The sequence below is a fragment of the Oncorhynchus kisutch genome, linkage group LG30, assembly GCF_002021735.2.
Source record: "Oncorhynchus kisutch isolate 150728-3 linkage group LG30, Okis_V2, whole genome shotgun sequence".
Taxonomy (NCBI): domain Eukaryota; kingdom Metazoa; phylum Chordata; class Actinopteri; order Salmoniformes; family Salmonidae; genus Oncorhynchus; species Oncorhynchus kisutch.
In genome coordinates, this window is record NC_034203.2 from 31,389,033 (window position 1) to 31,459,480 (window position 70,448).

Consider the following 70,448-nt stretch of genomic DNA (forward strand, 5'->3'; position numbering starts at 1 on the left):
TTTTGCTCCTTTTGCACCACAGTATCTCTACTTGCACATCCATCTTTTGCACATCTACCATTCCAGTGTTTAATTGCCATATTGTAATTACTTCGCTACCATGGCCTATTTATTGCCTTAACTCCCTTATTTGACCTTATTTGCACTCACTGTATATAGACTTTGTTTTCTTTTTTTTCTACTGTATTATTGACTCTATGTTTTGTTCATTCCATGTGTAACTCTGCGTTGTTGTATGTGTCGACCTGCTATGCTTTATCTTGGCCAGGTCACAGTTGCAAATGAGAAAATGTTCTCAACTAGCCTACCTGGTTAAATAAAGTTGAAATAAATAAATAAATTGGCCAGAAGTTCATCAACAGAGCCACTCACAACCCATCATTGAAGGAAGCCGTGGGACAGGCCAAATGGACCACACACCCTCCTTCCTTGCTCCTGGCCTGCCCTGCGTCTTCCACCAATCCATTTGTTTTTACCGACAAGAGCAGAAGCTATGAGCTGTCCGATCAGGCCCATTGTCTCACACACGTTCTCTTTCATTTTCTTGGCGGACGTTCATATGGTTTGAGATGCAAACTTTCTGAAGTTCGCTTGGTAAGTGTAATATCTTGCGTGGAAGTATACTCACTGGTTGTTTGCAGCTGGCCAAATAGCCCCTCCTCTTGAGTGCTCCACTCGCTGCGCGCTGTTGATCTGTCTTCCGCCCCTGGTTTGTTGTAATTGTTTTTCGTTAGCGTTACACTACGACGCCGTGTGCATCCATTAGTATGGTGGCTCTTACAGCCACAAACTGTAATTTACTTTACACAATTTGCCGACTGGCTTGTTCTATGTCTGTGCTGTGAATTGCTTTAACATGCTGCTCACCGGCCATAGGTTTTTTTCTTGTTCTTTCCCCTGCAGACGGAGTTACTCCATATAGTGCTGTTTTTACTGCTTGAATATTAAACCAGCTAAGTAATATTGCAGTTGGCATTAAACAAATAAATCAAATCCATTACCTGGTTGCTGTTTTGTCTGCTTTATTTCCCCATAGGGGTCTTCCCCTGTGTTTGCAGAGGTACTGGGTAATTTATCCCTCACCGGGACCCTATTCCTCCAAGCGGGTCACCACATAGCTCTCCCAGGGCGTTGGACCCCTTCTCCGTGGCCTTGTTGGCTTGACTGAGTTTATGGCTGAGCTTATGGCTTCCCTTTGTGACAGGTGTGGTGGTGTCAACCGTCACCGCTATAGGGACGTGCCTGGGAGACCCAGGCTCTCGGGGCGCCAGAGGAGAGGCGGGACCTGGCAGGACCCCTGACACACCCTTCATCGGCTGCTTCTCCCTGTCTCAAAGTGGGAGGAGGATGTGGAGTCCCCCTGGGTGTTGTCCACAATGCTCGAGGGTTACAAACTCTAATTCCGGCCTCCGTCCTTCAGGGGCCTTCGTGTCACCACGGTATCAGAACGGCTAGGTGGGTTCTACTCCACTTACTTTGTGGTCCCAAAAAGAGACTGAGGGTTTTTACCGATTCTGGACCTCCACAAACTCAAAGGGGACATGAAGGTACTGAGGTTCCACGTGCTGTCCCCAGCCGCGTGTTGCAGGCCTTGTCCAGGGACCAGTGGTTTATGACACTGGACCTGAGGGGTGCGTACTTCCTTGTTCCTGTTCACCCAGCCCATTGGCAGTACCTCCGATTCACATTCGAAGGGACGGCTTACGAATTCATGGTTCTTCCCTTCAGGCTCTCCTTGGCACCCCGCATTTTCACAAAGTGCATGGATGCTGTCCTGACACCTCTCACGTCCCAAGTATTGTTGATCCTCAATTACCTGGACGATTGGCTAATTTGTGCCCCGACCAGGACCCAGGTCCTCTCAAACAGAGACATGCTCCTGACCCACATCGGCGGGCTGGGCATTACTGTAAACGACAAGAGGGTTGCCTTCATTGGCATGGAACTGGACTCAGTCCTCATGAGAGCACGCCTGCCCATCAGAAGGGTTCAGGCGATCTCATCTTGCATCAACCACTTTCGGCAGGGGCGGGTGGTATCCTCCCTGACCTGCCAACGCCTGTTGGGCTTGCGGACAGCGGCCTCGTTGCCGATTCCCCTAGGCCTGCTCCATCTCTGGCCTCTTCAACGGTGGATCAACTCCCACCGGCTGCACCCGAAGCGCCACCGTCACCTTAGGACATTTTTGAGGTGACGCTGTCGCTTCTTTCTCTCAGGTGGGGTGGATATGCTGAAGATGTGCCGACGGGAGCTGGTCAGCACAGACGCCTCCCAGATCTGCTGGGGGATGTGACCAAGGGCAGGTCGGCCAGCAGTTGTTGTCTACCACCTTGGAGCGGCAGGCACATCAATACACCAGAGCTCTAGAGCTGTACTACTGGCACTGCAGTCTTTCCTTTCACATCTGAAAGGAAGACATGTCTTGGTGAAAACGGACAACACCACAGTGGTGGTTTACATCAACCATCAGGATGGACTGAGATCCCACCGCCTCAATCTTACAGCACGGGAGTGCCATCTCTGGGTTCAGGAACATCTAGCGTCTTTACGGGCAGCGCACATACCTGACATCCTGTGGCAGCGGGTATGCTCTCGAGGGAGGGCCAGCCACCTTGGGACTGGAGCTTACATCCTGTGGGACAAGTTAGGGAGGGTGCAGATGGACCTGTTTGCCTCCCTGGGCAATGCACACTGCCCCCCCCCCCCTCCTGTGGTACTCCATGTCGGAGCTACCAGGGACTCTGGGCTTGGATGCTCTGACTCACGATTGGCCAGGAGCTTACGCATTCCCCCCCTTTTCCCCTGATCCAGCCTGTGCTGGACAGGACCAGGATGGTGGAGCATCATCTGCTGCTGGTGTCCCCATACTGGCCCAGACGACCCTGATTCAGCCTTCTCCTGTCCCTGTTGTCTGGGACACCTTGGTAAATGCCCGAGACCCGACCTGCTGTTTCAGGCCGGGGGAACACTGTGGCATCCGAGACCGCACCGCCTCAGACTGTGGGCTTGGCCGCTGAATGGCCCCATGTTAGAACTACAGGAGGGCTTAAGGAACACCATGCAGAGCGCAAGGTGACCAGCTACAACCGTGGCATATCAGTTGCGCTAGCGGTTGTTCTGCTCTTGGTGCACTGGTATTGAGGTTGTGTCCGAGTCATGCAGGGTGCAGTATGTCCTCCAATACCTACAGTTTCGCTTGGATGAGGGCTTGGCAGCCTCTACACTGAGAGGGTATTTGGCATAGCCGCCTGCCTCCCCGAAACACCTCTCTATGAAGGTGGTTTTCTTGGTAGCATTACTTCCATAAAGAGGGGAGGGTGAGCTCCATGCTCTTCCGGTAAGTTCTGAGTGCTACAGGATGGACCCCGGGGGAGGAGTATATCTCTCCGCCCCAAACCTTCATTCCTCCCGAAGGTTCTGTCAGACAGAACATCCCTTTTATCCTGTCTGCTTACGACCCCCCCCCCCCCCCCCCCCCGGCAGGGGAGTCTGGGCCTCCCTCCGTCATGCTGTGCCCTGTGCGGGCACTGGCAGCCGATGTGGAGCAGACACAGTCAGTGAGAACAACAGACGAGAATTTGGTCTATGGTGAGAGCCCAGCCCCCAGGACTCTATCAAGCAGAGGATCGTGGATTGGGGACACGATTATGGATCGTGAATGGATCACTGGATCGTGGACACGATTATGACAGCATACCGCCTGGCTGGCAGGACAGTGCTTGGATCTGTGGTGGCACATTCAACGAGGTGTGGCTGTGTCCTGGGCTCTATTGAGAGGAGTGCCACTCACTGATATCTGTGCTGCGGCCAGCTGGGCTTCCTCTTGCACATTTTGCTAGGTACTATTGGGTAATGTGGCACCTCCCTCTGCAGTTAGTTCAGCGGTACTGGGCGTCACCTCACCTTCCGGGACTGCACCAGGACCCCCCTTTCGCATTGACGGCCCCTGGGACTTCGCCACTGGCTGGCCAGGTCCCTCTAGCACTGACTAAATCTGGTACGGATATCCCAATATAGTGAAACCACGGTTATGTGAGCTATATGGATCACTCCAATCCTCTACGGTGCTAGAGGCGCCTCAAATTATGTGGAGAATGTGTCACAGACATGGGGTCTATATATAGGGGCAGACCCCAGCTGTGACACAGGTGTACACAAAGGGAATCTGTAAGGCCTCACCTCAGATGTATCCCTTCACCGTAGAGTGATACCAATATCTTGGAGTGATCCATATAGTGGGGCAAAAAAGTATTTATTCAGCCACCAATTGTGCAAGTTCTCCCACTTAAAGATGAAAGGCCTGTAATTTTCATCATAGGTACACTTCAACTATGACAGACAAAATAAGAAAATGACACCTGTCCACAACCTCAAACAGTCACACTCCAAACTCCACTATCGCCAAGACCAAAGAGCTGTCAAATGACACCAGAAACAAAATTGTAGACCTGCACCAGGCTGGGAAGACAATCTGCAATAGGTAAGCAGCTTGGTTTGAAGAAATCAACTGTGGGAGCAATTATTAGGAAATGGAAGACATACAAGACCACTGATAATCTCCCTCGATCTGGGGCTCCACGCAAGATCTCACCCCGTGGGATCAAAATTATCACAATAACGGTGAGCAAAAATCCCAGAACCACACAGGGGGGACCTAGTGAATGACCTGCAGAGAGCTTGGACCAACGTAACAAAGCCTACCATCAGTAACACACTACGCCACCAGGGACTCAAATCCTGCAGTGCCAGACGTGTCCCCCTGCTTAAGCCAGTACATGTCCAGGCCCGTCTGAAGTTTGCTAGAGAGCATTTGGATGATCCAGAAGATTGGGAGAATGTCATATGGTCAGATGAAACCAAAATATAACTTTTTGGTAAAAACTCAACTCATCGTGTTTGGAGGACAAAGAATGCCGAGTTGCATCCAAAGAACACCACACCTACTGTGAAGCATGGGGGTGAAAACATCATGCTTTGGGGCTGGGTTTTCTGCAAAAGGACCAGGACGACTGATCCGTGTAAAGGAAAGAATGAATGGGGTCATGTATCGTGAGATTTTGAGTTAAAACCTCCTTCCATCAGCAAGGGCATTGAAGATGAAACATGGCTGGGTCTTTCAGCATGACAATGATCCCAAACACACCGCCCGGGCAACAAAGGAGTGGCTTCGTAAGAAGCATTTCAAGGTCCTGGAGTGGCCTAGCCAGTCTAAAGATCTCAACCCCATAGAACATCTTTGGAGGGTGCTGAAAGTCTGTGTTGCCCAGCAACAGCCCCAAAACATCACTGCTCTGGAGATCTGCATGGAGGAATGGGCCAAAATACCAGCAACAGTGTGTGAAAACCTTGTGAAGACTTACAGAAAACATTTGACCTCCGTCATTGCCAACGAAGTATTGAGAAACTTTTATTGACCAAATACTTATTTTCCACCATAATTTGCAAATAAATTCATTAAAAACCCTACACATGTGATTTTCTGGATTTTTTTTCCCTCATTTTGTCTGTCATAGTTGAAGTGTACCTATGATGAAAATTACAGGCCTCATCTTTAAGTGGGAGAACTTGCACAATTGGTGGCTGATTAATGAAATACTTTTTTGCCCCACTGTAGCTCACAACCTTCATTCTTTCTGTTTTGCTCTAGGACACACACGTCTCCTGAATGGATGTACATGGAGAGTTTAGTGCCTAAAACAAGGGAATAAATACATGTTAAAAGTTCCCTGATCTTTGACATCAGATATAGGACAGGCACTTTAGAAAATCTAAAGGATGTTTGTTCTGAAGGAAATTTAGAACAAACTTTTGTGTTCAAAAGCAAACTGCAAGAAGGTTTGTCAAAATGTTAATGGCAATTATTCCTACATGAGTAGAGTTAATGATTAAACCTGTACTCCTCTGGGAAAAAATTGAATAACTAGGACTTAAAACAAGCTAGAATCATACTTGTGGAATTAAAGAATGATGCACACAATTTTATTTAACGAGTTACACAAAGCAGTGATGGTGTATACAAGTCAGAAAGAGACCAAAAGGGATGGCTAGTAGGGTTCTAATAAAACTACCATTCTCAATTGTTGGAGCAGGGATGACATGCACTCACAAGTACAGCATTACAGGAAAGGTAAAGCAGACAGTCAAATGTAAATACTTAATATCAAGCATTCTCACCAATAAATCACGTCATCCTAGCAAGCATTCTCTCGCATCAATCAAGTTTTGTTCTCTCCAAACCTAGTGAGAAAAACTGTATATATAGAATAAAGTGTGGATGTGTTTCTCTGAACGGATCACTGTCGTTCTTCCCTGGTCCTCTTCGTGTCCTCTAACGGAACTGCAGGGGACTGACACGCAGACCAATCACATCTTTTCCGATCTCCGTCACCTTGGAAATAAGTTTCAAGGGTCAGAGATATCACTGGGAAGGTGATGTCTAAACTCTGTTTAAATACTGACAAAGCAATTAATACAACATTTACATAAAAGTGGGACACTTCTAAATAGGAGGGGCTTTGTGTACATAACACAGTACAGCAGTTCTCTTGACTGACCTGTGTGACCCTGCAGACCTGGCCTTTGTAGGGGGGGCAGTAGCAGGCCCCAGACAGAGGGCACTTCTCCACAGGGCGTCCACGGTATAGGGGCGTGTAGGAGGCAGCGCACAGGTCAAATGGATTGTGGGGGTCGTAGTTCAGCTGGTGAGCATCTGTCAGCGTCTTCTCGCATGCTGCCAAGATCTTGCGTGTCTAAAAGACAGCGATAGAGATGGTAAAAGTGACAATATGGAAATAATTACATTTATATACAGACAAACAGTTAGATTGTTACCTGCTGTGCCACCTCTGGTTTGGGCCCTAGTTCAAGCAAGCGACGGGCAAAACTGGCAGCTGTCTTGAAGTTCTTCAGTTTGAAGAACAGATTTAGTGCCGTACGTAATACCAGGACCATGTGGACTGGCTGGAGACTGCAGTGGGTGAAGTAAGCTGCCATCTGAAAATATCAAACAATCAAATACAATAATTAAAAGACTACTGGGTAGTAAACTCTTATGATTAGAGACTTAACGGTTGCGATGGGAAGTAGAGAAACAATGACAATACCTCACACAGCCTCTTCTGCTGGTCCAATGTGTCTTTAGGCAACTTCTTCCTTTCTGTTTCCATGGTGAGGCCAACAATGTATTCTCTGCAGATTGTGATCAGCTGCTGAGCCTAAGAGAGACAGTAACCTCAAATCAGGTAACCACCACCAAATACCATCCGGCCCACACTTGATTAACCACAGTAAATAACATTGACCGCAATGAAATCATTTCACTCTAAAACAAGTCTGCATACCTCTGCGATCTCCTGCTTGTTGTCGACCACCAGCAGTGGCACAGACAGCAGGATGGCGCGGAAGCGTTCAACGGCCTCCTCGAAGCGGCCGGCAGTGGTGAGCTGGTAGCACTGCTGCAGGCGGGCGATGAGGTCAGAAAGACGAAGACCCACGGCAGGCAGCCCTTGCTTGGTCCCACAGTCCTTCCAGTTCCTCTGGGGGTTGCCACGCAGGCAGGGTAGAGAAGGCAGGCCCAGGTAGCAGGTCCGCCCGCGGGACAGAGTCTGCATGAACAGCTGCTTATAGGGCCCAAACTGCACCACCCCAACCTGGTCATGGAGCAACTGAAAAGTAGAGGAAGAGAGAGACTTTGTACTAAAGTATAAACCTGTATAGAATGTGTGTGTGTGTGTGTGTGCAAGCTTACCCTCATGGCGGTCTCAAATGAGCCTGCCAGGACGTGGTCCACAGGGAGCTGGGAGTTGTTGCACCACAGCTGTGTGGGGCTCATGCCCTTAGTGGGCGGGACAAAGAAACCATCTTCAGCCCCTCCTCCAGAGCCAGCTGACAACTCCTAGTGGTAGAGAAAATAAACGTTCTCAAACTGACATGTCATCATTCCTGCTATGATTTGCATTCCTTAAGCCAAATTGTCAAGACAGAACTGATGTCAAAGAAGAGTGAATCATCTCACGAGCTCTGGAGGAAGGTCCAGATCTTCCTCCACCTCCCAACCTCCTCCTTCCTCCTTCGCTGCACCTCCTTCCTCTCCTAATCCATCCTGGGCATCCATGAAGCCATCTGATGGAAGCAGAGAAGAGAAATGAGATGAACATAGGAAGAGATGGAGTAACAGGCAGGGTCCATCAGATGTCTCTACTTTCTGACTGACTCACCCTCATCCAGCTGAAGCTCTGCGTCCTCTCCCCAGCCCTCTCCTCCTGGGGCATCAACATCCATGTCTGCAGCCATCTGACCAGCCTTCCCTGAATCACACACACAACAAAACAAAACACATTTAACATCTCTACGCAACAAGTACTCTGACCACTTCCCACTCCAACATAAAAACATTTACAACTTAATACACGCCATGCTGACATGGCACATTACATCACCATTGCATCTAAACATTACATCTAAACTCAAATGAGTGTATGGAGTGTCAGGGCTGAGGACTCACTCACCTTTGGCTGCAATGGCTCCCTCAAAGAAGCCCTTGGACACAGTAAGCAGGGGCCAGTTGGTATCCAGGGGGTTGATAGGTGGTGGTGGCTGCAGCAGCTGGGCATGAAGGTCCACCTCAGGGACAGTCTCCTTCTCCAGGTCAAATGTCTCTTTCAGGGATTCTGCCTCTTCGTCCATCCCGTGGGTAGCAGCAGTCAGATATGCCAGTGACTCTACATATGGAAGACAGCCACACAGAGATCAGAGTTACAGACAAGCAGTTTAGACCAAAAGCACCAGAAACAAGAGTCTTGTGTCAGAAATGTCAAGGGAGTGGGAGAGAGATTGAGGTGTTTGTGAATTAAGGGGGACTCACTCTGGCCACAGTTCTTCAGTATGCGAACTCTCTCGCTGACGTCCCCCAGATACAGAGCACCCTGGTAGTGTCCACTCATGTCCTTCCTGATCTCAGCTGCAACACCACACAGACGTCTGTCATACAACTGACAAACACACCATCAGTCAAACAAAAGACAAAAACAACAAAATAATCTCTTACCGATCTTCATCATCTTGCGGAGCTTGGCCAGGTTACCAGTGATGAGGTAGAGGAAGGTGAGCTTGTCGAAGTTCTTGGTCCTCTGGTAGCACATCTCCACGACCTGGTGGTGACCCTGCAGCAGCGCAGCCTCGCCCAGCCGCTCCCAGCAGCCCCTCTCATCCAGAGCCTTGGCAGCCTCCAACGCCACCTACAGACACAAAGGGAAAATTACATCACACAGTGTTTCACACAGATGATCTCAAGAGATTCCCAATGAAACCTGGGGTCTCAAACTCACTTCAATGTTGCCACACTCCAGAGCTAGAGTGAAGCGGGTCTTCTCATCCTTGACAAAGTGCAGGGCTACCTCAGGGTAACCCTTCTTCTGCAGGTAGGAGATGATGGACTGGCCAACCAGCTTGGCGTTACGCACCATGTGCAGAACCTGGAGGAAACAAAGGTCAGGGGTCACAAAGTCAGTCTAAAAGAAAAAGAGATGACCATGTTAACTCTAAGAGATAGGAGCACTGAATTGCATCGTTCTCACCTCTTCATATTTGCGGTTGACCAGGGCCAGTTTGAAGCGGTACTCCGTGGGGTCGATGGTCAGCACACGGGGCCTGCACTCACGGTCAAGACAGTAGACGCTGTTGCCTCTGACCCGGGTCACGTAGATGGGCAGGTCCAGAGTCCGGATGATACCATGATCACTACAGACAAGAGTAGAGTGTGATAAGAAAAGTTGGATACTCCCCTCGTCTCTCAAACGCATCACTGAAGGAGTAAACAGCTTTCATATTCCAGCATGTTCAAAAAGGACTAGGAAGGGAATAAATCAATATACTGTACTTCGAATATACTCTGAATAAAGTGTGCGTTAGTGGCGTCTTGTGCATTACCCTGAGGTGAGGGCGTATTTAATGTGGTTAGATGTGGTGTAAATGAAGACGCCACTCTCGTCCCAGGCTCCACTCTTCACACGGATGTTCTCATGGATGTTGCACAGACTCTCCAGCTTCCTGTTGCAGATCATAATTGCTGCAGAGGAAAGCAGAGATTTATCAACAGATTTAACAGCAGGTACATCTGGGGTACTAGAGAGCGAGGGAACAGCTAAAAAGGGTGTAAATCTAGGATACATTGTTGACAACAGCTATAGAGAGTGAATCATGGTAAGTTTAAAAACAGCAAGAGGGCCCAAAACCTTGACAGCCAAGCTGTAGAGAAAGTAGAGGACAGATAAGAGTGTAATCCTGATAGTGTGTTTAGAGTGTACAGTACGTACCGTGTTTAGCCAGCAGGGCCACGTGGCTGGTGTCAGCACTCCACACCACATACTTGACCTTGGCGATCTTCACGGTGGCCAGCGAGCGTTTCTGCTGCACGTCGAAGAGGGTGACCCCATCTGCGTCGCGCAGCAGCAGGGAGCCTGTCCCGGCGTAAAAGATCTCCTCACAGCTGGGCACCTGCACCTTCTTCACAATCTCATTCTTCAGGTTCTTGATTAGCAGCTGGAGGGAGAGCAGGGTTATTATAGTCATCCTCTGACCACTCAAATGTACCATACCCATATTTAAAATAACTACAGCCATTGGCCCAGAAATTACAAATACAATTTAATAATGTGCACACACACTTACAGAATGCATGCGGTCCAGAACAGCAAACCTGTTCCTTGCGACCCAGACTGCAGTCAGACCGGAGGACCTCTTCCCCTCAGGAGCTGCAGGAGGGGGAGAAAGAATGAACATGGGTTTAGTGGGTTTTCATAATCTAAAAAACAGGATATGAAACTGGAATTACATTGACACTTCACAGATGTTGTCTCGCTATACGAGAGAATAAGGGTGCCGCTTTACCATCTGGGTTCTGAGAGTCGCTCTCTTTGGGAATGGCATACAGGTCATAGGTGCTGTTCTCCAGGTTGGTTGCCCTCTGCAAGAGCAAGACACAGCATTACATTTTCAACAACTACAGAAACGGTGTCTAAATTGAGTGTGTGTGTACAGTCGTGGCCAAAAATGTTTGAGAATGACAAATATTAATTTCCAAAGTTTGCTGCTTCAGTGTCTTTAGATATTTTTGTCAGATGTTACTATGGAATACTGAATTATAATTACAAGCATTTCACAAGTGTCAAAGGCTTTTATTGAAAATTACATGAAGTTGATGCAAAGAGTCAATATTTGCAGTGTTGACCCTTCTTTTCAAGACCTCTGCAATCCGCCCTGGCATGCTGTCAATTACACATCCTGACTGATGGCAGCCCTTTCTTGCATAATCAATGCTTGGAGTTTGTCAGAATTTGTGGGGTTTTGTTTGTCCACCTGCCTCTTGAGGATTGACCACAAGTTCTCAATGGGATTAAGGTCTGGGGAGTTTCCTGGCCATGGACAAGAAATATTGATGTTTTGTTCCCCGAGCCACTTAGCTATCACATTTTCCTTATGGCAAGGTGCTCCATCATGCTAGAAAAGGCATTGTTAGTCACCAAACTGTTCCTGGATGGTTGGGAGAAGTTGCTCTCAGAAGATGTGTTGGTACCATTCTTTATTCATGGCTGTGTTCTTAGGCAAAATTGTGAGTCAGCCCATTCCCTTGGCTGAGAAGCAACCCCACACATGAATGGTCTCAGGATGCTTTACTGTTGGCATGACACAGGACTGATGGTAGCGCTCACCTTGTCTTCTCCGGACATGCTTTTTTCCAGATGCCCCAAACAATCGGAAAGGGGATTCATCAGAGAAAATGATTTTACCCCAGTACTCAGCAGTCCAATCCATGTACCTTTTACAGAATATCAGTCTGTCCCTGATGTTTTTCCTAGAGAGAAGGGGCTTCTTTGCTGCCCTTCTTGAAACCAGGTCATCCTCCAAAAGTCTTTGCCTCATTGTGCATGCAGATGCACTCACACCTGCCTGCTGCCATTCCTGAGCAAGCTCTGTACTGGTGGTGCCCCGATCCCGCAGCGGAATCAACTTTAGGAGACGGTCCTGGCGCTTGCTAGACTTTCTTGGGCGCCCTGAAGCCTTCTTCACAACAATTGAACCGCTCTCCTTGAAGTTCTTGATGATCTGATAAATGGTTGATTTAGGTGCAATCTTACTGGCAGCAATATGCTTGCCTGGGAAGCCCTTTTTGTGCAAAGCAATGATGACGGCACGTGTTTCCTTGCAGGGAACCATGTTTGACAGAGGAAGAACAATGATTCCAAGTACCACCCTCCTTTTTAAGCTTTGTCTGTTATTCAAACTCAATCAGCATGACAGAGTGATCTCCAGCCTTGTCCTCGTCAACACTCACACCTGTGTTAACGAGAGAAGCACTGACATGATGTCAGCTGGTCCTTTTGTGGCGGGGCTAAAATGTAGTGGAAATGTTTTTTGGGGATTCAGTTCACTTGCATTGCAAAAAGGGACTTTTTTTTATCTGATTACTCTTCATAACATTCTGGAGTATATGCAAATTGCCATCATACAAACTGAGGCAGCAGACTTTGAAAATTTATATTAGTGTCATTCTCAGCTTTTGGCCACGACTGTACTGTATAACCTATTATGTGTATGCACTTCTTTTTAAGAGCGAGACTCACAGTGCAAAGCAAGACAGCATTCTCTGCGGGGTTGTAAGACATGCTGAACACTGGGAACTTTGACCCACTAGTAGAAAAACAGAACGTGGTTAGATTCCACATAATGACAAAACCAGCTGACCTCTCGCATTCTTTTACAAAACGGCAGAGGTAACTCATCCTTCAGAACTCAGTTTCAGGACAGTAAAGACTCTGCAGTATTAAATGAGCATGCATATGCACACACACACCTGCGCAGCTGCATGACAGCGGTGTCCTTGCTGCTGTTAAAGTCCAGCTGGCGCAGGAAGCGGTCCTTGACATAGTAGAGCATGTTGCCGTATACAGCATAGGCCGGACGCTCACGCTCCAGCTTAAACACCAGCATACCACTGTCATGACCTGGAGGACAAACAGCCTGGTTACACACTCCACTTCTAATTAACAAATGCCTCCAACACACGGTCACAGAAAGACAGTGAAATGAAGGGCAGCAATATTCAGTATGTTTGTCTATCTGCATATGAGGTGGGTCAAGACATGAGACTATCAGATCCAACCACCTTACAATGTAATCTACTTCGAGCACATTAAAAAGCCCCATAATGTTATCATTATGTGTAAGTCACTTACCAGCAGCAAATAGATTGAGGTTGGGGTGAGCCCCCAGCACCCAGAAGCGGTCGTGGTCCCTGCGGAAGGTCTGGACACCGGTCCTTTTGGACATGTCCCACACACGGATACTCTTGTCCTCAGAGTTGGACAGGATGAGCTCCTGGCGGGGGTGGAAGACAGCACAGGACACGTTGTTGTAGTGGCCCCTGCAGGTGTCCAGTTCCCACGCCTTGGACTCTGGGGAAGGGGAGAAAGTAAGACAAATCAAGTTAGAAAATTGCTAGGATCTTAAGGAGAAATTTTTATTTTTTTAAATCAGCAACCAAGTATGTTCTTTAAATAGCACTGTACCTTTATTTTAAAAAATTATCATCTGCAGTTCATAAACTAAACACGTACATAGTGAAGACAATTCATTATCTGGGTTGTTCTATGAAATGAGTCCCTTTTTAGATATTTTTTACACTAACACAACCCTTCATGCATAAAGAACACATGTTCAACTTAATAAAAAACATGTCTTCCCATCTCAAGAGGTTAAATAATAAAAATGACAATAGTAAGTGCCTATTAAGTGTCAAATAAAGTAACAGGGTGAATGGATGCTTCTTGTGTGCAACAGTGAGGGACAATTCAATGAAAGCGTCCCAAAAAATATGAAATTGTTCCAAAAAATTCTAGCCCATCTTTGGGTAACATGACGTGTTATGCTCAACCCACTCAAGTTTTCCACCACAAAACAGAAAATGGCCAAAAAGAGTAATCAGCTCACCTGATTTTACAGTGTGATTTGACTATTAGATGTTCAATGTTTTTTTATTTTTTTATTGTTAAAAACGGAATAGTTTCACCTTATTAAAACAAGATTTCGGGTTATGTAACAGGGTTGACCTTAAAAAGACAACCTGTACCCTGTTTTATCTTAAAATGAATCACATTAAATAAATGTTCAGAAATTACAGTCAACGCAACAAAATAACTCTGGCTTTACAGTAGCTAGGTTTCCATCCAATTAGCGACAGTTTCATGCGAATATTCTAGAATCCACATAAAGAAATGTTGTAGTGTTTTCAAACAAACTAAAAATAGGTGCGTGATGAAGAGGTGCACACAAAACATATTTTTTCGACTTAAGCTTTCATGTACCAAATAAAATTCAAAAGTTCAATGTTTCCATCGCATTTTCAATTGTTGCATTAAATAGCAAATATGACTACTCTAGTCTTCACACGTGCGCACAAGCCAACAGCTCGCAGATACGGTGCGGGTAGGCTAGTCAACATGAGATTATTATGGATAAGCATGAGAATATTAGTCAAACATCGATCATCATGTCACCAGAATAAGACCCTATATATTTTGTGGAAAGGAGCATCAACATTACTGTGCACTTTCACCATTACTTATTTAATTTGAAGCCTAATAAACTGAATGGTTTCCCAAGTCGTGGTGGGAGGACCACACACACACACACCTTATTATCGTGACTCCAAGTTTACTTCGGTATGATTATTATCGAAGTTTCCGCCACTTCTCGCATAATTCATTTTACAGACACAAAAAGATCCCACTATGTCTAACGAACAAATTCTGTCAGCATTAAAAAACAAATTGTACAGAAACTTCCTGTTTCCATCGCAGCTATTTTTATACAGTATGACTTTACTCACATAAAAACTGTGGATTGTCATGACATTGCCCTCTTTGGGTATAGCAAGCCCCATCCCCCTCTCCCTGCCCCCCCCCCCTTCAACTAGGCTGCTGTGGTCAGAGAGACGTCATAAATTCCTGAGGATCTCCTCATGGACACACGGTATAGAGAGAGTCAATTTTCATAGAGAACAAAGGAACTTTCACCTCACAGAACTTGAGGTACGAACAAATTTCATGTTCCAGAGAAATATATGTATAAAAGATCGGTGAAGAAACCAGCTACGAACTGGTCCGTTTGTTACAACTTGGGGAAGCTCATGGGAGACGGTGTGGCCACATTAGCATAACGCCGTTTACAGAATAGTCTCTGATATGAGGTTTACATCTAATTGTTGTATAAGAGGAATGAGTGAGTATGATACTGTTTACACAATTTTACAATGTGATTTTGGGCTGTTTAATGAAGGAAAACTCAAAAAGGGAATTGGAGTTAACTAAATCAGAGGACCGCCCCTGAGCCCAGTTGGGGTCAGGCATCCTGGGACAGCCCTTTTCTGCAATTCCTGAATAAAACCCAACTTTGAGAAATTATCAGCAGACCATGTTTTTCTCCATTAGGAGAGGACGAAAGTTGTAGACCAATCTTTTAACCATACCACGTGGTTAAACTCTTAGACTATCGACACCAACAGAATAAGAACAAGTCTTTGATATTAATTACTAGTCTGCAGCTAGGAATTCGGTATCATTGAACGCGAAGAACGACAACCGCCGAAACATCCATTCTATAACAAATGAATTAATGTCACTGAACTATCCCCTCTAACCAAGACAGAGAGAGAGAGAGAGAGAGGACAAAACTCTCCAACTGAAACCAACTTTTCACCAGCGATCCAGACACGCTGAGCGTTTATATTAATATTGATTGCAATTGTTCCCGAATGAGTGAGCGTTCATGTGCAAAGGATTAGCATTTCAATTGTTAAAATTATCACTTTGTAGTGACTTCTTAGTCGACCCCCACTTCCCCTTTTGTCTAACAAGCCGCCATGCCGGTTTAGCCCTCTAGGGCACATTCTCCTATAATTTCTTGTAACCATATTGACTTTGTTTATGCATTTCTGTGAATGACTTAGTTAGTAATAAAATAAATAAATGATTTAAGACAATTGATGCATGGATGACTCCTAGTGAAGACTGGGTTCGTGCAGATAACCAACAATTTACGGCTTTTGGAAAGAGACTAACGTGAGGTAAAGTAAATAATTCATTAATTTGAAGACTATTGATCAGATAAAATATCTGAAAAGTTATTTTAGGAAATAATAACTTTGTAATCTGAATCTTTTTCCTTGGTGCCCCGACTTCCTAGTTAATTACAGTTACATGATTAATCAGTTGATTGCGTAATACTAATTACAGAGAATCTTTGATAAAAACTATAAGTCTTCAATTTAATGATAGCAAAGATACGACAGGATGGATACGGTGTTAATGATGGTGAAAACATTTTGGGGTTAAAACTTTAGGGCTAGGGGGCAGTATTCGGAAATTCAGATGAATTACGTGCCCAAAGTAAACTGCCTTCTACTCAGGCCCAGAAGCTCAGATATGCATATAATTGGTAGCATTGGATAGAAAAGTCTGAAGTTTCTAAAAATGTTAAAATAATGTCTGAGTATAACAGAACTGATATGGCTGGTGAAAACTGAGGAAAATCCATCCAGATTCTCTCTTTTAGGTCACAGGCCATTTCAATGCTAGTCTATGGGGATATACAAATAAATATCTCCCAGATTGCAGTTCCTATGGCTTCCACTAGATGTCAACAGTCTCTAGAAAGGGTTTCAGGCTTGTTTTTTGAAAAATGATCAAGTAGTTGTAGTTTTTCAATGTCTCTCATCAGGACTCTAGTCTTGTGGCGCGCGTGAATGAGGCGCACTTCGTTATTTATCTCTGGTATTTAACATACTACATTCTGTCTTAAATTGTATTGTTTATTTACACATTAGGGTACCTGAGGATTGATTAGAAACGTTGTTTGACTTGTTTGGAAAAAGTTTACCGGTAACTTTTGGGATTCCTTCGTCTGCATGTTGAACGAGTGGATTACTGAATCAAATGCGCCAAATAAACAGACCTTTTTGGGATATAAAGAAGGACTTTATCAAACAAAACGACCATGTGTTGTGTAGCTGGTACCTGTGGGATTGCAAACAGAGGATGATCTTCAAAGTGAAGTGATTTATTTTAGCGCCATTTCTAATTTATGTGGTACCTCTGCTGGTTTGAAAAATGTTTTTAATGCTGGTGTAAGCGGGGAGCTGTCAGATAATCGCATGGTATGCTTTCGCTGTAAAGCCTTTTTGAAATATGACAACGCGGTTGGATTAACAAGAAGTTAAGCGTTTAAAACGATATAAGACACTTGTATTTTCATGACTGTTTAATATTACGATTGTAGTATTTTGAATTTCGCGCTCTGCAATTTCAACGGATGTTGTCGAGGTGGGATGCTAGCCCAAAGAGGTTTAATTAAGTTGTTAAAATGTTGCTATGTCATAGAGGGTGCACAGAGGGACATGTCGAAATACCGAATTTTGGCAGTTTAGCAAGTCTTTATTCATATAAAAAAAATAAAAAATATGAATGTATTGAATTGCAAGAATTTAATGGAATGACCCATTCTACTTACCGTTCATCCTCCAGATCTTGACCTGCCGGTCGTCAGCCCCTGAGACGATGAGGGGCATGGTGGGATGGAAAGCGGCCCAGTTGACCCCACGATCGTGACCCTGCAGGGAGAGAGGGAAACTCACATGGCTCACAACTGGCCCAGACATCTTAATAAGCACAAACTCCTGGGCCTACCAATAACATTACTGTTCATTTCAGTGACCTGCTCAGTGCTCACAACTAAAGTACCATTAATAGACAGCAATGTCTTACAGAGAGACTCAAAACAGACTCTAACCTCGAGCACGTGTTTGACAACGGCATCAGATGCTCCGAACAGATCGACACCAGAGATGCCTCGCACATCAGTTTCCACGGCCCCGGGAGAGAGGTTCTTCTTCCTCAGACCTGGAACCAACATGCATAGCACCACGCACAAGGGGGATCCATATACGTGTTACACAGTGGCACCCAGATACAGGTCAGGGAGAAAGAACATAATACATTAATACACTCTAAAATAGATACCATAAACAAAAGGCAAAGATAGAGGTTTCTGATCATACTAACACACAAACGTAGCTGTTGAATTACCGAAAACACACACACGCTGAAGAGCAAGGACACAACCAGTGTTCTCGGTGTGGTCCTAACTCGAGTACAGGAGGAACACTATCACCATATTTAGCACATCAAAATCATTGAGATGATTGTTGATTAATTAATCAACAACACAAAGAGCGTCACAGTTCTCCTATCATTGGATTACAGTTCATCTAGGGCTGACCCAAATTATTCGACTGGTTGATAGGCTGTTGGTTGAACAATTCTTTTAAAAATAAAAATAAAAATAAAAGTTGAGCGGTAGACTAATTGTTTGCTGTCTGTCTGTCAATTCTCCCATTAATACAGTACCAGTCAAAAGTACCAGTCAAAAGGGTTCATTTAATTTTGTACTATATTGTAGAATAATAGAAGACATCAAAACTATAAAATAACGCATGGAATCATGTAGTAACCAAAAATGTGTTAACAGATATTTTATATTTGAGATTCTTCAAAGTAGCCACTGTTTACCTAGATCACAGCTTTGTACACTCTTGGCATTCTCTCAACCTCCTTCACCTGGAATGCTTTTCCAACAGTCTTGAAGGAGTTCCCACATATGTTGAGCACTTGTTGGCTGCTTTTCCTTCCCTCTGTGGTCCAACTCATCCCAAACCATCTCAATAGGGTTGAGGTCAGGTGATTGTGGAGGCCAGGTCATCTGATGCAGCACTCCATCACTCTCCTTCTTGGTCAAATAGCCCTTACATAGCATGGAGGTGTGTTTTGGGTCAATGTCCTGTTGAAAAACAAATGATCATCCCATCTGTCTTGTGCTTAGTGGGACTGAGTATTGCTGCAGAATGCTGTGGTAGCATGCTGGTTAGGTGTGCCTTGAATTCTAAATACATCACAAAGCGTCAACAGCAAAGCACCCCCACACCACCTCCTCCATGCTTCAAGGTTGGAACTACACATGCAGAGAGCATCCGTTCACCTACTCTGCATCTCACAAAGAAGCAGCGGTTGGAACCAAAAATCTCAAATTTGGCCTCATCAGACCAAAGGACAGATTTCCACCGGTCTAATGTCCATTGCTCGTGTTTCTTGGCCCAAGCAAGTCTCTTAATATTGTTGTCCTTTATGAGTGGTTTCTTTGTAGCAATTCAACCATGAAGACCTGATTCTGCAGTCTCTTCTGAACAGTTGATGTTGAGCTGTGTCGCATTACTTGAACTCTGTGAAGCATTTATTTGGGCTGCAATTTCTGAGGCTGTTAACTCTAATGAACTTGTCCTCTGAGGCAGAGGTAACTCTGGGTCTTCATTCCCTGTGGCAGTCCTCATGAGAGACAGTTTCAATATAGTGCTTGATGGTTTTTGTGACTGCATTTGAAGAAACTTTCAAAGTTCTTGACATTTTCTGGATTGACTGAGCTTCATGCCTTAAAAATAATGGACTGTCGTTTCTCTTCGCTTATTTGAACTGTTCTTGCCATAATATGGGCGTGGCTTTTTATTGTCCCCAGCACAAGGTGCACCTGTGAAATGATCATGCTGTTTAATCAGCTTCTTGATATGCCACACCTGTCAGGTGGATGGATTATCTTGGTAAAGGAGAAATGTTCACAAACAGGGATGTAAACAAATTTGTGCACAGAATGAGAGAAATAAGCTTTTTGTGCATATGCAACATTTCCGGGGTCTTTTATTTCAGCTCATGAAACATGGGACCAACACTTTAAAAGTTGCGTTCACATGTTTTGATTTCAGTGTAAAATGTGCCCATTTGGGGATCTGATAGTATTTCTGATTGACTTAATGCACCACTACTAATGAGCTGTGGAGCTTTGAGAATGAAAATAATTCCTTGATGTATTTGATCCCCCCCCCAGGCCTCTCCCTTTTGATAACCACTCAGCATGAGTGAAAAATGTCATGCTCTGATTCAGTAGAAACATCATAAAACTGCCTACCTGATTTCTTCTTATCCCTCGCAAAAATAGCCTACAACTGGCCCAGAATATGATATACAATGTTGCAAGGAGTTTCAAGCTGGACCCAAGTTATGTTGATATAATGTTTAAAGTTCATTGCAGACAGGACGCGCTAGCCAATGTGATTTACAGGATATTTATTTTTATCCGGAAATTTATCATGAAATGTTTGTTGGCTTTATTGGCTATTTTTCATAGTTGGCACTATAAGTTTTTTTGTCATTTAGATTTGGATAGCATTTTGACTAACCTCATGACAAAGACAAATGGGCATTTGAAAACCATAACTGGCACACAGATCAGTAGAAATGGTAAGATAAATTGGCATTCTACACGAAAAAGTTTGCAAACTCCTCATGTAGCCTATTACCAGCAACTTCAGGAGTGTAATGGCAGAATCTGCGAAAGCCCATATGAGCGGGAGGAGGATGGTCGAGTCATTTGTGTCTTATTTTAGAAAACAGTGAGCTTAACGCATCAGACAAGCTCAATGCATATTTAGTTGATTTTATTAAAACACATAGGGTGTCTATATATGAAAAACCACAATTGGTCTAAAGAACAGACAACCTTCGGTAGACCAAGACAATTTTCCAGTCGGGGCAGCCCTAAATTAATCAAATCACAAAAGAGATGACACCCAGGACTCGAGTCAGAACACACACTTAATCTAGAGAAAACAGTCTGCGTCAGTGTCTCCAGCCCAGAGAAATCACGTGGTGAACAGATAACTCAACAGGATCAAGAAGAGGATTCATGAAGGAGAACTGCACTAGGAACCCATGTGCAGGTGTGGATGTTTCCTGGGGGAGCATGGGGACAGGTGACAAGCGGAAGTGGGAAGAAGTGGATTTGATCGATGGGCTGGTGGAGGTGGTGGTTGGGATTGTAAAGAGGTGCTCTGATGGGGCGTTGAATGTCAGGAGGGTGAGTAGTATTTGAGTCCATGCTTGGGTTAGATACTGCTACAAACAAAACATCTTACTGCTGCTGTGAGGTTTCTGTCATGCCAAGAGTTCATGCTTCCTGACCAACAAGCTTATCATTTACCAGTCAAAGTAATCTAAAGCAGGGATGTTATGGCTACTTACAGTATTACTTACTGACTGTGCCATGGAGACATTGTGCGCTGCACAGATTGAGCATTATATCATGCAGGTTTATTAGTTATTATAAACTGGGTGGTTCGAGCCCTGAATGCTGATTGATGCAGTATACCATGGCTGTCAGCCAGACCGTATACCACAGATATGACAAGACATTTATTTTTACTGCACTAATTACATTGGTAACCAGTTTATAATAGTAATAAGGCACCTCTGGGGTTTGTGGTATATGGCCAAATTACCACGGCTAAGGGCTGTGTCCAGGCACTCAGTTGCGCACAAGAACCCTTTACTGTGGTATATTGGTTGTATACCACACCCCCTGGGGCCTTATTGCTTAATTAGTACGTTTGTGAGGTATGTGTTCTTCTCATCAATGAGAGCAGTTATAGTAGTGAGTGGTAGCACAGAGCTGATGGCTAATACAGTTTACTTGGGGTATTTGAGGGGTGCAATTGTGATTGCCAACAGCCTGGCGACAGGATTACATGTAGTGTGTGTGTAGAGAATGAGGTAGGACACTTAGACCTAAAATGGGTCAGTGAATGGGAAGAGTGAAAGTGACAGAAAGACAGGCAAGACATCAAAGAAAAGTAGATATTAAAACATGCAGAAGCACAGAAACACCTCTCCCATATTCTCGCTCTCCATATTTCTCACATCACCTAGTGTTACCTTTCTTACCTCATTTTAACCCACTCTACAAATCTTCAGTGAAAGGTATTTAGTTCTGTTCATAACTAGGCTCTCTTCATCAGTTTTCCCTATTCTAAAACTATAATTTTCACTCTATTCAACTGTCCATCTCAACTAAGGAGAGGTGTTTCTGCAAAAAGCCCAGAGATTAATTCTCTACAAGGAGAGGAAGGAGGGGTTAAGGACGTGTCTCCGCCTTCCACTCCATACCACCCAGCCCCATCCCCAAACCTCACTGCCCACCCTCAACCCTGAGTCCCATCCCCACGCCCTCACCGGAGATATCCCACACACGCACGGTCTGGTCCAGGCTGGCTGACACCACTAGGTCCTCAGAGGGGTGGAACTGAGCACACATCACATAGTGATTATGCCCTGTCAGTACACTGCAGGACAGAAACACAGAAATTACATAAGAATTTACAATTAGAAAAACAATAGACACAAGTGTTTCAGTGAGGTGCCAACACTTGGCTCAGGCACTGACTTACCAGACACAGGTCCTGGACTGCCAGTTCCAGATACGTATTGTCTGGTCATCTGAGGCACTCAAAATCCATGGATACTCCTGGAGAAAGGAAAGGAATTAATTTCAGAATGCATTATTAGGCCTATATGGAATTATATGCAAGAACATGAAACTATGGGATAAACATGACATTTAAAGGTTGGGTCTTCATGTAAGTGACAACCGAATGGATGTAGGCTAGCCCTTTTGAGATTGAAAAAATAAGAAGGACTCACATGATGGAAGAAGGTGGTGCGGATGTAGTCCAGGTGCCCAAGAAGAGTGAAGAGGCAACGCCGCAGCTTGTAGTTCCACACCTGGTAAAGGGAGATCAATCGTAAATGGTGCAGTGACATCACAGTTTTCCAGTACGTTTTAGAATGTATTCTCTGCAATGAAAACATGTATGAAGGAGAATGTGAGGGTGTATGAATGACTAACCTTGATTTTGTAGTCATCTCCTCCAGACACAAACAGAGGCTGTTGCTTGTGGAAATCAATTCCTCTGACAGGTCCTTCACAATAAAATCACAATCATCATCAATAATCAAAGTCAATTACATTTTCATGTTAATTAAGAAATGTGAAAAACATTTTTACCATCATGCTCATCGAACTTGTCAATCAGTGTGCACATCCGATAGTCCCACAACTGGATGACTCCATTGTGAAGACTAGCAAGGATCCAGGGCCGTTTAGGGTGGAAACTCAGCCCTATGGAATAGAAATGTTTTCAGAAAGTTGGCTTACTAACGTTAATAAGTTAGACACCAATGAATGGCAAAAGTTTAATCAAGTAAACCATCAATGATACACATGCAGATCACATGAATGAGGTTGAAAACTAGCGGAGGTATGAACTGAAAGTGTTAACTGGCTAGCTAACTTGTTAACTTAACCTTGCTAACATTAGCTGGCTAACGTTAGCTAGTTAACATTAGCTGAGCTAGCATACGTTTCCTTGGTAGCAGCTAACGTTAAGTCATGAATTATTAAAAAAATGATATGACATTGCTAATCGTATCAATAACTTCGTCTTATCAATTAACCACTAAAAAAATGACAACAATTTTCATAGGCAACATTGTTAGCTAGCTAACAGGCTGCTAACGTAACGTTACCTTTCACACGGGCCGACTTCGTCTCGAATTTGGTCAACATCACAGGAAAGCAATGATAACTATATATGAATCTGTCAAATTCTCTTATTTTTCGCAGACTGGTCTCCCAACTGCTTCTTTAGCCCATTTACTTCTCCCGAATGTTTCCTGACACGTCGACCTGTGTTGGTGCAATGTCTTCCTGTTTGGGAACAATAAAGTTCATATTAATGGTGCTTTCACGACAACTGGGAACCCGGGGGGGAAAAAAAGAGGGCAAATCATGACGTCAATGATTTCAGGTCGGAAAGTCAGAGCTCGAGAAAGATGCCCGAGTTTCTGACATGGAATTCCGAGTTGAATGACTGTTGAAAACTATTTTTTCCCATTCGGAGGCGGAGCTCGATTTCACAGTTGTCATGAACAGATTGAAAGTCGAGAGTTTTCTGAGTGCCCATTTTCTAGCTGTTTTGAATGCAGCAATTAAGATACAGCTGACGCAAAAAACTCCACGGCACAGTGATGATAGAATGGAACCGCCACAGATTAGAACATCTTTGACTACAGTCTATGGATGGGGCTGGCTGGAATCCTAATGAGTTGTACTGAAATAATTATATGTAGAATCCAGCTTTCTACCAAATTCTCCTTTATATAATCATTCAAAGACTCAATCATGGACACTTACTGACAGTTGTGGCTGCTTTGCATGCTGTATTCCTGCCCTTCGTGCTGTTGTCTGTGCCCAATAATGTTTGTACCATGTTTTGCACTGCTACAATGTTGTGGTGCTGCCATGTTGTGTTTTCATGTGTTGATGCCATGCTATGTTGTTGTCTTATTCAAATCAAATATATTTGTAAAGCCCTTTTTACATTAGCCGGTGTCACAAAGTGCTATACAGAAACCCAGCCTAAAACCCCAAACAGCAAGCAATGCAGATGTAGAAGCACAGTGGCTAGGAAAAACTCCCTATAAAGGCAGGAACCTAGGAAGAAACCTTGAGAGGAACAAGGCTCTGAGGAGTGGCCAGTCCTCTTCTGGCTGGGCCAGGTAGAGATTATAACAGTACATGGCCAAGATGTTCAAACGTTCATAGATGACCAGCAGGGTCAAAAAAATAATCACAGTGGTTGTAGAGGGTGCAACAGGTCAGCACCTCAGGAATAAATCTTAGTTGGCTTTTCATAGCCGATCATTCAGAGTTAGAGACAGCAGGTGCGGTAGAGAGAGAAAGTCGAAAACAGCAGGTCCGGGACAACGGGACAAGGTAACACGTCCGGTGAACAGGTCAGGGTTCCATAGCCGCAGGCAGAATGGTTGAAACTAGAGCAGCAGCACTACCAGGTGGACTGGGGACAGCAAGGAGTCATCAGGCCAGGTCATCCTGAGGCATGGTCCTAGGGCTCAGGTCCTCCTTGAGAAGAGAAAGAGAGAGTGAGAATTTGAGGGAGCATACTTAAATTCACACTGAACACTGTATAAGACAGGAGAAATACTCCAGATTTCACAGACTGACCCTAGCCCCCCGACAAAAACTATTGCAGCATAATTACTGGAGGCTGAGACAGGAGGAGTCGGGAGACTCTGTGGCCCGTCCGACTATACCCCCGGACAAGGCCAACCAGGCAGGATATAACCACACCCATTTTGCCAAAGCATAGCACCCACACCACTAGAGGGATATCTTTAACCACCAATTTGCTACCCTGAGACAAGCTCGAATATAGTCCACGAAGATCTCCCCCACGGCACAAACCCGAGGGAGGCGCCAACCCAGACAGGAAGATCACGACAGTGTCTCAACACACTCAAGTTACGCACCCTTCCTAGGGACGGCATGGAAGAGCACCAGTAAGTAAGTGACTCAGCCCACGTAATAGGGTTAGAGGCAGAGAATCACAGTGGAGAGAGGGGAACCGTCCAGGCAGAAACAGCAAGGAGGTTCGTCGCTCCAGTGCCTTTCAGTTCACCTTCACACCCCTGGGCCAGACTACACTCAATCATAGGACCTACTGAAGAGATGAGAGGAGTAATATGATCCAATATTTTGGTTCTAGTCAAGATTCTAGCAACCATGTTTAGCACTAAAGTTAAATGAAGTTTATTTAGTGCTTTATCCAGGTAGCCAGAAAGTAGAGCATTGCAGTAGTCTAATCAAGAAGTGACAAAAGCATGGGATGAATTTTTATGCATCATTTTTAGACGGAAAGTTTCAGATTTTTGTGATGTTCCGTAGATGGAAAAAAGCTGTCCTTGAAAGTCTTGATATGTTTGTCAAAAGAGAGATCAGGGTCCAGAGTAATGCCAAGGTCCTTCACAGTTTAATTTGAGACGACTGTACAACCATCAAGATTAATTGTCAGATCCAACAGAAGATCTCTTAGTTTATTGGGACCTAGAACTAGCATCTATGTTTTGTTCGAGTTTAAAAGTAAAACATTTGCCTTCATCCACTTCCTTATGTCTGAAACACAGGCTTCCAGGGAGGGCAATTTTGGGGATTCACCATGATTCATTGAAATGTACAGCTGTGTAAAGTCCGCATAGCAGTGAAAGTTAACATTATGTTTCCGAATGACATCACCAAGAGGTAAAATATATAGTGAAAACAATAGTGGTCCTAAACGGAACCTTGAGGAACACCGAAATTTACAGTTGATTTGTCAGAGGACAAACCATCCACAGAGACAAACTGATATCTTTCCGACAGATAAGACCTAAACCAGGCCAGAACTTGTCCATGTAGACCAATTTGGGTTTTCAATCTCTCCAAAAGAATGTGGTGATCGATGGTATCAAAAGCAGCACTAAGGTCTAGGAGCAGGAGGACAGATGGAGAGCCTTGGTCTGACGCCATTAAAAGGTCATTTACCACCTTCATGAGTAAAGTCTCAGTGCTATAATGGGGTCTAAAACCAGACTGAAGCATTTCACATACAAATATTTTGTCTTCAGGAAGCTAGTGAGTTGCTGCGCAACAGCTTTTTCTAAAATGTTTGAGAAGAATGGGAGACTTGATATAGGCCGATAGTTTTTTATATTTTCTGTGTCAAGGTTTGGCTTTTTCAAGAGAGGCTTTTAGAGAGGTTGGTAAACATCCTGTGGATAGGGAGCCATTTATTATGTTCAACATAGGAGGGCCAAGCACAGGAAGCAGCTCTTTCAGTAGTTTAGTTGCAATAGGGTCCAGTATGCAGCTTGAAGGTTTAGAGACCATGACTATTTTCATCAATGTGTCAAGAGATATAGTATTAAAAAACTTGAGTGTCTCCCTTGATCCTAGGTCCTGGCAGTGTTGTGCAGACTCAGGACAACTGAGTTTTGGAGAAATACGCAGATTTAAAGAGGAGTCCGTAATTTGCGTCAAAGAAGTTCATAAATTTATCACTGCTGACTTGAAAGCCATCCTCTCTTGGGGAATGCTGCTTTTTAGTTAGCTTTGCGACAGTATCAAAATACATTTTGGATTGGTCTTACTTTCATCAATTAAGTCGGATGATTGATCAGCAGTGAGGGCTCTTCGATACTGCATGGTACGGTCTTTCCAAGAAAATCGGAAGATTTCCAATTTGGTGTAGGGCCATTTCCATTCCAATTTTCTGGAAGCTTGCTTCAGGGCTCTGATATTTTCTGTATACCAGGGAGCTAGTTTCTTATGACAAATGTTTTTTGTTTTTATGGGTGCAACTGTATCTAGGGTATTACGCAAGGTTAAATGAAGTTCCTCAGTTGGGTGGTTAACTGATGGTTGTACTCTAACGTCCTTGGGTAGGTGGAGGGAGTGGAAGGGCATCTAGGAATCTTTGGGTTGTCTGAGAATTTATAGCACAGCTTTTGATGATCCTTGGTTGGGGTCTGAGCAGATTATTTGTTGCGATTGCAAATGTAAATAAATTGTGGTCCGATATTTATTCTACAGGACACAACTAGATCCAGAGTATGACTGTGGCAGTGAGTAGGTCCAGAGACATGTTGGACCAAACCCACTGAGTCGATGATGGCTCAGAAATCCTTTTGGGGTGTGTCTGAGGACTTTTCCATGTGAATATTTTCTGCCATGACTACAAGGTCCAATAAGAATTCAGGGAACTCATTGAGGAACGCTGTATACGGCCCAGGAGGCCTGTAAACAGTAGCTATAAAAAGTGATTGAGTAGGTCTCTCTTTATGTAGTGTTGTCTCTCTTGTCGTGATGTGTGTTTTGTCCTATATATTTTGTTTTAAATCCCAGCCTCCGTCCCCGCAAGAGGCCTTTTGCCTTCTAGTAGGCAATCATTGTAAATAATAATATGTTCTTAACGGACTTGCCTAGTTAAATAAAAATAAAAAACCTCAATAATGTACATTTAAAAAATGTATCAATTGGACATGGACATCATGTGTACACAACTACCAGTTCCCAATCTCTCAACCAGCAATGGTATTGCTTTGAGATCTGAACAGAACATAAAACAAAAAGGAAGACTGCACTGAGTTTGTTTATTTGATAAACATTGTTAGTTTATTTCTTAATAGGCCTACATATTCCACAGAGTTGATTTATACAATATATCCAGGCTGATAATTTAATGATGATAGTGGAAAGAGACATGTAGCTAATTGGGTAGAAATAATTGGTTGAATGACACCAGTCCTGAGAGGAGAGGCTATCAGCTCCGACAGTTACATGGACTGATCATGTTCCTTTTGCTGTGACATGAGGCAGTAACTCTGACAATACATAGGCTACATTCATCTCTTCTCCACAGCCATTACCATGTCAATGGTAAGCCTATACGTTCTCCGCTATTTCTATCACACTTCTCTTATCTGCTGTTCCACTAGTCTATCAGCCTGATATACAGTACCAGCCAAAAGTTGACACACCTACTCATTCAAGAATTGTCTTTATTTTTTACTATTTTCCACATTGTATAATAGTGAAGACATCAAAACTATGAAATAACACATGGAATCATGTAGTAACCAAATAAGTGTTAAACAAATCTAAATATATTTGATATTCTTCAAAGTAGCCTCCCTTTGCCTTGATGACAGCTTTGCACACTCTTGACATTCTCTCGATCAGCTTCATGAGCTAGCCACCTGGAATGCATTTCAATGAACAAGTGTGCCTTGTTAAAAGTTCATTTGTACAATTTCTTTCCTTCTAAATGCATTTGAGACCAATCAGTAGCCCTAGATGGTAAAAGACCAAATCCATATTATGGCTCAAATAAGCAAAAAGCAGCTACGCTGTTGTAGGCACATTATTGGGGACATGAGCAGAACTCTGGAAGGGGAAAATGGAGTCCTTAGAGAAAGCAAGTACAAGATGAGTGTCAGGGGTGGAGCGGCAGTATTATCATAAGGAGACGTGTACTTGGAAAACGGAGAAGGAATGGAGGGAAAAACAGAGAGAGAAGAGGTCTGAGAGTGAGAAAATAAGAGGGTGAGCTTGAGTCGGATAAAAATGGTGGGAAAAGGAAGATTGGTTGTCAAAGAGGAATGGTAGAAAGTGTAAGCAGAGGGAGCTGAAGACAGGAGGAGAAATGGAAGTGAATGAGGGTGAAGTATCAGAGGTGGTAGGTGCAGTAAAGTTATCGGAGACGGAGGTATGCACCTGGGATCAGGATGAACAAGAGTCCGTGACAGTAGGAGTGAAGTTTATGGAAAAAGTGGACTCATGCCTTTTGGCCGATCCATTTGTGGATTCACGGTGGGTGAAAAAAAGAGTTGGGTCATGTGGAGTCGATGAGGGTAACTAGAAGTGGTCTAAGTGATAATTGTTTGTGTTTCTGTTGGGCAGAGGAAGAATGCGCTCAAAGTAAAATGAATGGGGGCAAGAAAAGTGAATTGTTTCGTTCTCAAGAAACGGAACCAATGAATGGAGTGATAACTGGGGTAGCAGTAGAAATAAACGTTGACCAGCTGAGGGGAAAGATTCCCGGTGTATGTGATGCTCATTGTTTGATGTGATGCAGACAGAGTGGCGAGAGTGGGGAAACAGAAGAGTCATTGTTCTTTTGAGTTTTGAAGATGAGTCTTTGCCTTACAATGTGAAGTTAGGATAAAAAGTTATCCTGTAGGAGCGTATGTGCCGAATACATTAAGATGCTACAGGTGTCAAGCTTATGGGCATGTGGCACCAGTGTGTTGGAGGGAGGGTCCAAGGTGTTTGAAATGTGCAGAAGAATGTGTAGTATTGGGGAAAGTAGTGGAATGTGTTCATTTTAGGGGTGCCCATGGAGATGGGGATCAGAAATGTCCCGTGCGAGAGAGGCAGGTTGAGGTTTCCAGGTTTAGAGTAGTGTATAAGTTGTCATATGCTGAGGCATAGACAGTTGACGAAGATGGGTAAGGGGCGGAGTGGTGAGAGTAGTAAAGATATACCAAAACAGAGGGATAGGCCAAAAGTGAAATAAGTTTCAGTAAGATTGGATTTTTAGCATTTATAGCAATGGTTATTAATTGTACTGCAGGGATGGATCGGAAGTCTCAGAAAATGGAGGTTGTGGTGGCATCCCCAGAGAGGTATTTGGGTGTACGAGACTTAGAGTTACAGGATGTGTTAAGTGGCGATGTCCCGAGGTAGGAATAAATACATTTAATTAGTGGAGTGGGGGGTGTTAATTTGATTTTATATAATTTTGAAATTAGTGAGTAGTGTTAGATGGTAGGGTATTTGTTTAGTACTTTTTTATTTTTCAAGTAAAGTATAAGGGGGTTGAACTCCAGTCTAGTAGGTGGCAGTAATGCAACAAATTGGATGCCAACCACCGTTTAACCTCATAGAAGAAAAGAAATCAGCAAAGAAACGACAATCCATCATTACTTTAAGACATGGTCGGTCAATCCGCAAAATGTCAAGAACTTTGAAAAAGTTTATTCAAGTGCAGTTGCAAAACAAAATCAAGCGCTATGATGAAACTGGCTCTCCTCAGGACCGCCACAGGAAAGGAAGACCAAGAGTTACCTCTGCTGCAGAGGATAAGTTCATTAGAGTTACCAGCCTCAGAAATGACAAATAAATAAATCTCAACATCAACTGTTCAGAGGAGACTGCATGAATCAGGCCTTCATGGTCGAATTGCCGCAAAGAACCCACTACTAAAGGACACCAATTAGACGTGACTGGCTTTGGCCAAGAAACACAAGCAATGGAAATGTGTCCTTTGGTCTGGATTCCAAATGTGAGATTTTTTGGTTCCAACCACCATGTCTGTGAGACGCAGAGTAGATGAACAGATGATCGACGCATGTGTGGTTCCCACCGTGAAGTATGGAGGAGGTGTTGTTATGGTGGTTTGCTGATGACGCTGTCAGTGATTTATTTAGAATTCAAAGCAAACTTAACCAGCATGGCTACAACAGCATTATCCAGCGATAAGCCATCACATCTGGGTTTGCACTTAGTGGGACTATCATGTTTTTCAACAGGACGGTGACCCAACACACCTACAGGCTGTGTAAGGGCTATTTGACGAATAAGGAGAGTGATGAGTGCTGCATCAGATGACCTGGCCTCCACAATCACCTGACCTCAACCCAATAGAGAAGGTTTGGGATGAATTGGACCACAGATTGAAAGAAAAGTAGCCAACAAGTGCTCAGCATAAGACTGTTGGAAAAGCATTTGGTTGAGAGAATGCCAAGTGTGCAAAGTGGCTATTTGAAGTATCTCAAATATATTTGGATTTGTTTAAAACTTTTTGGTTAGTTTTGATGTCTTCACTATTATTCTAAAATGTAGAAAATAGTAAAAATAAAGAAAAACCCTTGAATAAGTAGGTGTGTCCAAACTTTTGGCTGGTACTGTATGTTTACCACAAGTGAAGTAAATCCCAATGTTTGAGGTGATAAGGTGACTACTCTAGATGCCAGCTGCCAATAAATTACACAACCAGAACGAACATGTCTGGATATAGGGTATGAAAGAGTACATACCTAATGAAGTAACACCCAATTTGACTAATGAAAATCATTAACTACAGCGGTACTCCCCAAGATTCAGTCAAAGCATATGTTGGCATATGAAATATCAAGAATGTCACTCCACTCACTCCAAATGAACAGCAAACACAAGCGGTAATTCACAGTCATTTTAACTACTAATCACTGTTCCCACAGCAAAGTCATTTTTGCACATCACTTCAACTCTTGTAAAGATTCTCTGAAATTATTTGAACTGTTTTACTACTTGTGCCTGTCCCTTAAATAAATGCTATATATTCGTATCATTTTGATCACAAGAAAAACAGCAGGGTCACATACCAGTAGTGGTACTGGTTTCGATATAATCATGCAAAACAGTATTCTCTCATCATGGCCTAAATCCAATTTCGACATTGTGGTCACGGTGTCAGAAACCTTTTTTCCATAACTTGTAGTGCATAAAAAGCTAGGAGGGTTATAACCACAGTCACAAAAGAGTCCCACTACTGGACAGACGCCCCGGGATTCAGGGGACCGTCTTAATCCTGATGGTTACTGACCGACCTTGGCTCTAGCCCCATCGAGCTCTAGCCCCATGCGCAAACCAGAGCACCAACCTCGCTAACCTGTTTAAAAACTTTAATAATGTCAATTATAAATATATGTCCCAATTGGCCACAGGACTGGTTCTTACATCTTGTGGATGTAACAATGTTTGAACCGACGTCAAGAAAACTAGAGGTCAAATCAAGTGCACAGCCATATACAGTCTCTGGTACAACATAGTAGCTTTTGGGAAGATACTATATAACTAACCAAGGTAAAGTCAGTCTCTAAAAATCAGTTAGCCGTCTTATGATTATGAAATTAGAACGAGGTAAGTTTAACTCCTCGATTTTCTTTAAATAATTCACAAATGTACACTGGTTATGCAACCAACAATATTAATCTACACGCATTTGTTACATTAACAGTATTAATGATGAAAATGGCTAAATTTATAACTATAAACTAGTGGTCAGAAACAACCTAATCAACCCCTGGGGTGTTGGTGTTACTTTATTGATTGAGTGGAACTGTGACGGTGGCTCAACACCCTTTGTTGGGCACGGATACTGCAGCTATGAAACAACTCAATCATCACTCAGCAACTCACAACAGAGAATCCTACTATCCTTGCTGTAAGGTTTATAACAATAATGCAAGGCACCATTTTAACCAATAGGCCAGTTCAACCAGTTCTACCATGAGGCTCAACAACGGTGAGTGTAAAAACAGACTCATAAGTCAAGCGCTAGCCATTTGAGCGGTGTGTGTGGGTATGCTACTACCTGTACTATGAATGACCTGGAAAAGCTTACGAAAAACCAAAGCAATTAATTTAAAATCAGTGAAGTGATGATCAGTGAGTTACCGAAGGGTGGTAACATTGGTTTGTTGTGCCACCCTTGACTGTGCCTTCTCTGTAGACACAGAAACATCTGTTGCGAGGAGAGCAGTGCAAACAGTCTCGTTCTCCTCCTTGTCTTGTGATCGATCGTCCTCTCTCATCATCCCCCCCTCGCACACAGCTCCTAGCCTGTGCATCTATTGATCTGGCTGCTCTGACATCACATGATTGAGCACTGCTCTGCCGCTCCAGCCCCAGAGGCTCCTGGGAGATTCAGGGATTCCAGGTCAAAGTTCAGGCCAGGTGGCTGATGGGGGGGGGGGGGGGAACAGAGTGGGTTTCATTTAATTTGAATTCATTCTGTATAACACATTTAGATAGTTCATTTTACCAGATGGACCCTGTCCAAGGAGGGAAACATACTATGCAGCTGCAATAACAAAAGTTGGTAGCTGAAGGACAAAGAGAGCAAGTGAGAGGAGAAACATACCGATTCACCAGCCAGCTCTTTGGGTGGTTGGCCCAGGTCTTGTAGCTGAAAATTCAAACAATAACTCATAATCAATATCCATGCATAGCAAACCATCAGTCAGTATGAATGACAACCAACAATTCATGCAGGTAAGAAACAGTCCTCTGTCTCACCTGCTGCATGAGTTCCAGAATGCTCTCAAAGCGATTCTCCCCATCCCTTCCACTTCGCTCTCCCTCCTTCTCAAACTGGCTGCAGATCTCTCCCATGACCTTGTGCTGCTGTTCGTAGCGCTGGAACTGATCTGCCGGGAGGGACTGGCGATTGCTGTTCAACCACTCAGGATACTGCATGAGGATTGAATAACAGTCAGTTATCCAGTTAGAAAGTTGTGTAAAGTGCATACAAGGGAAAGATCTATAAAAACAAGAATCAACATCTGCTAGTGGCTTGTTAACCATATACATTTTTAGGGAAAACCCAAACATATGGACAGAAAAAACACTAACCTTCTCAGTGATCTCTTTGAGAGATGGGTAGAGCACTTCTTTGGAGAGTAGATTCTGCATGATGGACTGCATAATCGGCAAGATGTTTCCATCTTCCCCGCCCCCCTGTCCACCCTCATCCAATCCCAGCCCTTCCAGAGTCTTTGCTAGATCCTCTCCAGCCAAACCTGCACTCTGAAGAATAAAAACAGAACAGTCTGAAACGCATCTAAGACCAAAGAAACAGACATTTTGCTAATGGTCCAAAGTTTCAATATTTTCAGAACAATGTCCAAGGGTGGTGACAACCAAACCTTCCATAACTTATAAAAAACATTTACAATCTAAACTACCTGTAAGTTGTCTGCATTTTTCGCCAACCCGCTGAGGGTGTCTTTGAGACAGGAAGTGAATTCTTGTTGGGAGGCTACATCAGTACCTGTTCAAATGGAGGACAGTTTGAGTGAATGTTTTCCCTGCAAAACACAGCGTAAAAAATACTGAGATGAAAACAACCCCCCCCCCCCCCATCTCAAATCAATCATCAAATCAAATTTTATTTTATTTGTCAGATGTCCCGAATACAACAGCACAAAATCCTGTGATTTTACCAAGAAATCACAGGAGGTTGTGGCACCTTAATTGGGGAGGACGGGCTTGTGTTAATGGCTAGAGTGGAATGATATCAAATCCATCTAACATTGGGTGACAGGTAGCCTAGCGGTTAAGAGTGTTGGGCCAGTAACTGAAAGGTCGCTGGTTCAAATCCCCGAGCCGATTAGGTGAAAAATCTGCAGATGTGCCCTTGAACAAGGCACTTAACCCTAATTGCTCCTGTAAGTCACACTGGATAAGAGCGTCTGCTAAATGACTAAAAGGTTACCAGGTGTTTGACATTTTATTCACTTTGCTCATTATATTATAAGCCAGCCTCCAGTGCGTGAAGCGCTTACTTTCCCAACAATGCAGAGCTAAATTAGCAAAAAAAAGAAAGTCTCATATTATTGTGTTACTATTTACAAAGAGTATCGGTACTGAGAACAACGTGCAGGGGTACGAGTTAGTACATTGACAGGCACAAAAGAACGGAACTGAAAATATGTGGATGCTTACCAACTTTCCCTGCTGCCTCTGACAATTTGTGAAAGTGTTGCAGCAGCTCAGGTTCTTCCTGTGCGAGTTCAGTCATGGCTTTCTCCCACTCCTCCTTCGCCTGAGAGGCCATCTCCCCTTCAAACAGAGCCTCAAAGAACTGACTGTCTTCCAGTAGAGGGGGCTAGAGAGAGATGTGCATCAACAAGTAAAACTGTTAAATTGATCTTCCCCCATATACAGACAGAAATGGAAAGGGTTGACAGACTTGAGACACTGAAAGATAACATCTGTACCACAATCTGAACACTAAAAACTACAGCTCTTATATGCAAGCTCCAGGCAATTGGTGAAGTTAAGGGACATACTAGAAACCAGGGAAAAGATTCACTCACTTTCTCCTCACTGCCCTTGGCTGATGGGGGAGCCGCGGCAGCAGCAGGAACTGGGGCTGGGGGGGCTGGGTTTGTCTTTTCAAAGTCATCGAGTGCACCTTTAGTAGAGGAAAGTCAGTAAAAGCTGAAATGCAGTGGCACAGATAGCAGCATTTCACAGGAACAGGTGGAAGCATGGTCAAGGCAAGGTGAAGGGATTGAGCAGGTAGTTAGAGGTCAAAGGTAAACTCTTCAAACTCTGGGTCAATGTGCAATTCAGTCATGCATTAGTTGATTGTCAGTATGATGAGGTCACTACTTCTACTTTAGAAACCATTACCATCTCTGATGTTAGGAGTACAACTTCACCAAACTACTTGAAACATTAAAAACGACAGATTATGATAATCTCCATTAAATTCCTGCTATCAAGATAATAGTAGTCTGGTAGGCCATAGTGAATAATACTGTAATGAAACAGCAGGGAGCAGGTCTCGAACCTTCGACCTTCTATCCCGAAGTCCAGCGGGCTATCGACTGCGCCGCAAAAGCTTGCTCAAGCGGCAGGGTCGATATCCGCGCCTCTAAACGCAGGGTCGTTACAATACACAAAGCGCCATCGGCTTCTAGTATGCAATACTATTATGAATTAAAATCGGCAGGCCAGTTGACAGAAACTATAACAGATAGGTCTGTAAATCTAGATCTCACTAGCTGTCATACTTGCGCTCCAACCATACAACAATGATATACATTTCAAGAACAGTTTAGCTTGTTAACACATTATGATGTTACATTTTTGTCAAATCGGGGTCAAAGTTGACGACAAATTATATTATAGCTATACATCCCCACTGAGCCATCTGCTGCAGCGTTGTAATGCTAATGGTGACCTTATTGTAAACAGCAAAAGCAGGAGGTTTTGTAAGAGAATGCCTGATTTTGGTTCTGGACTTGCCAGGCAGGACCAACCACATTCCACCAACTAGGCTAAACTAGCTAACGTTACCTCGCTAACAAGGCACGTTGCTCCGCTGCGCCACGTTTGACACAATTCTTTGTATTAATTAATGTATTGGCAGGATTGATACTTCACTCGTGAGTAATGTCAAATCTTACTGTCCAATAACTCGTCCAGTTCTGTGTCCTGTTCGGCTAACGTTTCCGCTGATTCTGACGCCATCTTCTCTCTCCAAACAAATTTACTGTAGACGCAGTAAAATGACGTGTGCGTATAAAATCGACGCGAATTGTGCGTCACTCTGGGATGGAGTTCTACACAGATTATTTATTATATTGACCAGATACTCAAGTGACGGCTCTAACGAGTCTTCTTCATAGATGAGATTAACGATAACTAACTGCTTATATGGAGCTAATTGGGCAGATTTGTTGCTACTCAAGACCGTTTTGCATGGCTGATTGAGTTCAATGCATGGCACAACGAGTTCAATGTTGACAACTAGCATTTTTGCTAAACCTAACTATTTTCCTAACCTTAACCTCCTTCTCCTAACCTGCCATGTTAATTCTCCTAAACTGCTGCGTTAGTTCTCCTAACCTGTGTTAATGGCTAAGCCTAACCCTTTCCCAACCTTAACCGCATTCTCCTAACCTGCTGTGTTAATTCTCCTAACCCTCTATGTTAGTTATCTTAACCTCCTATGTAAACATTAAGCTGACCCACTGTGCAGCTGACTATGGCCAGTATAACCAATAATGAAGCGCTGATGTTACTCCCATCTCCGTTGATCCACCCAATTATTTTTGCAACGTCCACTTTCAGACTCTCAAAGTATGCAGTTACACATGGCACTAGCAATGAGAATACATTTCTTCAAAAATGGAAGAAATCAGTTGGGGAGATCAGGTGGGACCATTCTAGCTGATGAGAGGGCTGTGTGAACAACAGGCACAACTTCGATATCTACTGAAAAAATATATAAACGCAACATGTAAAGTGTTGGTCCCATGTTTCATGAGCTAAAATAAAAGATCCCAGAGATGTTCCATAAGCACAAAAAGCTAATCATTTTTTTCAATTGACTGATTTCCTTCTATGAACTGTTGCATGTTGAGTTTAGATTTTTGTTCAGTATATTTTGTTCTCAAAGTTGCCGGGATAGACAGTTGGCAACTCTAGTGTGAGATGTAGAAATATTCTGTAAATTTCCATAAACCATTATTGATTACAGAGGAAATGATTTATTAGTCTACATTTAAATGAAATGAAGAAAGGTGTCCATCCAAGGAGAGGAGATTAAAATGATGTTGCTTGAAAGGGCAAGAACAAGATTTTGTATGTTAGAAAAAGTACAATATTATCATAAGGAGACATATACAGTTGAAGTCAGAAGTTTACATACACCTTAGCCAAATACATTTAAACTCAGTTTTTCACAATTCCTGACATTTAATCCTAGTAAACATTCCCTGTCTTAGGTCAGTTAGGATCACCACTTTATTTTAAGAATGTGAAATGTCAGAATAATAGTAGAGATAACGATTTATTTCAGCTTTAATTTCTTTCATCACATTCCCAGTGGGTCAGAAGTTTACATACACTCAATTAGTATTTAGTAGCATTGCCTTTGAATTGTTTAATTTGGGTCAAACATTATTGTGATGGCCACTCCAATACCTTGACTTTGTTGTACTTCAGCCATTTTGCCACAACTTTGGAAGTATGCTTGGGGTCATTGTCCATTTGGAAGACCCATTTGCGAGCAAGCTTTAACTTCCTGACTGATGTCTTGAGATGTTGCTTCAATATATCCACATCATTTTCCTGCCTCGTGATGCCATCTATTTGTGAAGTGCACCAGTCCCTCTTGCAGAAAAGCACCCCCACAACATGATGCTGCCACCCCCGTGCTTCACGGTTGGGATGGTGTTCCATCGTCTTGCAAGCCTCCCCCTTTTTCCTCCAAACATAACGATGGTCCTTATGGCCAAACAGTTCTATTTTTGTTTCATCAGACCAGAGGACATTTCTCTAAAAATAACAATCTTTGTCCCCATGTGCAGTTGCAAACCGTAGTCTGGCTTTTTTATGGCGGTTTTAGAGCAGTGGCTTCTTCCTTGCTGAGCGGCCTTTCAGGTTATGTCGATATAGGACTCGTTTTACTGTGGATATAGATACTTTTGTACCTGTTTCCTCCAGCATCTTCACAAGGTCCTTTGCTCTTGTTCTGGGATTGATTTGCACTTTTCACACCAAAGTACGTTCATCTCTAGGAGACAGAACATGTCTCCTTCATGAGCGGTATGACAGCTGCATGTTCCCATGGTGTTTATACTTGCGTACTATTGTTTATACAGATGAATGTGGTACCTTCAGGTACCAAATTGCTCCCAAGGACGGACCAGACTTGTGGAGGTCTACAATTTTTTCCTGAGGTCTTGGCTGATTTCTTTTGATTTTCCCATGATGTCAAGCAAAGAGGCACTGAGTTTGAAGGTAGGCCTTGAAATACATCCACAGGTACACCTCCAATTGACTCAAATTATGTATATCAGAAGCTTCTAAAGCCATGACATAATTTTCTGGAATTTCCAAGCTGTTTACTTAGTGCATGTAAACTTCTTACCCTCTGGAATTGTGATACAGTGAATTATAAGTGAAATAATCCGTCTGTAAACAACTGTTGGAAAAATAACTTGTTTCATGCACAAAGTAGGTGTCCTAACCGACTTGCCAAAACCATAGCTTGTTAACAAGAAATTTGTGGAGTGGTTGGAAAACGAGTTTTAATGACTCCAACCTAAGTGTATGTAAACTTCCGACTTCAACTGTACATGTACTGGGAATACGGAGGCGGATTGGAGGGGAAAAGAGAGGCAGAGGTCTAAGATAGCGAGGGAGGGGGAAGAGGGTGAGATTGAGTCTGGTAAAAATGGTGGGAAAATTGAGATGCTTTGTCGAAGAAGAATGGTAGAAAGTGTAAGTAGAGTGAGCTGTTTGCTGAATCGAGGTCTGGAGGAAAAATGGAAGTTATGAGGTCAAATTATCGGAGGTGGCAGGTGTGGTGAAGTCCTCGGAGTCCGAGGCTTGCACCGGTGGTCAGGAAAAGATGATTCTGTGATGGTTGGAGTTACATTTTTGGAGAAAGTGGGCCTATGCCTTTTTGCTGATCCATTTGTGGTTTCAGGGTACATGGAAACGGAGTTGGGTGCTGTGAAATTGATGAAGGTAACTCGAAGTGGTCTTGTGATAATTGTTTGTGGTTCTGCTGGTCAGAAGGAGCAGGCACTTCACCCCAAATGAATTAGGACAAGAGATGTGACTTTTTTTCCTCTCAAGAAAAGGTTGCCATTGAAAAGAGTGATTACGAGGTCAGCGGTGAATGTGAAAGTGGACCAACTGAATGGAAAGATTCCCAGTGTTTGTGATGCTCGTCATTTGGTGCAACGCAGACAGGATGGTGTGAGTGGTGAAAGAGAAGAGTTATTGTCTGTTCTTTTGAGTTTTTATGTTGAGTCTCTGCACGATAAAGTGATGTTAGGATATTTCAGTTATCCCGTACGAGCGTATGTGCCCGAATACATTACATTGTCACCGGTGTCAAGCTTATGGGCATGTGGCAGCAGGCTGACCTCGGTTGTCAGGTGAACAGTGTTTCCTCTGACATATTGGTGCGGCTCGCTTCCGGGTTAAGCGGGTGGGTGTTAAGAAGTGCGGTTTGACAGGTCATGTTTCAGAGGACGACCTTCACCTCCCGAACCCGTTGGGGAGTTGCAACAAGATCGAAATTGGGGAGAAAAAGGGGGGTTAAATAAAAAACAATGCTAAAAAGGGTGAGGGATCCTGAGAGGATTCGTGTGAGTAGTAGATCTGTATCAGTACAGAGGGATAGACCTATGTTTCTGTAATATTGGCTTTTTGGCGTTCATAGCAATGGTTATCAACTGTACTGCAAGGATGAAACGAAAGTTGCAGAAAATAGAGGTTGTGGTGGCAGCTGCAGAGAAGTATTTGGGTGTGACGTTAAAAGAGTTACAGGGTGTGTTGAGTGGTGGTGTCCTGTCCTTTCAGCCTGTTGGCCTGAGGTAGGACTAGATAGGTTTAAATTATTGTGGGGTAGGGTAACGAGTGTAGTTAGCTTTTGTTTTTGAGCATTTGTGGATTCATGTTTTTTTTTTATTGCGCAAATTACAAGGGAGTTACACTCCAGTTTAGTTGGTGGCGGTAATGCAACATTTATTGGATGGCAACTGCCAATAAGCCTCATCGAAGAAGAAGTTACCAGGATGTCATGTGTCCTACTTATATCAGTACACTCGTAACAACCTAAGCATTACGAAACTTCTATTCGATTAAATAAGCCACAAGTAGCATTTTGTGATACAAAAATAAAAAGAAAGGGGGAAAAAAAAAATTGCACCACCAAATAACCCTACACCTATTTACCACTATTTAATATAAAAACACAACTTTGACCCTAACTGATCCTACACCAGGCCAACGACAGAATTATTTAGTTCAACACACCTTCTGCAGTAAAATATTGTACACCCAAGTACTTCTCTGCAGCTGCCACCACAACTCTGTGATTTACGTTCCATTTCTGCAGTACAGTTGATAAACATGTCAATGAATGCTAAGAAGCCAACGTTACTGAAGCACATATTCTATCACTCTGTATTGGCTTAGGCCTACTACTCACCCTTGACCCATCATCCTCTACTCTCTCCACTGCCTCAGCATACAAAACCTGTTATACTCTGACCCTGACAACCTCAACCAGCCTCTCTCGCACTGGGCACTTCTGATCCCCAGCAACATGGGCATCCGCACCTCTCTGATTCAGAGGGGTGGGGTCAAATGCAGATGACACGTTTTAATTGAATGCATTCAGTTGTGCAACTGACTAGTGTTGCATTCACGTGCTTGTCGGAACTCTGACATTTACAACATACTAGCTGGTTGTAATTATACACGTGATGCGTTCAACTAATCAGCAAGTCTTACATTTCTGAGTTTCCTTGTTCTGACTAGGATGTGGACGCGGCATAGGTATTCCCTTCCCTTCCCTTCCCTTCCCTTCCCTTCCCTTCCCTTCCCTTCCCTTCCCTTCCCTTCCCTTCCCTTCCCTTCCCTTCCCTTCCCTTCCCTTCCCTTCCCTTCCCTTCCCTTCCCTTCCCTTCCCTTCCCTTCCCTTCCCTTCCCTTCCCTTCCCCATCAATTGACACAGTTTTTCCCACTGATACTACACATTCCTTTGTCTCATGCCCTCCTACACACTTCTCACATCTCAGAATCACCCTCCTACCCACTGCTGCAACATGACCATAAGCTTGGCATCTGAAACACCTTAGTGGGTTCGGCACAAAAGCTCTCTCGGGATAACTGACATGTTCTAACATGACTTTGTCAGGTGAAACTCAAAAGGACCGACAGTGTCTTTTCAGTTTCATCATGCTCGCCACCGGGTCTGCGTCGCACCAAACAGCGGGTGTCACAGACTCAGGAAATCTTCCATTTCAGTTGCTCCGCCTAAACAATTAACATCACCCCAGTTATCACTCAATTCGAAGGAGCCCTGCTCTAGAGAGCAAGGCAAGTCACAGGTCTTGTCCCAGGGCATGTGACTCTTTTGAGGAAGTGTATACTGGCCACGGCGTTCCAATGTGCAGGGATACTGGAGTAATAGATGTAGATACGTACGTATTGGGGTAAGGTGAGTAGGCATCAGGATATATGATAAACAGTAGCAGCAGCGTAAATATTGATTGTATGTGATTGTGTGTGCGTGTATGAAAAGACAGTATAAATGTCTGCATTCTACTCTATGTGTGTGTTGGAGTGTCAAATCAAATCATATTTTATTTGTCACATGCGCCGAATACAGGGAAATGCTTACTTACAAGCCCTTAACCAACAATGCAGTTTTAAGACGAATACCAAGAAAAAATAAAATAAAATGAACAAATAATTTAAGAGCAGCAGTAAAATAACAATAGCGAGGCTATATACAGGGGGTACCGGTACAGAGTCAATGTGCGGGGGCACTGGTTAGTCGATGTAATGGAGGTAATATGTACATGTAGGTAGAGTTATTAAAGTGACAATACATAGATATTAAACATTGAGTAGCAGCAGCGTATAAGAGAGGGGGGGGGTGTGCAAATAGTCTGAGTAGCCATTTGATTATGTGTTCAGGAGTCTTATGGCTTGGGGGTAGAAGCTGTTTAGAAGCCTCTTGGACCTAGACTTGGCGTTCCGGTACCGCTTGCTGTGCGGTAGCAGAGAGAACAGTCTATGACTAGGGTGGCTGGAGTCTTTGATAATTTTTAGGGCCTTCCTCTGACACCACCTGGTATAGAGGTCCTGGATGACAGGAAGCTTGGCCCCAGTGATATACTGGGCCGTATGCACTACCCTCTGTGGTGCCTTGCGGTCGGAGGCCGAGCAGTTGCTATAGCCAGGCAGTGATGCAACCCGTCAGGATGCTCTCGATGGTGCAGCTGTAAAACCTTTATCATACCCTCTTCACGACTGTCTTGGTGTGCTTGGACCATGTTAGTTTGTTGGTGATGTGGACACCAAGGAACTTGAAGCTCTCAACCTGCTCCAATAATCTCCTTTGTCTTGATCACGTTGAGGGAGAGGTTGTTGTCCTTGGACCACACAGTCAGGTCTCTGACCTCCTCCCTATAGGCTGTCTCATTGTTTGGAGTATGTACGTACGGTCACTATGGGGATGACGTCCTTGATGCATTTGTTCATAAAGCCAGTGACTGATGCGGTGTACTCCTCGATGCCATCGGAAGAATCCCGGAACATATTCCAGTCTGTGCTAGCAAAACAGTCCTGTAGTTTAGCATCTGCTTCATCGGACCACTTTTTTTATAGACAGAGTCACTGGTGTTTCCTGCTTTAGTTTTTGCTTGTAAGCATGAATCAGGAGGATATCATTATGGTCAGATTTGCCAAATGGGGGGCAAGGGAGAGCTTTGTACGCGTCTCTGTGTGTAGAGTAAAGGTGGTCTATAATTTTTTCCCTTCTGGTTGCACATTTAACATGCTGAAATTAGGTAAAACTGATTTAAGTTTCCCTGCATTAAAGTCCCCGGACACTAGGACCGTCGCCTCTGGATGAGCGTTTTCCTGTTGGTTTATGACCTGTTCTGATTTGTCATAAACGCTTAAACTTTAATGAGCAAGCCTTCCTTCAGCTTGCTCATTCAGCTTGATCCCCTCTGTCGAAGACGCTTGGACCTTTTGATATTTTCAGTGGTATTGTTAAACACGCCCCCATAAATAAAATGAGAATTAAAAACAGGTTCAGCCCCTGGTTCGACCATTATCTTGCAGATTTATTTCACCTCAAGAATTGCATTTGGCGAAAGGATCGGCACACGCATACTCACGCTGACTGGCTCTCATTCAGGCAAATGAGAAATAAGTGCACTCAGACCATCCAGAAGGCCAAAGTTTAAGGAGCAGTTCTCTCTCTTTGGGTCTAACCCCAAGAAGTTCTGGAAAAAGGTTAAAGACCTGGAGAAAAAAACCTCTTCACAGCAGCCCATGTCCCTTAATGTTGATGATGTGGTTGTTACTGACAAGAAGCACATGGCTGATCTCTTTAATCACCACTTCATTAAGTCAGGATTCCTATTTGACTCAGCCATGCCTCCTTGCTCAGCCAATATTTCCTGATCTCCCACCCCTTCTAATGCGACTAGCTCCGACGCTTCTCCCTCATTTCCCCCTGCCCCGCTACAAAGTTTCTCCCTGCAGACGGTCACTGAGTCAGAGGTGCTAAAGGAGCTCCTGAAACTTGACCCCAAAAAAACATCTGGGGCAGATGGTTTAGACCCTTTCTTCTTTAAGGTTGCTGCCCCTATCATCGCCAAGCCTATCTCTGACCTTTTTAACCTGTCTATCCTTTCTGGGGAGTTTCCCATTGCTTTTGAAGGCAGCCACAGTTCATCCTTTATTTAAAGGGGGAGATCAAGCTGATCATAACTGTTATAGGCATACTTCTATTTTGCTCTGTTTATCAAAAGTGTTGGAAAAACTTGTCAATAATCAACTGATTGGCTTTCTTGATGTCTATAGGATACTCTCTGGTATGCAATCTGGTTTCCGCTCAGGTTATGGATGTGTCACTGTAACCTTAAAGGTCCTCAAAGATGTCACCATTGCCCTGGATTCTAAGCAATGTTGTGCTGCTATTTTTATTGACTTGGCCAAAGCTTTTGATACGGTAGACCCATTCTTGTGGGTTTGCTAAGGAGTATTGGTGTGTCTGAAGGGTCTTTGGCCTGGTTTGCTAACTACCTCTCTCAAAGAGTGCAGTACATAAAGTCAGAACATCTGCTGTCTCAGCCGCTGCCTGTCACCAAGGGAGTACCCAGGGTTCGATTCTAGGCCCCACCCTCTTCTCAATTTACATCAGCAACATAGTTCTGGCAGTAGGAAGCTCTCTCATCCATTTATATGCAGATGATACAGTCTTATACTCAGCTGGCCCCTCCCCGGATCTTGTGTTAAATGCTCTACAACAAAGCTTTCTTAGTGTGCAACAAGCTTTGTCTACCCTTAATCTTGTTCTGAACACCTCCAAAACAAAGGTAATGTGGTTTGGTAAGAGGACTGCCCCTCTCCTCACGGGTGTGATTAAGACCTCTGAGGGTTTAGAGCTTGAGGTAGTCACCTCATACAAGTACTTGGGAATATGGCTAGATGGTACACTGTCCTTTTCTCAGTACATATCAAAGTTGCAGGCTAAAGATAAATCTAGACTTGGTTTCCTCTATCGTAATCGCTCCTCTTTCACCCCAGCTGCCAAACTAACCCTGATTCAGATGACCATCCTACCCATGCTAGATTATGGAGACATCAATTATAGATCGGCAGGTAAGGGTGCTCTCGAGCGGGTAGATGTTATTTACTCTTCGACCATCAGATTTGCCACCAATGTTCCTTACATGACACATCACTGCACTCTACACTCCTCTGTAAACTGATCATCTCTGCATACCTGTCGCAAGACCCACTGGTTGATGCTTATTTATAAACCCTCTTAGGCCTCACTCCCCCCTATCTGAGATATCTACTGCAGCCCTCATCCTCCACGTACAACACCCATTCTGCCTGTCAAATTCTGTTAATGGTCCTCAAAGCACACACATCCCTGGGTCGCTCATCTTTTCAAATCGCTGCAGCTAGCGATTGGAACAAGCTGCAACAACACTCAATCTGGACAGTTTTATCTCAATCTCTTCATTCAAAGACTCAATCATGGACACGCTTACTGACAGTTGTGGCTGCTATGCGTGATGTATTGTTGTCTCTACCTTCTTGCCCTTTGTGCTGTTGTCTGTACCCATTAATGTTTGTAACATGTTTTGTGCTGCTACCATGTTGTGTTGCTACCATGTTGTTGTCATGTTGTGTTGCTACCATGCTGTGTTGTCATGTCTTGCTGCCTTGCTATGTTGTTGTCTTAGGTGTCTCTTAATGTAGTGTTGCGTTGTCTCTCTAGTCGTGGTGTGTGTTTTGTCCTATATTTATTTATATTTTTTTAAATCCCAGCTCCCGTCCCCGCAGGAGACCTTTTGCCTTTTGGTACGCCGTCATTGTAAATAAGAATTTGTTCTTAACTGTCTTGCCTAGTTAAATGAAGGTTAAATAAAAACTTTTTTTTTTTTAAATGCTACTACCAGGTGTTCTTGTGGGATCAAGGACATAAATGGAGGGTAGGCTAAACACTTTCCCTTTGAATATTCAGAATGTTAGGCTACATGTCCGTAGTTACACGCACACACACAGTGGTGCGTGTGTGTGTGTGTGTGTGTGTGTGTGTGTGTGTGTGTGTGTGTGTGTGTGTGTGTGTGTGTGTGTGTGTGTGTGTGTGTGTGTGTGTGTGTGTGTGTGTGTGTGTGTGTGTGAGAGAGAGAGAGAGAGAGAGAGAGAGAGAGAGGGAGAATGAGGGAAAGGATACCTAGTCAGTTGCACAACTGAACAGTGGTGGAAAAAGTGCTCAATTGTCATACTTGAGTAAAAGTAAAGATGCCTTAATAGAAAATGACTCAAGTAAAAGTCAAAGTCAACCAGTAAAATACTACTTGAGTAAAAATCTAAAAGTATTTGGTTTAAAATATACTTAAGTATCAAAAGTAAATGGAATTGATCAAATATACTTAAGAATCAAAAGTAAAAGTAAAAGTATGAATCATTTTAAATTCCTATTTTTTAAAATATATTTGTTTTTGAAATATTTTATTGATGGATAGCAAAGGGGCACACTCCAACACTCAGACCAAATGTACAAATCTAGCATTTGTGTTTAGTGAGTCTATCAGATCAGAGCCAGTAGGATGTTCTCTTGATAAGTGTGTGAATTGGACCATTTTCCTGTCAAAATGTAACGAGTACTTTTAGGTGTCAGGGAAAATGTATTGAGTAAAAAGTACAGTATTTTATTTATGAATGTAGTGAAGTAAAAGTATGTTTCCAAAACCTCTGAATCGTGTGTGTGTGTGTGTGTGTGTGTGTGTGTGTGTGTGTGTGTGTGTGTGTGTGTGTGTGTGTGTGTGTGTGTGTGTGCGACTGCTTGTCGCGCTGAAGCGCAACACTTTTGGTGCAGCTTTGTGCAACTTCGTATGCCTTCAATCTTTGACCCAGGTCCGGAAACGGATGTTTCTGAGTCACTTAAATCACATTATAAGTAAATAAATAGTGGTTTCCAGGGGAACTGCCTAGCAACATAATACAAATAATGTGAGCAAAAAAAAAGAATAGTAGTACATGCAAAATAATGTATTATCTTGGTAGCCTAGCCAATGATGACATCATTCTGTAGCCCTCACCACTCTATCTTATCCCATAGCAGGACGTTGCTGCTTTAAATCACGCCAAATTAAACAATAATAACCAAATGACAATCAATTAAAATAATTAAACTGTAATTATTTCATTGACATTATTTCATTAATTTATATCAGGTTGTTAATATAAAGATTATTCATCTAAATGGAGGAGGGTGGTATCGGATGACTCGCAGTAGAAAGATGGAAATAACGCTTGAGACATTTCATACCTAATTTGGTTGCAATGGGCGGGAATCTGGGGGGGGGGGGGGGGGTGGGGGGGTGTTATCACTATGACTGTGTTAAATTCAGGACTAGGAAGGCTACCAGTGTAAATTCGTATTCGATTAGAGATCCTGAGAGAGAACGAAACATTTTGCAGTCCCAAAACTAACGATAAGGTAATACCTTTTTGTTTCAGAGTTATATTTGAGATTGTGTAATAGAATACTGGTCTATCCGAGAGTTAGCGTAGTTTTTATACATGTTTTCTACAGCATGTTCTACAAACAGTTTAAACTTGGCCTACCTGCATGCTTTTCTATAGTTTTAACAGTCTATTGAAAATAATTATTTTCACCGTGAGCGCTGGAAATAAAACAGCCCTTTTGCACGGGATCAAGTAAATAGCTTATTATTAGCAGTATTTAGGACACAAGATAGCATAGTCAAGAAAATAACTGCTTCGGTGTTGTAAAACTTGTTTGCCATGGAAATGTTTTTGTTTTCTATGAATGACTTTTTGTAACACTGAGAAACTCCAGTGCGCGGCACAATTTGCATTTCACGCATCACCTCGGACTGTGGTTGTCAATGCCCAACCAGAATAACGGGAGGATAACGGTAGGCAACAGCTGCCAGAATAACGGTGAAGTTGTAAACCGATTTTAGCTGACTCTTTTGAATGAGGACTCTGATATACACTACATGACCAAAAGTATGTAGACACATGCTCGTCGGACATCTCATTCCAAAATTACGGACATTAATATGGAGTTGGTCCCCCTTAGCTGCTATAAGAGCCTCCACTCTTCTGGGAAGGTTTTCCACTAGATGTTGGAACATTGCTGTGGGGACTTGCTTCCATTCAGCCATGAGCATTAATGAGGTCGAGCACTGATGTTGGGCGATTAGGCCTGGCTCGCACTAGGCGTTCCAATACATCCCAAAGGTATTCGATGGAGTTGAGATCAGGGCTCTGTGCAGGCCAGTCAAGTTCTTCCAGACCGATCTCGACAAACATTTCTGTATGGACCTCGCTTTGTGCACGGGGGGGCATTTTCATGCTGAAACAGGAAAGGGCCTTCACCAAACTGTTACCATAAATTTGGAAGCACAGAATCATCTAGAATGTCATTGTATGCTGTAGCGTTAAGATTTCCCTTCACTAGAACTAAGGGGCCTAGCTCGAACCATGGAAAAACAGCCCCAGAGCATTATTCATCCACCAAACTTTACAGTTGGCACTATGCATTGGGGCACATAGCGTTCTCCTTGCATCCGCCAAACCCAGATTCGTCCAGACCATGTGTGATTAATCACTCCAGAGAACACATTTCCACTGCTCCAGAGTCCAATGGTGGCGAGCTTTACACCACTCCGGCCGACACTTGTCATTGCGCATGATGATGTTAAGCTTGTGTGAGGCTGCTTGGCCATGGAAACCCATTTCATGATGCTCTCGAAGTTCTTGTGGTGACGTTGCCTCCGGAGGAAGTTTGGAACTAGCGAGTGTTGCAATCGAGGACAGACAATTTTTATGCGCTACACGCTACAGCAGTCCAGTTCTGTGAGCTTGTGTGGCCTATCACTTCGCGGCTGAGCCGTTGTTGCTCCTTGAAGTTTCCACTTCACAATAACAGCACTTAGTTGACTGGGGCAGGTCTAGCAGAGCAGAAATTTGACTAACTGATTTGTTGGAAAGGTGGCATCCTATGATAGTGCCACGTTGAAAGTCACTGAGCTCTTCAGTAAGGCCATTCTACTGCCAATGTTTGTCTATGGAGATTGCATGGCTGTGAGCTCGATTTTATACACCTGTGCAGAGCACTTGTTGCCAGCTTTTCTTTCACTCTGGGGTCCAACTGATCCCAAACCATCCCAATTGGGTTGAGGTCGGGTGATTGTGGAGGCCAGGTAATATGATGCCGCACTCCATCACTCTCCTTATTGGTCAAATAGCCCTGACACAGCCTGGAGGTGTGTTGGGTCATTGTCCTGTTGGAAAAACAAATGTTAGTCCCACTAAGCACAAACCAGATGAGATGGCATATCACCACAGAATGCTGTGGTAGCCATGCTGTTTAAGTGTGCCTTAAATTCTAAATAAATCACTGACGGTGTCACCATGAAAGTACCATCACACCTCTTCCTCCATGCTTCATGGTGGGAACTACACCAAAAATCTCAAATTTAAACTCATCTGACCAAAGGACAGATTTCCACCGGTCTAATGTCCATTGCTCATTATTCTTAGCCCAAGCAAGTCTCTTCTTATTATTGGTGTCATTTAGTAGTGGTTTCTTTGCAGCAATTTGACCATGAAGGCCTGATTCACGCAGTCTCCTCTGAACAGTTGATGTTGAGATGTGTTTGTTACTTGAACTCTGTGAAGCATGTATTTGGGCTGCAATTTCTGAGGCTGGTAACTCTAATGAACTTATCCTCTGGGTCTTTCTTTCCTGTGGTGGTCCTCGTGAGAGCCAGTTTCATCATAGCGCTTGATGGTTTTTGCAACTGCCGCTTTGACTGACCTTCATGTCTTAAAGTAATGATGGACTGACGTTTCTCTTTGCATATTTGAGCTGTTCTTGCCATGTTATGTACTTGGTCTTATACCAAATAAGGCTGTCTTCTGTGAACCAACCCTACCTTGTCACAACACAGTTGATTGGCTTGAACACATTAAGAAGGGAACAAATTCCACAAATGAACTTTTAACAAGGCGCACCTGTTAATTTAAATGCATTCCAGTGACTACTTCATGAAGCTGGTTGAGAAAATGCCAAGAATGTGCAAAGCTGTCATCAAGGCAAAGGGTGGCTACTTTGAAAAATCTCAAATATAAAATATTTGAGATTTGTTATAACACTTTTTTTGTTTTGTTTACTACATGATTCCATATGGGTTATTTAATAGTTTTGATGTCTTCGCTATTATTGTACAATGTAGAAAATAGTAAAAATAAAGAGAAACCCTGGAATGAGTAGGTGTCCAAACTTTTGACTAGTACTGTACTTTTATGTGTATACATACATGCATACAAACTAGTTTTTCAACCACGCCAAAACTATAGTTTCTGTAAAGTTGGTTATGACATCTACTTTGTGCATGACACAAGTTCTTTTTCCAACAATTGTTAACAGACATATTATTTCACTTATAATTCACTGTATCACAATTCCAGTGGGTCAGAAGTTGACATACACTAAGTTGACTGTGCCTTTAAAAAGCTTGGAAAATTCCATAAAATGATGTCATGGCTTTAGAAGCTTTTGATAGGCTAATTGACATAATTTGAGTCAATTGGAGGTGTACCTGTGGATGTATTTCAAGGCCTACATACCTCTTTGCTTAACATCATGGGAAAATCAAAAGAAATCCGCCAAGACCTCAGGAAAAAAATTGTAGACCTCCACAAGTCTGGTTCATCCTTGGGAGCAATTTCCAAACACCTGAAGGTACCACGTTCATATGTACAAACAATAGTACGCAAGTATAAACACCATGGGACCATGCAGTTGTTATACCGCTCAGGAGGAAGACTCGTTCTGTCTCCTAGAGCTGAACGCACTTTGGTGCGAAAAGTGCAAATCAATCCCAGAACAACAGCAAAGGACCTTGTGAAGATGCTGGAGGAAATGGGTACAAAAGTATCTATATCCACAGTAAAATGAGTCCTATATTGACATAACCTGAAAGGCCGCTCGGCAAGGAAAAAGCCACTGCTCCAAAACCGCCATAAAAAAAAAACAGACTACGGTTTGCAACTACACATGGGGACAAAGATCATACTTTTTGGAGAAATGTCCTGGCCATAATTGGCCATAATGACCATCATTATGTTTAGAGGTAAAAGGGGGAGGCTTGCAAGCCGAGGGAACACCATCCTAACCGTGAAGCACGGGGGTGGCAGCATCATGTTGTGGGGTGCTTTGCTGCAGGAGGGACTGGTGCACTTTACAAAATAAATGGCATCATGAGGCAGGAAAATGATGTGGATATATTGAAACAGCATCTCAAGACATCAGTTAAGTTAAAGTTAAAGCTTGTTCGCAAATGGGTCTTCCAAATGGACAATGACCCCAAGCTTACTTCCAAAGTTGTGGCAAATGGCTTAAGGACAACAAAGTCAAGGTATTGGATTGGCCATCACAAAGCCCTGACCTCAATCCTATAGAAAATTTGTGGGCAGAAAAGAGTGTGCGAGCAAGGAGGCCTACAAACCTGACTCAGTTACACCATCTCTGTTAGGAGGAATGGGCCAAAATTCACTCAACTTATTGTGGGAAGCTTGTGGAAGGCTACCCGAAACAACATTTGACCCAAGTTAAACAATTTAAAGGCAATGCTACCAAATACTAATTGTGTATGTAAACTTCTGACCCACTGAGAATGTGATGAAAGAAATAAAAGCTGAAATAATTCATTCTCTCTACTATTAATTCTGACATTTCACATTCTTAAAATAAAGTGGTGATCCTAACTGACCTAAAACAGGGAATTTTTACTAGGATTGAGTGTCAGGGATTGTGAAACACCTTAGCCAAATACATTTAAACTCAGTTTATGTAAACTTCTGACTTCAACTGTACATATACATACATTAGTGTATTTTGTGTGAATACAGTCTACTATTGATCAGAACACGTGGAAGCAAATATTTCCCCTTATTATTGCAGCTGAACTATGGAGCATGATGAAACATGTGAACATCTCCAGCCTGGGAGCCCATAGCTCTTTAACTGAATTATGGGTGAAATCGAGTTAACCATGTTGTCATAACAACGCTCGTGACCCTGGCTGCAAACAAACACTGAGTCTCCTCACCCTCTGTGTGTGTGTGTGTGTGTGTGTGAGAGGGAGGGAGGGAGATAATTTGACTAATATCCTGTTTTCTCTCCTGCACAGGCTGTGTGGGACTGTGAGCGTATCTCTGAAGGGAAGTCCCTCTGTTTGGATGATAACCTAGTCTTTTCCATGCCACCCCTTATAAGGTGGCTTCCATGTAGGGACTTTATGGTCTTTTACCAATTTTCCTAACATTCAATTAATGGCAGGGAGGGGATGGATTTTCCATTACTGCCTTCCATATGGTTTTTCTAGTGTGTGTGTGTGTGTGTGTGTGTGTGTGAGAGGTAGAAGGGACTTGGCACCTTTGACCCAGTTTGCAGTTCGGCAGCAGTCTGCACATCTGGGATAAATCAACGAGTTGGAAAATCTTATGGGGAAGAGAAATGGAGAACAAGGGAGGGGCAGAGAGGGAGGGAGGTGACTCACTGCTCTGCTATTCCTCATCATGTTTAAAATGTGTCCTTCTGAGGTTAAGGCACAGGGCTTTCCCCATTTTTTCCTTATTTTTTTTCTCCTCGTACTTCAGCTAGCCTTTTCTGCCTGACTGTTTTGGTCACTCTCACTTTGAGTTTGTCCATTTTTCAAATCTTAATTCATCTGTCTGTTTCCTCTCTTTCTCTCTCCATATCCCTCCCCCCACTCTCTGTCCCCTGCTGTTTGAACAACTTATTTTATTAATGTAAACATGTGTCTCTGTTTATGAGTCCTTCAACCGTATGTCAACTGGGAACATGGACTCACTGTTACTTGTGGGGGATAGTGGGAGGGAGCAGCCCTGAGTGTCTCTGGATGTTGGGACTGTTAGTGGATGAGGCCCTTCCTCAGAGGCTGATGACAGATTGGCTGAGAGGTCGGGTAGAGGTCTCAGCACCACATCTGTCTGAAAGGGGGGGGGGGGGGGGGTGAAGGAATGTCCAGTGACACAGACTCACTGACTCACAGAACAGGAATCCCTTTTTATTTTTAACTTTCATGTTGAGATGGAGATAATGACACATTGCTACTGTTGCCCTCATGAGTCCAAATATGATATCTCATCAAGAATGTACATTGAAAATCATAATGGAATCATTACTTGCTTTGAGATTTAAAAAAAAATATGAATGCATGCTGTCAATTTGTTCTTTGTTACTGACAGCTGTTCTCTATTCTGTGTCTCCTTATAGATCCTTCTGCCACAGATGCATCAAGAACTGTAGGCCTAGGGTATTTCACAGAAACACCTACATCTCTGGCCAATTCAGCCCTTCAGTCTAACCCGTCCTAGTTGTCAAGCATCATCCATATCTCATCATGCCGATAGTGGTGGTGCACTCCAACCCCCTGTTCTGGGTGCGTTTGTGTGCTCTGGTCTTCTCCTGTGTGGCTTTTGCTGTGACCATCCATGGGGCTGAGCTCAAGCACGGTACAGGGGACTGGTGTGTGTTCTGCTGGGCCTTCAGCTTCGCTGGGACTCTGCTGGTGTTGCTGGTAGAGCTGTTTGGCCTGCAGACCCGTGCCCCCGTCTCCTGGAAAAACTTCCCCATCACCTTCGCCTGCTATGCCTCCCTGCTCTGCCTCTCTGCCTCCATCATCTTCCCCCTCTATTTCCTCAAGGGCCAGACCTCCCGCAACGAGACTCATAACTACCGCATCGTGGCCACCGTCTTCTCCTGCCTGGCCACCATCGCTTACATGAGTGAGGTGAGCATCAGCAAAGCCCGGCCAGGTGAGGTAGCAGGTTACATGGCCACCGCCCCGGGTCTGCTGAAAGTGTGTGAAACCTTCGTGGCCTGCGTCATCTTTGTCTTCATCAGCGACCCGGTGTCCTACAACTCTCATGCTGCACTGAGGTGGTGCCTGGCCGTCTACTGCATCTGTTTCATCCTGTCGGCGGCCATCATTGTGCTGTGTATCTGCGAGTGCACTGGCTGCCTGCCTTTCCCCTTCGCCCGCTTCCTGTCTGCCTACGCCCTACTGGCTGTCATCATGTACCTCTCCGCTACCATCGTCTGGCCCATTTTTACATTTGACAAGGAGCACGGGGGCACTTCCTCCAGGCCCACTTTCTGTGGTAACAGTCAAGGGCTGTGTTCATGGGACAAGAAGATGGCTGTGGCTGTGCTCACTGCAGTCAACTTTGTGCTCTACCTGGCAGACCTGATCTACTCTGCCCGACTGGTGTTTATTACTGTGTGAGCAAAAGGCATAGAGGGGAAGAACGAGAAGAGGTAGTTGATTTTGAGTAGGATGGAAAGAGAGTTTGAGGAGTAGAAATGAAGAGGTGAAGAAAGAGGGAGAAACAAAGAACTGCTTACTGTATTTTGTGTCATTTATATATCAATGTTAAGCCATTAGTCAACTCCACACATAGAGAAAGACTAAATTATTTCTTATTTCATGCAAAAGGAAAAGTCCTTACACAACGATTTTATGGACCCAAGAACTATGATCAGATGGAACAGATGTTTTCTAAGTTTGAGCTCTGATTATCTGACACACAAATGTAGTATTCCAAAGACAGGATGGATCTGCTGAGTATGTTGACATTACTATAGATCATGTAAAGTCTTACAACTTTCAATGGTCTTTTAATAAGCATGACTTTTTACATTATGGAAAACTGTATGTAGATTTTACAGAACAACTCACACCTTCCTAGTTTGTTGAAGATGAGTTACGAAGGGATAGAAGTAATTCAATCAAACCCCGAAGTAATTCCTAGAAGATTGGTACACTGCTCCAAATGTTTTCAAGACATGAAATAGAACAAATTGTTTGAATTAATGTAAAGATATACTTTGTTAGTGTAGGTCTTTTGCTAATTTTACATTCCTTTACCCTTTAAAAAAAAAAAATATTTTCATATTCTGCCAAACTACATGTCAGGAGTATATTGTATGTTGAAATAATATATGCATACGGTAACTGAATTAAAACTCACTGTGTAATGAACAATTACTGTTTGACACTTATGTGTTTGTTATAACCTGTTCTCTGTAGGTTATGACGTCTCCAAACAACATCTTAGAATAAAAAGAAAACGTTAGGAAAATGTATTATTCTTCATCTGGCCCATTGCTTTGTACTTCTGTAACAGTCTGCTCTTGTGGATGAGAATGTCCACTTTGTCAGAGAGGGAGACATCCATTTGCTGCATCGTCCTCACTACTTCCTGCTGTTACTAAACATAACGTTTTTTTCCCCGCTGTGCTTGTTGAGACTGTGCGTACCACATCAGTGTTATGGGAACATACAATCCAGTGTTCAGTAAAAGCAATGTGATAAATTATAGCAGGGTTTGTCAACTGGGGGCCCACGGGTCATTTTATTTAGCCCCCAAGTTTTTTGAACCCCCCCTGCCCCCCCCACACACACCACCAAATTTAAATGATTTGACATAAAGGACTAAAAACACCAGCAAATCAACTTCAACTGTTTTTTTTTATTTTGGGAATCTGTTTCAAAATTATTTCCACACATAACAGAGTGAGTAATGTGATTGTATACACAGCTAAGTTTCAAATTATTATGTTTGAGTCAAATGTTATCTGTTTGGGCTTCTTGCAGTCAATTTGCAGTCTACAGTCTGGCTGAATGTAGTTGATGATCCCTGAATTATAGCCTATGTATATCTGTCTTTGTCCTTGTTAATTGAACAAAATAAACTAACACTTAGGTGTTCTCAATCTCTCTCTCTCTCTCTCTCTCTCTCTCTCTCTCTCAAATGTGCGCACACACACACACACACACACCAAACCGCTGTGGGAGGTGTGTTTGTGGGTTGCTGCTTTGTATACAGTATGTAGGTTTATAAAAGGGATGCCACAGGTGGCTCCAGAGAAGCTTATACAATCTCCCCCTGTCTCTGTGGTAGAGAATGGCACAAACAGGTCCTCTGGATAGAGAGCAATTGTGCTGCTCAATTTGTCTGGAGATACTGAAGGAGCCAGTAGCTCTTCCCTGTGGACACCGCTACTGTATGGGCTGTATCAGGGCCTGCTGGGGAGAAGATGACTCCTCTTACATCTTCAGCTGTCCTCAGTGCAGACAGACCTTCACTCCAAGACCAATTCTGAAGAGAAACATCATTTTGGCTGAGATGGTGGAGAAACTGAATACAGGAGGACTCCAAGCTGTACCCTCTGGTCAACGCTGCCGGTATGCTGAAGCTGGAGATGTGGCGTGTGATATCTGCCTCGGTGGTCAGATCAAAGCCACCAGATCCTGCTTGGTGTGTCTGGCCTCTTACTGTGCAGCTCACCTCCACACTCACAACGAATCTCCTGCCCTTAAGAAGCACACCCTGGTTGAAGCCACCATGCCACTGCAGGGGCGGATCTGCTCTCATCACGATAGACTACTGGAGATCTACTGTCGTACTGATCAGCAGTGTGTCTGTCTGCTGTGTGTGATGGATGAACACAAGAGCCATGCTACCGTCTCAGCTGCAACAGAAAGCACCAAGAAACGGGTAAGGACTGAAAAACAATATTGTCCTTCAAACTCTGTTGTTTAACCATGACAGAATATGTACATTTCTGAAAGTATGTTATGTGCATTAAGAATACTTATGCCCATTCCTATGACTGGTAACTATAAGGAAGTTGTATGTTTGGTGCCTTCTATACTGGGAGTGATGGATATCATTTGAACAATGTGAACATTTCCCTGATAATGATCAGAGTTGAGGCCATAAAATCTAAAGGTTAGAGGTACATTTCTATCAATAGAACTTCCTTTCCCAAATTCAAATGTTAACTCTGTATCTGACACCTGCCTATATGTAACCAGGGGTCTGAGGAAGTTATCCTATCCTGAATACGGTGTGTCAGGTGCCTGTCATCGGTTCAGTCAGTTGCTTTGAATGTGGCACCATACACTGTTTCCACATGCAAAACCTCTTCATCTCTTTTGACTATCTGACTGAGATGATGTGCCGATGTGTAACATGATTCTCTTAAGGGAAGGCTACATTTTCCCTTCATCCATAGCCTAGCTGTTACAGGTTATAGAATGTGTAGGTCATTTTATGACTCAATGTGTCCATTCTGAGTAGGCTTTTTTTTATTTGAGGAATGTAGAATGTAAAAAGGAAAAAAATAATGTATGTTGAGTGTTATGGAGACTAAACAACCTCACAGCTTTCATCAGCTAAATATTCAATTTGACAAAGCGAACGACCATAAGATCATGAGCCCCAAATATTTACTAAGATAGGCTTGTGGGTGTGTCCTTGTCCCTGCAGAGGCAGCTGGGGAAGATGAGGAAGAAATCCAAACTGAGAATGCAAGCCAAAGAAAAGGAACTGCTGGATCTGAGACAGGCTCTGCAATCACTGAAGGTGATGCACTGTGGCGATCCGTAGAGCAATGGCAGCCATGGCCAAGTCCGAAGCGAATTTCAAGTATTAATAAGCTAATATTTTAGTGGATGGGGGAGGTTTTGGGAGTTTGTTCATACTTGGCTAAATGTTATATTGTGACCACACTCTGTCTCCCACTAGCACTCTGCACAGACAGCAGTGGAGGACAGCCAGAAGATCTTTACTGAGCTGATCTGCTCCATAGAGAGAAGGTGCTGTGAGGTGAGAGAGCTGATCAGAGCCCAGGAGAAGACTGCAGTGAGTCAGACTGAAGGGCTCATACTGAGACTGGAGCAGGAGGTGGCTGAGCTGAGGAAGAAAGACTGTGAGCTGGAGCAGCTTTCACACACAGAGGATCATATCTATTTTCTACAGGTAGCATCACTGCTGCTCTGGCTTCGGTATAATTAAGGTGTCCAGTGTTTTTCATAAAAAATCCTACAATGTGATTTTCTGGATTTTCTTTTCCCATTTTGTCTGTCACAGTTGAAGTGTACATATGATGAAAATTACAGGCCTCTCTCATCTTTTTTAAGTGGGATAACTTGCACAATTGGTGGCTGACTAAATACTTTTTTGCCCCACTGTACATGATCAAATACAAATCTTAGAATCAAATATTGAAGACCACCAGAACCCACTGGATTCTCCAATTAAATTGAATGAACTACAGGACAAAATACAAAACCTCCAACTTTAAAAGGCTTGTGGTGTTGATGGTATCCTCAATGAAATTACAAAATATACAGACCACAAAATCCAAACCACAAAAGTGGAGATACATTTGACCGCAATATATACTGTGGGATATGCGTCAACATCAACCTTGGGAAATTCCTCTGTATTATCATTAACAGCAGACTCGTACATTTACTCCGGGAAAACAATGTACTGAGCAAATGTCAAATTGGCTTTATAGCAAATTACCATACGACAGACCACATATTCACCCTGCACACCCTAATTGACAAACAAACAAACCAAAACAAAGGCAAAGTCTTCTCATGCTTTGTTGATTTCAGAAAAGCTTTTGACTCAATATGGCATGAGGGTCTGCTAAACAAATTGATGGAAAGTGGTGTCGGGGAAACAACATACAACATTATAAAATCCATGTACACAAACAACAAGTGTGCGGTTAAAATTGGCAAAAAACATACACATTTCTTTCCACAGGCCCAGGGGGTGAGACAGATGCAGCTTCCTCCCTCTTCAACATATATATATCAACGAATTGGCAAAGGCACTAGAAAACTGGCCTCACCCTACTAAAATCTGAATTCAAATGTCTACTGTTTGCTAATGATCTGGTGCTTCTGTCCCCAACCATGGAGGGCCTGCAGCAGCACCTAGATCTTCTGCACAGATTCTGTCAGACCTGGGCCCCCCGATTTTTTTTTCTCATTTTGTCTGTCATAGTTGAAGTGTACCTATGATGAAAATTACAGGCCTCTCATCTTTTTAAGTGGGAGAACTTGCACAATTGGTGGCTGATTAAATACTTTTTTTTGCCCCACTGTATTTGTATCTTGTAATCCGTCCCACACTTTGTCTTCCCCTCTCCTGGGTTCTAGAACTGCCAGTCAATCTCTAAATCGACTGAACTCACAGACACACCCAGAATCACAGTGGTTCCTCTGGTGGATTTCGGTCAAGTTCGAGCCTCGGTATCAGCACTCCAGAAGAGATTGGAGGACCTGTTGAAAGGGGAATGGCCCAAAATATCCAGGGCAGGTGAGACTGGACACTTTACTGTAATTCACTCTATATTGCATTAAAGCTGTTTTAAAAGTACAGATTTTTTTTTCTCTATGGAACATTACTACTCTTCACTGTCTAATTCGTATTCCTCTGTAGCGGGCACAGTGAAACTCCTGCAGTGTCCAGAGCCCCGGATCAGACCAGAGTTCTTATACTGTAAGTCGGTTTCAACTCCATTAATAGCCAGAGCGCTGCATCTGCTCTTAGCTCAGGGCTAAATCTGCATTGTGGTGGTGCTCTACGGATTCCATTCATCTTCTTGTTACCGTTCCTTTCTTATAGTGTAGTACACTGACTCCTTTCATACCCTTCATCTTCTTTCCTCGTAGATTCCTGTCAGCTCACACTGGACCCCCGGACAGCCCACAGGGACCTGAGTGTGTCTGAGGAGAACAAGGTGGTGACAGTGAGGGCCAGGGACCACTCCTGCCTGGAGCACCCAGAGAGGTTTGATCACTGGAGCCAGGTGTTGTGTACTGAGGCCCTGTCAGGGCGCTGCTACTGGGAAGCCGAGTGGAGCGGGAGTGGCATTAACATGGCTGTGGCGTACAAAGAGATGACCAGAAGAGGAGAGGGCAACGACTCCCACTTTGGACGCAATGACAAGTCCTGGAGTTTGTTCTGTTCCAGAAAAGGTTGTACCATCTGGCACAATAACGTGGCCACTAGAATACCCACTTCAACCTCCTCTAGGATAGGAGTGTACCTGGATCACAGGGCAGGAAGTCTGTGTTTCTACAGCGTCTCTGACACAATGACCCTGCTCCATAGAGTCCAAACCACATTCACTCAGCCCCTCTATCTTGGCTTTGAGTTTATGTGTTTTGGAGTCTTCGTTAAGTTGTGCCAGATGGAGTGAAAGCGAAACAGCTGAGAGAAAGGCAGTAGCATGTGTGAAAATGTGTTTAATGGTGAAGTTAATAATTTATAGTCTCAAATGTTGCTCACCCCAGTTTGTATTTGTTTATTACTGAAGAGTTAAAGTATAGTTTAGTAGTTTAGTTACTGTAGAGTTTTTATAATTTGTATTTTGCTGGCAAAACAAAGTACAATCATTTCAATGCAAATTCTGCAAATACCTTCTTGTGAAATTAAAAGAAAAGTCTATCCTGTTCCCCCATTCTCTAATCTGACTGTCATCACATCCCCATTATGTTGATTCGAAATTGTCATATTAAGGGCAATATCAATAGCACTGACATTTGTGTTTTTAAAACACATTTATTGTGGTATGTTTTTATCAAAAGTATCACAAGTAACCTCCGTGGCAACAGCACAGCAGTGCGTAAAAGTCCAGTCTGTTGCGAAATTGTCACGCCTTGACCTTGGAGATCCTTTTTATGTCTCTATTTTGGTTTGGTCAGGGCTTGAGTTGGGGTGGGCATTTCTATGTGTTGTGTTTCTATGATTTTCTATCTCTATGTTTTGGCCTGGTATGGTTCTCAATCATGGACAGCTGTCTATCGATGTCTCTGATTGGGAACCATACTTAGGTGTCTTTTTTCCCCACCTGTCTTGGTGGGAAGTTAACTTTGTTTGATGGCACATAGCATGAAGCTTCACGGTTTGTTTGTGTATTGTTTAGTCGGTGTCATTTTGAGTTAATAAAGAGAAAATGTACGCTCACGATGCTGCACCTTGGTCCAGTTCCTTCAACAGCCATGACAGAAATAGACATGAACAAATGTCATACTCTCTCTCACGCACACACTCACGAACAGGGCCGGAAGTTCCTTTTTCTTTGTTACACAGTAACCACACCTCCTGTAACTACTGGTTGAACCAGGAAGTACAACATAATTCCAAAATTTTCACTATCAAAAGAAATCAATACGGTTCTCTCAGAGGAACTCATCTACCAAGATCAACTTCTCTGTCCAGTGTGTCTAGATGTGCTAGGAAATTAAGTGGCTATCCCCTGTGGACACAGTTACTGCATGCCCAGCTAACAACAAACACTGGAGAATGGAGAACGTTCCCTTAAGAGTCTCATTAGGTCCTTAACTAACGTTTTGTGCAAGGTATTTTTCCAAGAGATCATTCCCTTAATGTCAAATAGAACTCACCCAGAACGTGGTTACCATGTTCTCAGAACTTAAGATATTGTTATAGACATGTTTAATGGGAACGTTTCATGAACATTCATGCCCAGTTTTCTGAGGGTTAAGAGAGTATTCCATCAACATCCACAGAACATGGTTGCCATGTTCTTAGAACGTAAGATATTAATGTTCTAGACACGTTTCATGAACATGTACAGCGCCTTGCGAAAGTATTCGGCCCCCTTGAACTTTGCGACCTTTTGCCACATTTCAGGCTTCAAACATAAAGATATAAAACTGTATTTTTTTGTGAAGAATCAACAACAAGTGGGACACAATCATGAAGTGGAACGACATTTATTGGATATTTCAAACTTTTTTAACAAATCAAAAACTGAAAAATTGGGCGTGCAAAATACGGTTTACTTGAAAAAGTAACTTTAATAATATTACAATTTTTGAATACAGTAACTTGTCATAGTACTCCGTTACTCATAAAAGTAATACAACTGTAAGTAATATCTTACCCCCAACATTGGTCCCAAGTGAATTCTTTGCAATTTGTCTATTTTTTCACATAAAAACTTGGAGATGGACCTATGTATTGTGTATTGTTTTGGTATAACTGACATCATCATTGCTTAAATGGCAAGTGTGAGAAAGTACAGACATGCTACTGCAAAGTTATAAAAAGTTAAAATGATATTCTGAGAATATGGAAACCATGTTCTGGGTATGTTTCTATCAGAAGCAACACTACCAGCCTCCAATTGGCTCATTCATCCCTCCTCCTTTCCCCTGTAACTATTCCCCAGGTCGTTGCTATAAATTAGAATGTGTTCTCAGTCAACTTACATGGTAAAATAAGGATTAAATAAAATAGAAATACCACCTGGGCCATGCTTCAGTTACAAATTAGGAATGTTAAAGATATAAATGCAATGACGAGAGCTGAAGTGATTACGTATCAAAGACACGTTTGTTCTACATGGTATACTGTATGTGGTGTGGATTTAAAAAATGTTATCTTTGAGATTCTCAGTTATCTAGAATTCTATCAATTCCCATCTTTCAATGAGAAACACATTTTAATTAGATCAGATAGGTTTGTTGTAACTGTTGCCAAATAATGACTTTAACATATAATGCTAAGAATACGATGAGTCCCTAAGTGGGTCTCTAACTGAGCCCACCAGCACCAATGACAAACACCCTAACCACTGTACCAATAAGGGATATCACTAGGTGTTTTAACAGAGCTGAGATTCAATTTAAAGTGCATTCACCCTATTGCTTACACCTATCAAGTTGTTTCAGATCTACACAAGTGCCGCCTAGGAAGTTGGGGGTAGGGTATCTTCTGGACAGGGCCCAACTATACTGGCCCAATAAAAGTACACTCAAGAAAAACTTGTATTAATCATAGTGATTCAGGAGTATTATTAAAACAGGTTAATATGTCCCACCAACAGCCCTTAATTATATTGTTGAAATAAGTAAATCAAATGATTGATGAGAGAACAGTCATATTAACTGATAACTAACACAGACATGGTGGCGTAGCAGGGAGATCTGAATGTTGTGAACGAAGAGGTGTTGTTTTCAAATCTCAGATGAGGACACATTGAATAATTATTACTGTTTAAATGAACATGCACAACATAATCATTTATATCAAAGTGTGTAAAAGACGTAAGTTGAGAACGCTGTATGTAAAAATCACTGTGTGATTATGTCTATTCTTGCCAACAGACAAATGGAGCTGTGGGTGGTTCAGTGTTTCACCAATTATGGGCATGGCAACAGTAACAAGGCGTAATGTGTAATTTAATTATTATTATTATTATTTTATTTTTTTGGGGGGGGGTCTCTTTGGACATTCAGGCGACATCCTGACAACTGATACACAGAAATGCTCTTGCAACGTACCCATGAAACATGTCTAGGACTTTAATATCTTACATTCTGAGAACTTGGCAACCAAAGTTCTGTGTATGTTTGATGTGAAAATTATTAAATATTCTCCAATCCTCAGAAAACTGGACAGAACGTGTCTAGAACATTATTGTTGTATATTCTGAGAACATTGTAACTATGTTCTAGATAAGTTATGTTTGACTTTAAGGGAATGTTCTAACTTTAATACCAAAACATGCAACAAAAAGTCATCGCTAACATTGAGAGAATAACGAAAAACTGGACATTCAAACATTACGGGGTAACGTTACCCCTAGAGATATTAGCTGGGTGGTCTATTTTTAAGGCTGCTGGGACCAGGCTGAACAAAGCTGAAGAGAATACAGTTGCCCTCAGTGCAGCGCGGAACTCCCTTTTCCAAAAGACCAGAAGAAGATCCAGAAGACCATTTTGGCAGAGATGGTTAGGAATGTTAAGGTCTTAGGAGTCCAACCTCCTCCTCCTGTTCAAAGCTATGCTGGGCCTGAAGATGCTGCTGCTATGCTGGGCCTGAAGATGCTGCTGCTATGCTGGGCCTGAAGTCTTGTCTGGTGTGTCTGGCTGTATTTTGTGAGACTCACCTTCAGCGCCATTTAGAATCACCCTCTCTAAAGAAGCATTCACTGGTTGACGCCACCAGGCAACTACAGGATAATATCTGCTCTCATCTACTGTCATACTGATCAGCAGTTTGTCTGTATGCTGTGTGTGATGGATGAACACAGGAGCCATGCTACCGTCTCAGCTGCAGCAGAGAAGACAGACAGACAGACAGGTGGGGCTTGTCATAGCATTCACACACCCCATAGGGCCCATTGGATATGACAGGGAGACAGGGAAGTGCTGTATTTTTTAAAGGGCATGTTCTTTTTGTGTGCAAAAGGAAATATTGTCATCAAATGCATGGTCTTAATTTGGAGACTGGAGAATAATGCATCAAACATACACGTTTATGCCTGTCTGTAAACCTAAAGCTATCAATAGAGGGAGACAAATGACTGCAGTGTCTTTGGGAAATTCACAAGACAACAATCAAATCATTATTTTCAATAAATATGTGGAAATGTATATTTTCAAACAATGCCTGGAAAGCTGACATGAAATGTCTAGTTCCCTTTCAGTCGGTCACTCGGTATAAAATACTATGGGGAATCAATGACCAATCTTATTCACCTGAAGAAAACTGAAATCACGCCCAACGGGCAAATGGATGCCTAGCCCGCCCTCGAAGCCCCAGTATTATGCCCAGGAAGTGGGGCTTCGAGGGCAGGCTAGGCATCCATTCCCTAAATTCTTTGCTCTTCAGCTCGCCTGAAGGAAGAATGTGTCATGCAATTTGCTAACTTTTCAACATTTGTACTTAGGTGTCTGTTAGTGGGGAGAGGGTACTTGTCCCCCTAGATGTTGTGAGTTTTGGGTCTTGGTATCAGTTTTTGTGTTTGCTAAAATTGAACTACTTTTTGATCTGCTTGTGTAACCAGTGCTTCCTTGCTTGAGTAAGACGGCCAGTGGTAAGAGGAAGTTCAAAAAGGCTAACCAGCCGAGTTTGAACCTCCGACGATGCCCTAGGACAAGGGTACTCAACTCTTACCCTACGAGGCCCAGAGCCTGCTGGTTTTCTGTTCTACCTGGTAACACACCTGGTGTCCCATGTCTATATCAGTCCCTGATTAGAGGGGAACAATGAAAAAATGCAGTTGAACTGGCTTTGAGGTCCAGAGTTGAGTTTTAGAGCCCTAGGGCATGTAAAGATACTCTGTCTGGGGTGGAAACACGCACAGGAGGCTTTGGCTCAGACCAGTTTGTGTGACCATTGTTTCCGGCTGGGCTCAACTTCCATTGGGTGTCGGGCTGACTTTGTGGAAAAGATTGGGGCTGCTGGCGAAGGGTCTTCGGGTTAAGCAACCTCAAGAATGGTGTTGTCGGAGGTCAGGAGAGAGCAGCAGCGGTGGTCGGAGTTGATAGGGGTGTCATCCCAGGCAAGTGAGGCTCCATCCAGTGTGAATAGGATTACATCAGTCTGGGGCAGCCTAAAGCCCAGCTTTGGATTCAGTGGGGGAGAGTGCTGGTGCTGGTGAGTTACTTAGTTCCAGAGTCTAACAATGGGGCTATTCCTAGCACGGTGCTTCTGAATAAACAATGCCGTTTATCAGCAGATCAGCTGGTTGCAGTTCTTGAGAGGAACAGGCAGATGTATTTGGATGAGTCAGTTTCGTCAACAAGGTTGTTTGGCTCAGCTATGGAGTCCTTACAGGCCCGTTTCGAGGAGGTAAAAACTGGTTCTTCCACAGCACGGGGAAAGAGCAGATCTCATGACCCTAGCTGCAGGGCAAGGGAGGAGTTATGTTCTCGGGGCCCACCTCCTCAAGAATTTACTGTGGCAACAGTGCTCCCAAGTGGCTCGGTCAATGGGGGCAACTTACTGGTTTCCGAAGTTCCCGAATCCGGTGTGGTCTGGGTATCAGAATGGCTGTACCACGTAAGCACATTGTTTCTACCCAAGGTTCCTCAGTGTTCAGGGGTATCGAGAGTGAGGTATCGTCCAGGTGTGGACAAAGTAAACACAGATCCTTCCCCACATTCAGACACATAGTTGTCAAGGGTGGTGGAGACAAATAAATAGAATATCCCAGTCCTCAGGGTGGCGCTCTGCCCCTTAAGGACACAATGTATGGGAGACTGGGAGCATGTTCCGTCCAGTGGCGTGCATATGCAGTTTCACCATGGGTGACAGTGACTAAGGGGTACCACCTGCCGTTTGCTGTGCGTCCTCCTCCTTTCGTGGCGGTCCTAGCACCTGTCGTCTTCAAAAGCAGGCTATTCGGGTGGTTCCAGTGTCAGAAGTATAGAGCGGTTGGTGCAGCCGGTACTTCTTAGTTCCCAAGAGCGATGGAAAGTTGTGTCCCATCCTGGACTTGCGTGTTTTAAACAAGCACCTCAAGGTCCGCAAGTTTAGGATTGACAGCCCTACCCCGGGGTCTCGTACTCTGGTGGTGCGGTTCCTGAAAGGCGTGCGTCGGCTCAGGCCAGTTTCTAAGCCTTTGGCACCTTCCATGGAGGGAAGCCTCTATTTGAACCATTGGAGTCTGTGGACCTGAAGGTCCTTTCCTACAAGACTGCCCTGCTCATGGCCTCATGGCCTGTGTCGACCAAGGGCGTTGGGGATCTCCATGCGCTCTCAGTACACGTGGAAGGGAGCCTGGTGGATAGGAGCGTTGGGCCAGTAACCGAAAGGTTGCTGGATCGAATCCCCAAGGTAAAAATCTGTTACTTTGCCCCTGAGCAAGGCAGTTAAACCGCTGTTCCACCGGTGCCAAGGACGTGGATGTCGATTATGGCAGCACCCCACACCTCTCTGATTCAGAGAGATTGGGTTAAATGTGGAAGACAGTTGAATGCATTCAGTTGTACAACTAACTAGGTCTTTCCCTTCCTGTTTGGAACTTGCGCCTGGTGACTCCAAAGTGATGTTACATCCTAAAGCAGGTTTTGCTCCCAAGGTTATGCCTATGTCTTACAGGTCCCTGGCTTTCAAGCTGTTCACTTTCTCACCTCCTTCATTTGCTTCCAGTCAACAATGGAGGTTACATAGCCTGTGTCCGGTGCATGCTTTACGCACATACAGAGCCTTCGGAAAGTATTCAGACCCCTTGACTTTTTCCACATTTTGTTATGCTACAGCCTTATTCTAAAATTGATGAAATTGTTTTTTTTCTCTCTCATCAATCTACACACAACACCCCACAATGACAAAGCAAAAACAGGTTTAGACATTTTTGCTAATTTATCAAAATAAAAAAATGAAATATCACATTTACATAAGTATTCAGACCCTTTACTCAGTACTTTGTTGAAGCACATTTGGTAGCGATTATAGCATTGAGTCTTCTTGGTTATGACGCTACAAGCTTGGCACATCTGTATCTGGGGAGTTTCTCCCATTCTTCTCTGCAGATCCTTTCAAGCTGTCAGGTTGGATGGGTAGCATTGCTGCACAGCTATTCACAGGTCTCTCCAGAGATGTTCGATCGGGTTCAAGTCCGGGATCTGGCTGGGCAACTCAAGGACATTCAGAGACTTGTCCCAAAGCCACTCCTGCATTGTCTTGGCTGTGTGCTTAGGGTCGTTGCCCTGTTGGAAGGTGAACCTTCGCCCCAGTCTGAGGTCCTGAGCGCTCTGGAGCAGGTTTTCATCAAGGATCTCTCTGTACTTTGATCCGTTCATCTTTGCCTCGATCTTGACTAGTCTCCCAGACACTGCTGCTGAAAAACATCCCCACAGCATGATGCTGCCACCACCATGCTTCTCCGTACGGATGGTGTCTGGTTTCCTCCAGACACTTGGCCTTCAGGCCAAAGAGTTCAATCTTGGTTTCATCAGACCAGAGAATCTGGTTTCTCATGGTCTGAGTCTTTTGGTGTCTTTTGGCGAACTCCAAGCAGGCTGTCATGTGCCTTTTACTGAGGATTGGCTTCCATACGGCCGCTCTACCATAAAGGCCTACACTATTGGTGTAGTGCTGCAGAGATGGGTTGTCCTTCTGGAAGATTTTCCCATCTCCTCAGAGGAATTTCAATGCTGCAGTCTTTTTTTGGTACCCTTCCCCAGATCGGTGCCTGTCTCGGAGCTCTACGGACAATTCCTTCAACCTCATGGCTTTGTTTTTGCTCTGACATGCACTGTCATCTGTGGACCTTATATAAACAGGTGTTTGCCTTTCCAAATCATGTCCAATCAATTGAATTTACCACAGGTGGACTCCAATCAAGTTGTAGAAACATCCTAAGGATGATCAATGGAAACAGGATGCACCGATTTCAAGTCTCATAGCAAAGGGTCTGAATACTTGTGTTAAAACCTGTTTTCACTTTGTCATTATGGGGTATTCTGTGTAGATTGCTGAGGAATTTGTTTAATTTAATCCATTTTAGAATAAGGCTGCAATGTAACAAATGTGAAAAGTCAAGGGGTCTGAATACTTTCCGAAGGCACTGTATATGGATAGGACCATGGATATCCCAGTTTGTGACCAACTTTTTGTGTGTTTCGCTAATCCAGCTCAAGGTAGGGTGATTTTCTAGCAGTGTCTTTCTCATTGGATTGCGGAGGCTATCTCAATGGAATATGACAGCAAAGGACAAGGATTGGTGTACATGCTCACTCCACTAGGGGTGTGGTGGCTGCTTGGGCGTTCTTCAGGTGCATGATGATTGGTGATATCTGTGCTGCAGCAAGTTGGGTTTCCCAACATAACTTTGAGGATTTATTGCTTGGATGTAACTGATCCCAGTGTGCCTCACATGGTTCTCATGGCTGGGTCCAGGAGTGGGAATTAGGCAGCGCACAGGTTGCGCATTTATTCTGGTTACCACAGTTTCCTCTGGGTTTGAGCCTTTGGCTGCCATGGTTGCGCACGAGTACACAGTCTCCAGGTTACTGCAGGTTACTCTCTGCGTCTCCCACCAGCACTCTGCACAGGCAACAATGGAGGACAGTGAGAGGATCTTTACTGAGCTGATACACTCCATAGAGAGAAGGTGATGTGAGGTGTGAGAGCTGATCAGAGCCCAGGAGAAGACTGCAGTGAGTCAGCCTGAAGGACTCACACAGAGACTGGAGCAGGCAGCTGAGCTGAGGAAGAAACACTGAACTGGAGCACCTTTCACACACAGAGGATCACATTCCTCCAGGTATTATCAAGTATTACATGTAAAAAAAGTTTTTTAAACACAATGATTGCATGTTGATGGATTTCTAATTTGTATCATTTTGTATCCTCTCACTGTTCCCTCTGTAGATATGGCCGTCTCTATACGCCCCTCCTGAAACTCCAGACCAATCCAGTGTCCCTGTGGGTCAGGCCTATCGGTCTGAACTAACAGAGAGACAGGAAGACATCCTGAAAGAGAATTGGCTTCAGATTTTAAGAGCAGGTGTGACACTGATATGTCTGATATTCCATACCACTACATAAATAGAACTTGGCAGTGGTACATAACCTATTTCATAAAACTGGGGGGAAAATGATATTGCTCTTCAATCGTTTTTCTAAAATGGATTGGTGCATAATTGTTGATAGCCCTTTGTTGATCAGGGGTGTGGGCATGGGTGGGCCTGGGCCTGGGTTGACAAAAAAAAACTGCTAAAATGAAAGTATAAATGTATGTTATTACACAAAATGTAAGGTCTATTCTACACTAATCACATGTCGTAAGTACCTCTGTTCTGTTTCCTCCCTCTCCTCTCTCCATAGATTTCTGTCAGCTCACATTGGATCCAAACACAGAATTCTACAATCTCCACCTGACTGAAAGAGACCAGGGAGTGACAATGAAGGAGCCCAAACCGTGCCTCAACCACACAGAGAGGTTTCACAGTATCCAGATGCTGTGTAGAGAGGCTGCTGTTACTGGGAGGTAGAGTGGAGCGGGAAGAGGCCCTACATACCAGTCTTATACAAGGACATCAGGAGGACTGGCTTTGGTCCAGAAGCCCAGTTTGGCCTCATAATGAGAAGTCCTGGAATTTACTCTGCGCCAAATAAGCCTGTAGTTTCCTACATAACAACATAGAGACTAAACTATCTGACCCCGAGTCCTCTAGGATAAGAGTGTACCTGGATCACAGGGCAGGAGATCTGTTCTTCTACAGCGTCTCTGACACAATGAGCCTCCATAGAGTCCAGACTGCATTCACTCAGCCACTCTAGCCTAGCTTTAGGCTGTATGCATACATGGGCCTAATGAAACTTACTTATCTTCAGTGATAATAGATGTTACCCTCAGGAGGAGAGAGATCGGCTATTCAAGCACACACAAAACCATATCCACAAACAGACCAATAACACACATTTACTTGTATAATTTATATTGAAAACTGGTTAAAAACATTTGTCTCCCTTATATAAACGGTAAAATGTATCTGTAATCATACTTACAACTGTGCCCTTGCCATTTAATCCCCATTCAGTATTGTCATATTTGAGCAATACATCATAAACCAAGTGCATAGAAAAAGGTGTGATATGGTAGCAATAAAGCGCTTCATACTATAACAACTGAACCAGACAGGAGAGTACTGAGCTTGTCATCCTGGTTGGCTGTCCGTCTGTGAGCCCGACTGGAACGATCTGATGTCTTCTCCTATGAACTCAGTCACTGTAGTCAAAAAGACACAGCAGCCAGTCAGAAGTTTAGACATTAATTTATGCTGTATATCAATCCA

At 43.5% G+C, this 70,448-nt stretch overlaps 5 protein-coding genes and 1 pseudogene across 6 annotated transcripts in view; 3 read left to right on the forward strand and 3 right to left on the reverse strand.

Annotated features, from left to right (window-relative positions):
- Positions 1–1,711: 1,711 nt before the first annotated feature.
- On the forward strand, positions 1,712–3,076 carry LOC116358595 (uncharacterized; annotated as a pseudogene).
- Positions 3,077–5,957: 2,881 nt separating this feature from the next.
- Positions 5,958–23,717, reverse strand: LOC109874507 (coatomer subunit alpha). The gene is made up of 28 exons (XM_020466428.2): positions 23,517–23,717; positions 22,996–23,109; positions 22,837–22,910; positions 22,632–22,712; positions 22,379–22,455; positions 22,164–22,273; positions 17,842–17,951; positions 17,563–17,662; positions 13,233–13,451; positions 12,851–13,001; positions 12,621–12,687; positions 10,888–10,963; positions 10,669–10,751; positions 10,314–10,539; positions 9,928–10,066; positions 9,576–9,738; positions 9,327–9,473; positions 9,047–9,236; positions 8,864–8,959; positions 8,508–8,720; positions 8,217–8,306; positions 8,015–8,121; positions 7,748–7,894; positions 7,341–7,664; positions 7,104–7,214; positions 6,832–6,993; positions 6,555–6,749; positions 5,958–6,388 (listed from the first exon to the last, which is right to left on the reverse strand). Exons 1-28 carry the CDS (start codon positions 23,554–23,556, stop codon positions 6,329–6,331), a joined length of 3,672 nt encoding a protein of 1,223 aa, XP_020322017.1. The 5' UTR covers positions 23,557–23,717; the 3' UTR covers positions 5,958–6,328.
- Positions 23,718–27,972: 4,255 nt separating this feature from the next.
- Positions 27,973–36,492, reverse strand: LOC109874939 (peroxisomal biogenesis factor 19). The gene is made up of 8 exons (XM_020467012.2): positions 36,348–36,492; positions 35,250–35,347; positions 34,876–35,038; positions 34,116–34,201; positions 33,784–33,957; positions 33,448–33,621; positions 33,293–33,337; positions 27,973–33,109 (listed from the first exon to the last, which is right to left on the reverse strand). The coding sequence occupies exons 1-8, from the start codon at positions 36,409–36,411 to the stop codon at positions 33,023–33,025; spliced, it is 891 nt and encodes a 296-aa protein (XP_020322601.1). The 5' UTR covers positions 36,412–36,492; the 3' UTR covers positions 27,973–33,022.
- A 10,822-nt stretch (positions 36,493–47,314) lies between these two features.
- myadmb (myeloid associated differentiation marker b) lies at positions 47,315–55,795 on the forward strand. Its single transcript, XM_020466922.2, has 2 exons — positions 47,315–47,449; positions 53,288–55,795. The coding sequence occupies exon 2, from the start codon at positions 53,415–53,417 to the stop codon at positions 54,297–54,299; it is 885 nt and encodes a 294-aa protein (XP_020322511.1). The 5' UTR covers positions 47,315–47,449; positions 53,288–53,414; the 3' UTR covers positions 54,300–55,795.
- Positions 55,796–55,890: 95 nt separating this feature from the next.
- On the forward strand, positions 55,891–60,846 carry ftr66 (finTRIM family, member 66). Its single transcript, XM_020466921.2, has 6 exons — positions 55,891–56,574; positions 57,349–57,444; positions 57,607–57,840; positions 59,040–59,199; positions 59,323–59,382; positions 59,556–60,846. Exons 1-6 carry the CDS (start codon positions 55,981–55,983, stop codon positions 60,083–60,085), a joined length of 1,674 nt encoding a protein of 557 aa, XP_020322510.1. The 5' UTR covers positions 55,891–55,980; the 3' UTR covers positions 60,086–60,846.
- Positions 60,847–70,061: 9,215 nt separating this feature from the next.
- nfatc4 (nuclear factor of activated T cells 4) overlaps positions 70,062–70,448 on the reverse strand; it is an 8,236-nt gene continuing 7,849 nt past the window's right edge. For both annotated transcript variants that reach the window (XM_031810636.1, XM_031810637.1), the window contains exon 13: positions 70,062–70,381. In XM_031810636.1, coding sequence (XP_031666496.1) covers positions 70,311–70,381 — 71 coding nt within the window. In that variant the 3' untranslated portion in view covers positions 70,062–70,310. The remainder of the gene's footprint in view (positions 70,382–70,448) is intronic.

What these genes read in the sequence shown, in the direction of transcription:
- ftr66 (XM_020466921.2), top strand. Translation starts at nt 55,981, where the DNA reads ATGGCACAAACAGGTCCTCTGGATAGAGAGCAATTGTGCTGCTCAATT. An exon ending in AGGCTCTGCAATCACTGAAG is followed by an intron (nt 57,445 to 57,606) that starts GTGATGCACTGT and finishes GTCTCCCACTAG; the next exon opens with CACTCTGCACAGACAGCAGT. An exon ending in GCCCAAAATATCCAGGGCAG is followed by an intron (nt 59,200 to 59,322) that starts GTGAGACTGGAC and finishes ATTCCTCTGTAG; the next exon opens with CGGGCACAGTGAAACTCCTG.
- LOC109874507 (XM_020466428.2), bottom strand. Translation starts at nt 23,556, where the DNA reads ATGTTGACCAAATTCGAGACGAAGTCGGCCCGTGTGAAAG. An exon ending in CAGTCCAGGACCTGTGTCTG is followed by an intron (nt 22,274 to 22,378) that starts GTAAGTCAGTGC and finishes TCTGTCCTGCAG; the next exon opens with TGTACTGACAGGGCATAATC. An exon ending in TGGACCTTCCTCCAGAGCTC is followed by an intron (nt 7,895 to 8,014) that starts GTGAGATGATTC and finishes CTCTACCACTAG; the next exon opens with GAGTTGTCAGCTGGCTCTGG.
- myadmb (XM_020466922.2), top strand. Translation starts at nt 53,415, where the DNA reads ATGCCGATAGTGGTGGTGCACTCCAACCCCCTGTTCTGGGTGCGTTTG.
- LOC109874939 (XM_020467012.2), bottom strand. Translation starts at nt 36,411, where the DNA reads ATGGCGTCAGAATCAGCGGAAACGTTAGCCGAACAGGACACAGAACTG. An exon ending in TTCTGGAACTCATGCAGCAG is followed by an intron (nt 33,338 to 33,447) that starts GTGAGACAGAGG and finishes TTGAATTTTCAG; the next exon opens with CTACAAGACCTGGGCCAACC. An exon ending in AAGAGCTGGCTGGTGAATCG is followed by an intron (nt 33,110 to 33,292) that starts GTATGTTTCTCC and finishes CCCCCCCATCAG; the next exon opens with CCACCTGGCCTGAACTTTGA.